At 36.6% G+C, this 72089-nt stretch overlaps 2 protein-coding genes and 1 non-coding gene across 4 annotated transcripts; all 3 read left to right on the top strand.

Moving 5' to 3' along the window:
* Positions 1-23632: 23632 nt before the first annotated feature.
* Positions 23633-36853, top strand: LOC129273326 (uncharacterized). 2 transcript variants are annotated; one of them, XM_064097739.1, is made up of 3 exons: positions 23633-23766; positions 27384-27573; positions 29674-36853. In XM_064097739.1, the coding sequence occupies exon 3, from the start codon at positions 35747-35749 to the stop codon at positions 36848-36850; it is 1104 nt and encodes a 367-aa protein (XP_063953809.1). In that variant the 5' UTR covers positions 23633-23766; positions 27384-27573; positions 29674-35746; the 3' UTR covers positions 36851-36853. The 2 variants fall into 2 exon arrangements, with proteins under 2 accessions (XP_063953809.1, XP_063953808.1); XM_064097738.1 differs by having other exon boundaries at positions 27384-27569.
* Positions 36854-47934: 11081 nt separating this feature from the next.
* LOC135153689 (uncharacterized) lies at positions 47935-60184 on the top strand. Its single transcript, XM_064097740.1, has 7 exons — positions 47935-48158; positions 50475-50647; positions 51110-51187; positions 54322-54490; positions 54941-55008; positions 55736-55864; positions 57150-60184. Exons 1-7 carry the CDS (start codon positions 48101-48103, stop codon positions 57294-57296), a joined length of 822 nt encoding a protein of 273 aa, XP_063953810.1. The 5' UTR covers positions 47935-48100; the 3' UTR covers positions 57297-60184.
* On the top strand, positions 59147-59217 carry TRNAA-AGC (transfer RNA alanine (anticodon AGC)). Its single transcript has one exon. It is a non-coding gene; the product is annotated as a tRNA-Ala (tRNA).
* Positions 60185-72089: the final 11905 nt, after the last annotated feature.

Consider the following 72089-nt stretch of genomic DNA (forward strand, 5'->3'; position numbering starts at 1 on the left):
ATAATTTGCAAGCGGGACCCGCTGACCCGTCGGGTTTTAACCCGCAAGTAAATTTATCTTTGAAAAATGAAAATTATTTCTGCAATCCTCACACTATACAGGCTCAAATCACGAAAATATATGCCAACTACTAACCTAGCCTAGAGTGAATTTACTTACAATTTGCAAATTCGCCTTTTATTCCGGAGAGAAAATGTTTTTGGGGTTACTTTGTACCCGAAATGGGTCGGCTCTGATCTCGTAATCGAAAGCATTGCCCAATTAACTCCTCGGATCGATCGGAGCCGCAGCTCAGCGCGCGCTAGCTACATGTAGCCCAGGCTGCCCAGCAAATTCGATGTTCAGTTTCCCGTCGCCTGCCCGCGTTATGAAATTTGGACCGCGTTTAAAAATCAAATTCTGAAAATAATTCATTATTTTACTATTTTGACATAGATCTAGATTCAGAACTGATATAAAACATTAATATAAGCTTTTCAGTCACAATTACTTGTATATCATGTAAATACCTGTAATTCTTTTCTTGTTTTTTTCTTGTGAATGGAATGACACTGCATGCTCAACCACACCTCGAGCGATGTTCGTGCAGGCTCCACTCAACTTCACTTCTGCTACACTACGCTCTACCTACCCGATGTAGCGGTAGTGAAGTGGAGTGGAGCCTGCACGAACATCGCTCGAGGTTTGGTCGAGCTACCTCAATAAATCCCATAAGGCGGTGCTGCACCATCCCGAGTTTGCTCAATCTCGAGATTTTAGCCCGATCAGCCCTCTTCGCGATTAATCTCGAGATTCAAGAAACCCCGTCTGCACCATCCCACGAAGAGCGATTCCTGCTCGAGCGAGGCAACAAGCCCGATATTACGAGCATGCGCACTTTCGGATCTTGGAGTTTCAACGGCCCGCGCTTTTGAATAACTTCCCGCGATATGCAAGCAATGTACTCCTTTCACTAGCACTTTCGCCGAATTCAACCGGTGTTATGCAACAATCCTCTCAGCTCAGCGAGTGAAGAAGTGATGTATTCTTCGTTAAATATGATGGCGGAGTAGGAGGCAACGACAGAGAGAGAGAGGGGGAGAGAAGGAGGAAAGAAATGCTATTTGCTCACATTTTGCGAAGGAAGACAACACTGCTGTCAGTGTTGTTATTGAATATGACCATCGTCGATGAGCGCCTCCCCCTTCGGTCTGGTCTCTCCCAAAATCCATTCACTGGTGGGACACCATCGTTGCTTATGAACGCTATTCGCATGTATAAAGTTGACTTCCGCACGTGTTTATGTTTTGACCAAGGCGGAAGTGGAACGCGAATTGCATTATGGACTGACGTCATGAATAAATTACCCCGAGTCCAATCTCGAGTGCGTCTGCACCGACGAATTAGCGGGATAATTCGTAAAATAGCGCGCTATTTTGCAAATAAACCCGAGTTGACTTGGGATTGCAATCTCGAGATTAATCCTACGAACTAGCACGATAATTGCGTCTGCACCGCCAACTATCTCGAGATTTTTCAGATCGGGATAATTTGCCGGATCAGAAATAGCGCGCTAATTTGAAAACTCGGGATGGTGCAGACGGCCCTATAGTCTAGTAACCTCGCATTGGTGAGTTGTCATACGGCATATCAGACAAAAAAATCATCAAACAAAACTCAATCTGTTTTACAAGGCCGACGGGAGGCTCACGCACGTACGCATTGGCGCTTGTACTAGCTAGCCAGTCTGAGCTCTGTCTCTCTGCCAGAGCTCTGGGGGACAATTCGCTCTGTAAAGGCCTCAATGATGGTGATTTTATGTTTCAGACAGAGTTTATATTTCGGGAATATTATTCAAAACTGCCAATAAAGTTAGATGATTTCTTCATTGTCATGTATATTTAAGTTATTAATGAGTTCATTCTCACCAAATTTAGACTCCCCCATAGAGAAATGCAATTTTCGTGGAGATCTGCGTTTTCAAAGAACATCAGGAAAAGTTAGGGTATGTGGGCCTTTATTACATGGCCAAGTACTGGAATTAGATGGAGTAGAAATTAGATATTGAATTCATTTATATCCAAGTTCAACTCATAGTCACACCCACACAAACACACCCACATCCAAGATTCTAAGCATGAAAAAAATAACTTTAAAATCATGCAATATTAAACAATAAGTAATAATTAATTTGATAAGTGAACAGGGATTCCTCAAAATACAAAAACGTAGCATTTGAAAAGAGCCCCCGAAATGAAAAAAGTAGCCTCCAAAACGGTAGAAATGGAGACCCTGAAATATTATAAAAAATGAAAATGGAACCCCCGAAAAAAAAATGATTGATTTGCTCCCTGGCTTCAAGACAGTTCCACAGAATAAACGTGCGTTCAAAGGTTACAAAAGGTCAAACTTTCATCTTCTGGAAAATAATGAATAATGAAATCCTCATTATGAGCTGGAAAAAATGGGACGGGAAACTCGACATCGAGTTTCATTGGCCTATGCGATTGCTTTTGACTAGATCGACTACTGTGCTGCGCTGCACTGGCGCGCGCTCCTTCTTCGAAAGAGCAACTGATGTATTTATGTCGAACTGTCTCAGTCCTGTTCACTGTTCACAAGACAAAAATACGCCAGCATTTTTTAAAAAGGAAATATCTACGTCTCTAAAAGAATCCGCCACGTAAGAAGCACATGATCCTAACTCAATTTTCATTGTTAATGTTTTTATTATGCGTCGTTACTTCTCCCTTTTTTTTCGCATGACGGTCTGCGGGTTTGAGAATGAACTCGGCCCGGCCCGCAACCCGCGATCGGGGGCATACCGGCAGGTTAACCCGTACCGCAACGGGTGCGGGTTACAACATTACTATAACTCGCACAAGATGTTCAGTGATACTTGGTTACTCTTATTTCCACGTTTTATGAACTAGACCAATACACTTATAGAGATATGATGGCAATTCAACAAATACCCCCAACGTGGCCAAAGTTCTTTGACCTAACATGACCTTTGACCTTGATCATGTGACATGAAACTCAGGCAGGATGTTCAGTAATACTTGATTAACCTTATGGCCAAGTTTCATGAACTAGGTCCATATACTTTCTAAGTTATGCTGTCATTTCAAAAACTTAACCTCAGGTTAAGATTTGGTGTTGACGCCGCCGCCGCCGCCGTCGGAAAAGCGGCGCCTATAGTCTCACTCTGCTATGCAGGTGAGACAACAAGTGGAATGCCTCTGGCCGTCTCACCTGCATCACGCGATTCAATATAGCAGCAGTGCTGATTTTGAAAACTACTATAACTCGCACAAGATGTTCAATAATACTTGGTTACTCTTATTTCCACGTTTTATGAACTAGACCAATACACTTATAGAGATATGATGGCAATTCAACAAATACCCCCAACGTGGCCAAAGTTCTTTGACCTTACATGACCTTTGACCTTGATCATGTGACCTGAAACTCGCACAGGATGTTCAGTGATACTTGATTACTATTATGTCCAAGTTTTATGAACTAGACCAACACACTTTCAAATTTATGGCTGTAATTCAACAAATACCCCAATTTGGCCAAAGTTCATTGACCCTAAATGACCTTTGACCTTGATCATGTGACCTGAAACTTGCACAGGATGTTCAGTAATACTTGATTACTATTATGTCCAAGTTTCATGAATCAGATCCATAAACTTTTTAAGTTATGATGGTAATTCAACAGATATAAGTGTATAAGTTTCATGAACTAGGTCCATATATTTTCTAAGTTATGATGACATTTCAAAAACTTAACCTTAGGTTAAGATTTTGATTCCCCCAACATGGTCTAAGTTCATTGACCCTAAATGACCTTTGACCTTGGTCATGTGACATGAAACTCAGGCAGGATGTTCAGTAATACTTGATTAACCTTATGGCCAAGTTTCATGAACTAGGTCCATATACTTTCTAAGTTATGCTGTCATTTCAAAAACTTAACCTCAGGTTAAGATTTGGTGTTGACGCCGCAGCCGCCGTCGTCGCCGCCGCCGCCGTCGGAAAAGCGGCGCCTATAGTCTCACTCTGCTATGCAGGTGAGACAATAAAACTACATGGCTGCATGAGATTCGGGGGAGGGGTACATGTAGCCTAGGGGAGGAAACCCTTATTCATTTTTGCCTTTTTTGAGGGGAGGGGGAGGTTGGAGAAGGAAAAGGTTTAAAAAGTCAATATAAAACTGATGAATATATTATGGGTGTATAGTCAGAAAAATCCATGCGTACAGTCAATGCAATATCAAATTACTATAGGAAAACATGTAGCTGCTATGACCCCCCCCCCCCCCCCCGAGTAAGTAAAACATACATTTCTTATCTTTTGATAATTAAAAATGTGAAGTATTATGAAACTTTTATGATTTTAAAAAGCCTTACATATAAGTACCAAGAAAATTATGCCTTTGAAAATCATATAGCACTGGTAAATGTTAATGTGTATTGTCAGTTACCGACAAGTAATGATAAAAATGTTCAAATCAAAGAAAGGAATTGAGAAAAATAAAAAGTTTTTCATTGAAATGTTCCTAAAAACTTGGGTATACTTCCACATCAAGCTCACTTTCATGTGAAGCCCTGCACAGAAGATACAATGCAATGATTCCACACATTTGACTTCCATGTGTTATCTCTATGGCAAATTAAGTGTAATGTCAGTTACCGTAATGTCAGTTACCAGCATGGTTGTGGAAAAATTATCATAGTCCCCAAAAGACAAAAACGAATTTCTTAATATTTTGACACATCTTAACCTAGTAACGGAGGTATATTTACATATTCAAATTATTACTCTATCTACTCAGGGACATGAGATATTTCAATTTTAATGAACACCCTGAAATTGCATGTCCTTTTGCGTAATGTCAGTTACCGACACATTTTTGCTTGCTGATGCGTAAAAAAATGTGGTTACAAGGAAAACTTAGTATCAGAGTATACAGCAAGGTTCACTTTATTAACTCTATCAAAAGCAAACTCCCATCATTTGTTGTTTTAGAGATACACACAATGAAAGGTGTGAATACATTGTGCCGTGTAATGTCAGTTACCGTGAAAATGCCCTTATGTCCAAGTTTCAAGAGTCAGATCCATCAACTTTCAAAGTTATGATGGTAATTCAACAGATACCCCCATTATGGCCAAAGTTTATTGACCTTTGACCTTGGTTATGTGACCTAAAATGTGCACAGGATGTTCAGCGATACTTGATTACTCTTATGTCCAAGTTTTATTAACTAGACCGACACACTTTCAAAGTTATGGCTGTAATTCAACAAATACCCCAATTTGGCCAAAGTTCATTGACCCTAAATGACCTTTGACCTTGGTCATGTGACGTGAAACTCATGCAGGATGTTCAGTGATACTTGATTAACCATATGTATAAGTTTCATGAACTAGGTCCATATATTTTCTAAGTTATGATGACATTTCAAAAACTTAACCTTAGGTTAAGATTTTGAATTTGATGTTGATTCCCCCAACATGGTCTAAGTTCATTGACCCTAAATGACCTTTGACCTTGGTCATGTGACATGAAACTCAGGCAGGATGTTCAGTAATACTTGATTAAACTTATAGCCAATTTCATGAACTAGGTCCATATACTTTCTAAGTTATGCTGTCATTTCAAAAACTTAACCTCAGCCTCAGGTTAAGATTTGGTGTTGACGCCGCCGCCGTCGGAAAAGCGGCGCCTATAGTCTCACTCTGCTATGCAGGTGAGACAAAAATAAGGTTTGGTCAATTTTCTATGGGGCCTTTGGCCTTTATATCCTGGACTAATACTATGAGTTATATCATAACCTTGTTCATAGAATGAGTGTACCGACTATATCTAACGTTAGGCCTAGATCCACCCAAGGGTTCATTACATGCCGCCACGCACAGAAAAATCAAGCCATAGAAGTCGTGTGTTGTGGACCCAAGAAGTGAGATCCCAGCACGCGCGACCCACTAGTTAGAAATCCACTGCCAAACGCGGTTCGTGGTGCGAGGTTAGTATATCAGTAATACTAACCTCGCAATACGTGTGAGTGGGCCTAGATCTTGCCCCGGGGACCTCGACACGACGTCTTTAGACAGTGTCGAGGTCCTGAATGCTACCACTCATTTTCACCGGAGTACAAAACTTCGCGATGTTTGGCATCAGAAAACCGATGATCATAATGAATTAAGAATCTAACGAGTAATATCAATCTTACCTAAACAAACTGTTCCTAAATCAGTTTACCTTTGAAATAAGAATAATGAATATAATTCCATGAAATCCTTCAAAAGAGCATCAATTTTCGGACTTTTGTTCCAATCGCGAGATCGCCATGTTTGAAGAACGTGAAAAAAAGTTTCTGCGCATGCGCATATGAATATTTATAAGATGACATCACTGTCTTTACAACACAGTTTAATGAATATGCATGTAAAGTCAAAACTTTCGGCAAGTCGCCTCGATTCAATTAAATCATGATTTATAGGCATATAATTCAATACCATATTTTCATTTTAATTTTTAAAAAAATCTGTATTTATGAAAAAATAATTTATTTCATAGATATTTTTATTTTGATGTGGAAGAGGTTCATCGTGGTGAAGGATTGAGTAGAAGAAGTAACCAGTTGTCTCACGATGTAGCAAACGTAGTTGTATTTTTATTAGTAGTAGTATTTTTTATTGGTAGTATTTTATTTTATTTTATTTTATTTTTTATTAGTAGTATTATTTTTGTAGTAGTATTTTTATTTTGTTGCATTCTGTGTTTTTATAATATTTTTTTTAATTTTGTAATTTGTTATATTTCTTTCTCATTTTCATCTTTTTTATGCTTTGTTTATGGGGAGGGGGGGGGGGGGGTAAAGCATGACTGTGTTCTCTTGGTGTGTGTGTTTTTTTTTTATAAATTCCTGTACAAAATAAAATTTATCAACAATATGATTGTGTTTCATAATTATATTAAGAGATTTCTAGATCATGTAGAAATTTTAAGTCTGTATTATGAGTATTCCCTTTGTGATTATGAAATATTAAATTTACAGATTCTAATTTTACATTTAGAAAAATCAATTTACGATTTTCTTAAATACGAATTCTGATTTTATTAATTTTATACATCTTTTTCACTTGTTATAACAACGAGGAAGGATTGAATATGATTTTAAAACGAAAGGAAATACTTTTAAAAAAAGTTGCCTCCTTTAAAAAGAAATATCAAGATATCGTAAAGAATAATTATAATTTAATAAAAAAGAATCTGCCGCTTTGATAATCTCTAATTACCATTTGTTGTATAATTCACCTCATGGCAGTAGCATATGTGTTTTTTAGTCACCCGCCCCCCCCCTCCCCCTCTAAAGAAAATTAATACAAAACGACCTCCAATTTTATGTTAAAGACCTTTTTTTTTGCTTGTCAAATTCAAATTAAAAACATGGAACTCACTGCCGGATCCAGGGGGAGGCAAAAGCCGGCTCGTGCTCCCCCCTCCCCTTGAGAAGAAAAATGAAAATTTGTGATTTAAAAAATGTTGTTAAAACCGAACTATGCCCCCTCCCCTTTGAAAGTGAAGATCTTTTTTTTTCTTGTCAATTTTTTTCGGGGCCGAATTATTCTTTTTTTTTATACAAAATTTTTTTTTTTTTTTTTGGCTTGTCAATTTTGGTCAGGGACGAAATTTTCTTAATTTTTGGTTGAAAAACTTTTTCTTTTTTTTTGCTCGTCAAAGTTTTCATTGGAAAAATGTGCCCCCCCCCCCCTTTGAAAATCATGGTTCCGCCACTAATTGAACTCATTTATACGAAGCGCTTACACTGTCAAAAATAATTTTAACAACGCTGTTTATTGTGTGAATTGCGCAGTATATAGTTCAAACATTTTAAACAAGTGTTTAAAGTCTTAAAAATCATGCTTTAATTATTGATTATTCAATATTTGAATTTAATTATTGATTATCAAATATTTGAATTTAAACTGCATTGTTTAAGAATTTAAACACTTGTTTAAACAATTGTGTGATTCATGTCGTAAACAGTGTTTTTTTTTTCAATCATTTTTAACAGTGTACTTGAATGATTAGAAACTTAAATGACATGCAAAATATCAAATTAATGGCGCAAAATAGGCGAAAGGAGATTGATGACATATGAACTTCCATCTAGTAATATTGTACTTTCTTTTTTTCACATATATATTGTACGGCACAATTTTTATAACTGCCCCTTTTAAATGCTCAGGATAAGGCCGTCCGCGGCCCTAAATAAATAAGTAAAGAGCTGAAAAGCGAAAGAAGTAGACTTTGTGGGTAATTGACAGCTAGAGTTTACCACCCTTACCTAAGGATCGGGAAAGTTAGTATTCAATTCGAAGAAAAATATTACTTTGACATGTAATCTTAATACTAGTTCCGTTCCCAAATATCATTCTTTAAAACTTGATGCCGCCACGAAACACACTAGCATTAAGCCGAGATGGGAAAACGGGGTAGTATAGAAAGGTAAATAAAGGAGAAAAACAATATCATGATTTCCTCGCAAACTTGCGCGGAAGCAAATATTTAGAGAGAAAGAAAATGAGAAAGAAAATCCCACAAAGCTATCTTTTTCGCCATTGCTTTCCCCTTCGCTCTCACCGTGTATACTGTCCTGGGGGGGGGCGTTAGGATGGGGAAGGCCACCCCACCACCTCCTTGCGACGCACTTGTTATAGAAAAAATTGAAAAGGTGCATGATAAAGGCCTAACTTTTATTGGGATGTTATGACAAAATCTATCACAAAATTTGATTTCTGCATCAATTCTTCAGTGGTACAGTTGTAGATGTATATATACACAACAAAAAAAGTAAGTCCCCCCTTGAACAAACATCAATAATTTCCGAACCAATGCGAGTTTTTGATATATTTTTCCATGAGCATGTAGGTAATTTTATAAGCTACCCTCTGAGTAAATGTTATGGACGTATTTTACGTCATGCTTCAGTGAGCACCGTCAGAAGGCAAAAATGTCACTTTTCAAAAGTCACAAGCCAAAAATCATGACTTTGATTCCATTTTATTGGAACTAATTCCACATTCTCATCATGAAAAATAGTCAGAAGGCTTGTAAAATGTACTTTCTAAAAGACGATGCAATTTTTTTGGCTAAATTTCACGGTTGAATAAACACAAGTCCAAATTTGCTATAATTGGATTTTTTACACATTTTCATCAATAAAAATGATAGAATATGATGACAGTTATTTTTGGGAAGAGTATCTTCAACAATATTCATCGTTTCACGGTTCAATGAACATTTATTGGAAACAAAAAATACGATTTTCAAATATCATAGGCAAGTATTGTTTCATTTTGGTAACTGAAACTGATCTTTTATCAACATTTTCGTTATGTTCATGACCAATTAACATGCTTCAATGATTCAAAGGCGTTTAATTAAACATTCACGCTTGAATGAACATGTGGAATGTGATTAGCTCTTTTTTACGTTATTGGAAAAAATGTAACTTGTAACTGTGGATATCTGTCACAAACCTCCTTGCATGGTTCATTTGATTTGATTTTTATGAAAATTCTGATGTTTAATGCATCAGTGAGCACACAATATTCGAAAATTATGCAAATGAGAAGAAAGTTCAAGGCCTTGGCCCCACTCTGTGCCGTATCGAATTGTTATTTTGGTGTGCGCGCCCTTTGGATAGTGTTACTCTGAAGCCATGTGCGAAGTTTCATGAAATAACTGTTGGCAGAAGTAACAAAAACCGTCCATGAAACAAACCCCTTATTTCATATTTGTTAAAATTTTGACTTCCTCTCTCATAGACTTGTGTACATTATGGGTGCACATGTTTAAGAATAAGTAACACCTTATTCAATATGGTGGAACTTTTTTTCAACGCTGTCTTTAGCAATGTCATTTGGCAGTAATGTTTATCAACCTATGGGCAGAATTCTGTGCAAAAATGAAATCGATTTGTTTATTTACGGTTGAGTGAGCACACATCAAAGTGAGAACATGGGCATTTTCAATGTCACAGACTCATTTTAAAGGGTAATAAGGTGAATATTGGGGGCAAATTTGGTTTGAAATGTGACTTTAATTGCTGTTGTTTTTATCATCCATCATTTCTTTCACCACACACTTACCGAACTTAACATTTTCATGGTTGAGCGAGCACATTCGAAAACTTAGGAATGAATACTCTTTATACTGCATAAATGTATTCTTTTCCTAACAATTTCTCATGATCAGTTTAATTTATGGACAAATCAGTGGTGGATCCAGAATTTAAGAATGGGGGAGGGGCCTATAATCGGGGGAGCCACCAACATTTTCAATTTTTTTTTAATATTTTCCAAATTTTATTGATTTTCAAGATTTTTTCGTAACATTACAAAAACAACAATCATACATGAATTACATAATTGTATAACATTAAAAGAACAATAATTAAATAGGAATCACTGTAACAATTACCAAAAAAAACCCAAAACAAAACAACAAACAAACAGACCTGATGCAAAAGCTAAAAAATGAGTCCCTGGTGGTTTGGATTGTTTCATCAAAATATAATTATGGATAATTAAAATAAATTCTCAATAGGGGACCATTTTCTATAGTGCATGTTTTCTTTGTGCTTTTGTTTAGCAATTACCAATTCTATATGTCTGATTTTGCAAATGAATGCTTCAAAACCTATAAAACTTACTACTAAATTCCTGCATTTCTGAATATAAATGTATCTCTTCAATAAGATAATTAAGTGATTCAGTAATATTTTATGTGGTCCCTTCCAATCCTTTATGAAGCCAAACATCATTCTTTTCCTAGATAGATCCTCATATCTGACAGATAGCTTCAGACCAATTTTATCAACAAAAGCATGTCTTAAATCTTCAGCAACCTTACATTCATAAAAAAGATGTAAAGGAGTTTCAACAGAGGTCTTGCACAATGTGCAAAGTTCTGTCTCAACTTGCTTCATTTTAAATAATCTCTCATTGGTGTAGAGAATATTATGCAAAATTTTAAACTGGAAGACTCTCATTTTAACTTCTATTGTGCATTTAAATGGGAGTAAATACATTTGTGGCCATTCCTCCTCCTCTATCCAATAAAAATCGTCCCATTATATCTTTAATGGAGTCTAACACTTTAAAATCAGGTGTCTTTCTTAATATAATGCATACTCCTCTGCTCTTAGAAGTTCCATGACTGAAAATAATATCAGCTCTAACTTGATTTCTCCATAATGATTCTTCCTTTTCTACAGAATGAGTTTCCTGTAAAAGGATAATATCTTTGTTCTGTTTAAGCATATAATTAAAATAACGTTTCCTTGCTTTAAAGTCCCCCAATCCGTTCACATTATGTGTCATCAGCTTCAAATCCATAATTGAGATATGAATTTCTTAAAAGTACCACCATCATATGATCAGGTTCAACATATATTAAACAATCAGGTTCAGCAAACAAAAAACACAAAAAACAAATCATACCAAAGGCTAGTTCTTCTGTATGCCTTAGGGAGATCAAGGTGGCGCTCTACATCGTGGTCTTTCCTTTTCTCCTTTGAGTGGTTTTCCACATATTCACCTACAAAAGTTCACTCTTGGAAACAGTTCATGAAAAATATTTTTTTTAAACACAAAAGTTTAAGCTCTTGTCATTATCTTAATTCTAAGTATTCCTTTTCACTTTTCTTATTGTTTTAAGAAGACAAGGTAAGTCCAACTCTATAACATTATTCAGGTTTTTGTGTGCTTTTTTTTTTTTTTTTTTTTATGTTTCCGGCATTTCGATGTGGAATGATAAAATTTTCTTTCCTTTGACGTTTTGAGTTATTTCATCTTGTATTCTCTCTCCTTCCCGTCTTTTCCTTCTTTGTAGAAGATGCGAGCAGGATACTTGAAGTACACCACTCTCCTTGTATTTTCCTCTTTCAGCTTCTTCTTGATGTGAATCAGCTTCTTCCGTTGTTCACGAATTTCCTTGGGCAACATTTCATCCACGTAAATAGGATGCTTTCCATTATGCTCAAAGGGTTTCTCCTTCAAGAAGCGACGTGCATTTACCAGGATCATGTTTTTGGTCGTGTACCGATTAAAAGCTGCAATAATCGGCCTTGGTCGAGGTGATGAGGTGCTTCCGCTGCGATGTGCCCTTTCGATGATTACTTCAGCTTCAATCTGCAAATGCGACTTGGCAAATGACTGGATCAAATTTTCACAATTCTTGTTCTCAGCACCCTCTGGAAAGCCTTGGAACACAAGTGTGTTTCTCATTCCCCTGGCGGATAGGTCAGTCAGACGTTCGCATAACTTCTCATTCTCCTTTTCTTGTGCGTGCAATTTCTCTTTGATTGAATCAATGTCAAACTCAATCCCTTCTTGCTTTTCCTTCACTTCTTCTATCTCTCTCTTATTATTATCAATCTGAGCAAGTGATAAGTCTAATCTGGCCACAATGTCATTGAACTTTGAGTTCATTTGATCCATTCTGTCAAGAAGCCTTGCTAGTAAATCTTCAGTGGTAGTACTTGCCTGCACCTTTTCATCTCCATTGATCTTCCGCTTCTTCTCCGCCCGCGGTTCGTCTTCATCTTTTTCCCTCTCCTTTCCCCCGGCAGCTTCCGGGTGCGACTCCTGCAAGTCCTGGCCTACTTCGCTGATTCCAGTATTAAGCTCTGACTGCTGAGTGAGATTTTCAAGTAGAATATCCGAGTTTTCATCGATGTCCATCTCTGTTCTGTCTGAAATTGAGCCAGAAGGGGTGAAGTATTGGGAAATCCTTGGTGAAACGTCCCTTTTGTCCATCTGTCTTTTCTTTCCACTCATTTTTAAATGATATTACAGAAATGTTCCACGATGAGAAATAATACAGTTTGATTTAGTAGGGCGCCATCTTTCTCTCCCCATTTTTATTTTAATATGACCTAACAAGTTGTCTAGGATACTACAAAAAAAAACCTATGATGATACGTCACAATACAGGGGCAGCAGAACGGTTTTCAAAGTGTGGGGGAGGGGCTGAGCCAAAAGTGTGGGGGGGGGCTGACCATGCAAAAAATCACAATCGTATGGTCATTTTTACATTTTTGTACATGATTTTGGAAAAAGGGGCCCCCCACCCCCGCTTCCGCGGCCCCTGCGAAATTGTGCTCACTCAACCATGAACATACGATATCAAAATTGTGTGTGGAGTGGCTAAATGATGGATAGCAAAACAGCATAACACCATAAAATTCACCTAAAAACAACTTTTGCCCAACTTTCTATTTGCACAATCTGAAAAACGACTCTTGTGACTTTCAAAAATGGTCATTTTTAATTCAATCTTTAATTACTCATGCATGACTCAACCGATCAATCTCATTTTTCCCCAGGAGTTGCTTAATGAGTGTAGAAAACCACCTACGAAATATCATATCTCAAAATAACTCCGTTCAAAAGTTACAGCAATTTGATTTAGGGGGGACTTACTTTTTTTGTTGTGTATAGATAAGCTGATTTAGTGTCACCATTATTATTAATTAACTCTTAAGCAAAAACAATTAAGATAAAGAACGAGACGTCTTTAGAAGAAAAAAAATAACGCCTCTTGGATGCCAAGAAAACAATCAGACAAGCAAGATTCGCGGCGACTTTATGCGTCCTATAATTCTTTGTGATTATAGGCCTATATCCCGCAGAGATTTATACTCGATGATTGAAGCTTACAGAATGGAAAAAAGATGAAAGATAACATAGTAATCTATAAACAAACATATGAATTTCAATCATATTTCATGATTCCATAATCTCTGTTCAAAAATATTACAAATTAATATTGATATAGGCATCAATAATGAAAATGGTTGTTGGATGATAATGAGATTTTTCATATATTTTCATTTCATTTATTTATTTTAAATTCTCATTAAAACGTACAACATACAATTCAAATTGAAAGCAGGATGCATGCACAGTATACATAATAAACAAGATGTAAAACATAACAAGAGAGAAAGAAAAAAATCAAAATATATGGGAGCCAGCATTGTATGATGTCTTTAAAAAAAATTCACATCACGGAGTCCTCTAGATTCTAGGCTAAGTCAGCACAGGCCTTTCAGAGGCAGGGTTCCAGAAAATAGGCATCAATATCTTAAAGAGGTGATTTGCTGATCACTCAATAATTTTGATCAACGAATATATTCACTAGCGTACCTAATGGGGCCCCCCCCCCCCCCCCCGACGAGTCACAACTGATCCCAACGAGCCACAGATGGCCCCCTCTTTTGAACTTGTAGACCTTTTTTTTTTTTGTTATTTGCTAGTCATTTTTTTCTGGTACGAAATCCTTTATTTGTGGTTGAAGATCATTTCTTTTTTTTTTTGCTTGTCAATTTTTTGGGCGGACGAATTTGCCCCGCCCCCCTCGAAAATCCTGGGTACACCACTGAAAATATTCCTTTAATATACGAGTATTCATTTATTTCTTCGCTTGTTTATTTACCTATATCTGTAGAGTTTCCAATAGTAATAATTAAAAAAAATTGTATGACACCATGAGTATAATCTATCGAAAACAAAGAAGAAACAAAGAAAAAAAGAGGATAAAGACAAGAAGAAAATTAGAGACAAAAAAAAAAAAAAAGAAGAAAAATGACGAAGAGTAAAAAAAAACGAGAAAAAAGCAAAAGGCGAAAGAATTTAAAAAAAGGAAGAAAGAAAAAGAAAACCGACCCCAAAAAATGAAAAGAAGGTAAGGGAAAAACATAAGAAGAATTAAAAAAAAGGAAAGAGAAAATAAACTAGAACAGAAGAAAAGAAAAAAAATGAGGGAGAAAGAAAGAAAAAAAATAATTCATACGAAAATATGTTATTTCTTTCAAGGAAAAAAAACAAACAAACCCGTATCTTGACTGGTTACCAGGCAAAAGGGAGCAAGAATTTACGGAACTAGACTCATGAATATTCATAACAATCTTTCTCTGACGCATCGAATGGTAGCCTTTTGTCAGAAACGTTTGTTGTATTTTCTATATGGACTTAAGTGGTATTGGCAGGATCTGATGAAAATACGAACATACTAAAATCGCATAGGCCTATTCAATTATTATTTAATTTTTCAAGTATTTTTTCTCTTTTATTGCCTCGTCAAAAGGCTATATCGTTCCTCCATTGCTTCCTGTACAAACGACTTTTAATGCACACCGGAAAAAATTCCCTCCGTTTTTGCCTAGTTTTGGGGCATTATTTCATAGTTTTGATAATCGTGTACCGTATATTGCGGCTTAAGTTGTATGTATAGATTTCCTTGATTACAAGTTTGTCCAATTTTATTCCTTTTCCTGTGATTCCCGATGCTCATCTGGTTTGATCTGGTGAGCCGGGGTGAATCACAACGCAGCCCGAACACAGTACGTGTTCGGGCTGCCGCAGTAAGCCTAGATCTAGACAGCTGGCAGCCGTCTGTTTCGAGGAGTTTTTTAACATTTTTTTTTTTTTTTAATTTCTCCTCATACACAGACGGCTCGCTAGCGTGCACCCACCATTAGGGGACTTGCAATGCAAAATCCCCCCGTCTGGGCTCTTCAATTTTTGTCTTTAATGAGTCAAAATTTTGAAAATTCACGCGACCAAAATGCAAATTAATATTCCCTCTTGGCATCAATTGCCAAAAAACTGAGAAAAATCAAGTTAAAAGGAACAAAAACAGTGACTTACCTCGGCTGTCGCGCAAATTCACTTCCCCGTTTTATCCGATCTTAAGTACATAAACATATGGCCATTGAGTCCCCTGTACAGATCGCGCTAGAACTTCGGTCTCTGTATTTGGTGAGTGAAGCCAACGGAGTTCAGCTGAACAACCAACATAACAGAGACCGAAGCTTTTGGTCTAGCCTAGATCTAACTTACTTAGTCTGACTTAGTTAGAATAAAATCACAAACCGACAACGTCATTTACATGATTTCTATCTTCAAACTTTTTCCTAGGGAAATCCACCTTTGTTTACATGTGTCTCTTATATGTATATGGGAGGTGGTTCAAGGCTTCGTGATCAAATGGCAATATCAAAATCATTAAAAAAAATATGATCACGGAGTCCTCAACTTCAAGCCAGGCTACATCACCACATCACACGCCCATCCCATTCCATTCCAGACTGTGGTACAATACAAGCTCCAGCTCCAATGCACAATATTAATGCACAAATGAGATGTCAGATGATGCATCAAAATCTGCATTACGTTACCTTCAGACCTGTGCCAAGCACAATAACATCGTAGGTCTCATCCATATCTACTCCGGTATCTTTGGATATCCAGGGAAAGGAACAAATTTGAATTAAAAAGCAGGATCGTGGCAAGGAAAAGTGAATTGTCCGTCTGTTTCTATTTCGTGATGATGAGGTCTCAAGAAATAACGCGCACGGATTCGATTCCCACATGTACTTACGTATACGTATATATTTATAGATGCACACGTTTCCTGGCCGCGCAAGGGCCGATGACAACGATTCGCATGTGTAACATATACAACCCTGCCCAACAGAGGGCAGCAATCCACAATGGCGCTGCTCACAATGAGGCAAAACATGCCCATTTATTTTCAAAGTAATATCTTTCTTTTGTTTATTGGTAAAAACTAAAACTACATACTTTGTGTGAGAAATATTTAATTTCCATCTCCAGCACCAGATTTCGATTTCATGGAGGGCTTCTTGCAGCTTTTGGCGAACCAGATCTAAGTTTGAGCTAGTAAACCAAATCGCGATATCATCTGCATAACATGATAGTTTTACTCCACTTTCTTTAATCTTTAAGTCATTTAACATTAATGTAAAAATGACAGGACTTAAAGAGCCCCCTTGCGGGATTCCGTGCTCCATACTTTTCTGACATACTATTGTTAACTTTAACGTTACAATATCTATTTCTTAAGAAAGCTCTAATAAAGAAAAATAATTTTCCACTAATATCTAACATTGACAATTTTTCAAGAGACCTCCTTTCCATAACGAATCATACGCCTTTTCCAGGTCTAGAAAAACTGCCACGGTATATTTTTTCTCCTTCAATGCTAAATGAACATCTGTTTCAAGCCTGACTAAATGATCTATGACACTACGATATTTGCGGAATCCTGATTGAAGTTGGTTTAACGTTTTCTTATTATCTAAAAACCAACTTATTATCTAAAAACCAAACCCACCTCCCTAGGGGGTGGGTGCAGGGAGAGGGAGTTTCCACCTCCCGCGCGAAGCGCGAAGCTTTTGGTGTTTCATAAATTAAAATGAAAAGGGGCCGTCTCTCTTGTCTCTAGTACTTATGTCAGCTCCAATTCAGTTGACTATATTGTGATTTTGAACCTTGTTTTCATGAACCTTGTTTTCAAAAGTGACTGTGAACGCCAAAAAAAAGGAATACAATTAATGGAGAAAATTAGAATAATAATAACCCCGCGCGACGCGCGGAAGCTAAAGCGTTTGATCATTTTTTTTTTTTTTTTTTGGCCATGAAAAGGGTCCCGAGAAAAGGGTATTCTCAAAGATATATTGAATACTTCCCTTGGAAAGATCAGATTTGATTACAATTTAGCAGTGCATATCTTTAACACGCAAAACAGAGGAGAAGAAGTGTATATGCCGGGAAGGAAGATGTTCCTCCCCGCGCAATGCAATGATACTTAGAAATTTCAAAGGGCGGACGTTTCATCAAAATAATGCAGATATCTCTAATACCCCATCGGCTCTAATTCAATTGATTTTCTAAGATTATTGAACTTCATTACAAGTGCGCAAAAGATTTATAAACTTCTGTGATTTATTGAGATTATATAAAAAAAGGATGCCTAATTTCTTTGACTTATATCCTGAAGCGCTTCATTTTTGAATTATAAAGAATTAAACTTAAGTGTCATTCAAATTTCAAACTGAGGGTGCAAAACAGGATAGGAGATGAATGTGCAGGGAAATGACATGAAGTTTAATTTGATAAAAGATATTGTACTTTTTTATTCAATACGACACGAATTTTATACCTTCCTCTTTTTAAATCATGAACCTGTTTGCCCCCAAATTATGATTGTTTAGTAATGAGCTGAAAAGCGGGAGAAGTTGTCTTTATGGAGGTGACGACAGAACTTGATTTAAATAGTTTACCTGCCCGGAGCCGACCGGACCAGAAGTTGCGCGATCAATAAAAAAAAAGACAACTTCACATACTTCGGCCTAACCTTACTCTAATTCCATGCCCTAATGCATACCTTTTAACTTTAACTGACAAGAAACACATATAGCTGAGGTGGAAAAACAGGGTTAGAGAGTGACGACATGCTTAACAAATTGGTAAGTGCTCTTAAAAAGACTCTTGTTGACGAAATCACACCCGCCCGGGGGGGGGGGGCCACTTCCATTCACGAGTGGATACCATGCGCGACCATGGGGTCTCGAAAAGCACCCCACGTAATTTCCATATTCTGAAAATGCACCCCTTAACAAGTATTGGCGTGTAAAACCCTACCCTTAACAAGTATTGGAAACAAAACGATACTCTTGGCAAATATTCCCTGAAATGAACCCCTAAACAAGTACAGGAATGTTTTATTGTTACGGGTCCTTATTCGGTCGTCGGCTTTACCTTATTTGGTTTAGTACGACCCCACCTTCTATACCTCGCGCAAATCGGACTCTAAACACGAAGTGTTGGGGCAAAATGGACATCCTTTATAAAACATTTTAATTTTGTTTTATCATTCCCGCAAATTCGACCCTAAACACGTAATTTTCCTAGCGAAATAGAGACCCTTTTTTCATTATTTTTGTGTTTTTGACACCCTTATCAGTATATACGTAACGTGCCTTATCGTGAAAAGGACATCCTTTTTACGTGCTTTTTTGGTCGCGCATGGTATCCACTCATCAATGTAAGTGGCCCCCCCGGCACACCCGTCATTACCAAGAACGTGACAGAAAATGTACGTGAATTTATGGAGTTTGAACTAAAATCGAGAGACGATGAAATTGCTTCCCTTAAGACTCACATCCAAACTTTGCTCGAGAAACACGATGATTCAGAACAGTATACACGAAGAAACCGGTCTAATATTTCATGGTATTAACGAATCTGAGAGTGAAAACACCAATGAAACTATTATCGCTTTATGTGATCAAAGGATGAATGTAAAACTAGATGAAAAGGACATTGACAGAAGTCATAGATTAGGGCCCAGAAAGGAAAGTAAAAGTAGAGGAATAATTGTGAAATTCACCAGTTATGACACATGGGACAAAATCTACAGAAATCGAAAGAGATTGAGGGGTTCAAAAGACAACGCTATATTTGTTCATGAGAGCCTCACCAAAACAAGATCTGAACTTTTTTGGAAAGTCAAAACTACAGTTTCAGAAATGAACTTGATGCCCTATTGACCCAAGATGGCCGAATTCTGTGCGTTATAAAACGCACGAAAAAACGAGTCTCAATCACAAAGGAATGTGATCTGTGCAAACTGAATACATCTCCGAAAAAGGGATTACAGAGTCTATTTACCCCTCTCGTCTTCGAACTCGTCATCCCCTGAATTGCAATTCAATTTTCTTTTAGCTATCATCCTAGCTCACAACAGTAAGCAGTTCACTGATTCGACACTAAACAAATCCTGGTTAACCTCTGCGTTTCTGAGTGTGAACATCAACCATTTTGAACTCTACATGACCCGGTCTAGCTGCTACCTTAGAACTTAGATAACTCACTATTATCATTATTATTGTTAGTGTTATTATTATTATTATTTGTTGCTGCTGTTGCTAATTTTTACGTTTGTCTCTTTTTCCCCTAAATATTTTTTTTCTCGTCTCATTTTTTTTTCTCATGTTCTTTTTTATAGACTATTTGTATTTGATATACACAAATACATATAATATTGAAATTCTTTCTTCACTTATCGAATTGTTTAAATATATTGTATTTTTGTTTATTATGGCTAACATGACATATACTTGTAAATACCCATGTGCTTCTTGCAAAAAACCTGTTAAGAAAAATCAGAAAGGACTAAAATGTACCATGTGTAACCATGTGGACTGTGTGAAATCATGTCAGGTTCAATTGTACGCCGATGACGCGGTTCTTTACTTTTCTCACCCATCTATCCAAAACGTAGAGTCAGCTCTTAACTCCGACCTGGAGAATGTTCATAAGTGGATGAATAATAATAAACTGAGTGTCAATTGTAATAAAACAGAATGCATCCTAATCGGAAGTAAACATATGCTTGCTAAATGCAATGTCTTGAATGTAACATTAAACAATTCCCGTATAAACCAAGTGCGTGAATTTAAGTACTTAGGACTGATCTGTGATGAAACTTTGACCTGGAATAAACATATCGAAAAACTAGTCCAGAAAGTAAGTAAGATGGTTGGTTTTCTAGGACGATTAAGACGCTCGTTGAATGAATCAGTTGTAAACTCGATTTATAAGTCTCTTATACTCCCATATTTTGATTATGGCGATGTAATATACAGCTCAGCATGTAATAAATATATCGAACAACTCCAGAAGGTACAGAACAGAGCAGCTCGCATCATATTAAGAGTAAAACCCCCGGGGGGGGGGGGCACTCGACCAAAAAGGAGTGGGTATGTGCCGCGGGCGCGAAAAACAAGGGGGCCTTGGAGCGGGCTTATTGTAAAAAGGAGGGACCTCGGAACGGGCGTCGGAGCGACAAATGTTTGTGAAAACGGGGGTCCTTGGAACGGGTCGCCTGCGTACGTGATTGCGTATTTATCCCTATGGAACGGGCATACGTGCATGCAGCTAGCCCGGCGGCACGGGCGCCGGGTGCGCTAGCGCAGATGCGATGGTCGGACAGCGCTCTGCGGCCGCTTTTCACCAAATTGCGGCTCATTGTAGCAGATGAATACGGCTGGAACGTCGTAACGGAAAATATGCGAAGCTTTGGCGCGGATTTCTTTCTTCTTTTTTCTCGATAAGAAGAAAATGCTATGCTTTGGAGCGGCTTTCTTTGTTCTTTTTCTCAAAAAGACAAAAATGCTATGCCTTGGAACGGAAATTTGAGTGTAAAAATGGGGGTCCCCTCCGCGGCACATACCCACTATGCATTATATACTGAGTGCCCCCCCCCCCCCCCGGGGTAAAACCAGAGTCACACATATCTGTCGCTGAGTTGCATAATTCTCTGGGCTGGCAATTTCTTAACAAAAGGAGAAATCAGCATTGTATTGTTTTTATGTACAAGGTAATGCATGAACTAACTCCACAGTATTTACGAAATGACCCTGATAGCAGACACGGTCGTGATGACGTCATTTTCTCGTCGGAAACTAGTAAATCTCGTCATAAGTTATTTGTACAACGTCGTTACGACGTCATTTTGACGACTTTGGACGACAACTTTATTTTGCATTTTTGTATGACCAGCCCAGGACCAAAATCCAGTTAAAACCAATTAGGGCAAAACCAATTGAAACCAGTTGGCCAACTGGTTTCAATAGGGAAATTGGAACAACTGGTTCCAATTGAAAACCAGTTGCCAATTGGTTCCAGTTAAAAACCAATTGGTTCCAATTGAAAACCAGTTGCCAATTGCTTCCAGTTAAAACCAATTGGGCAACTGGAACCAGTTGGCAATTGTTGTCAATATTGGTTCCAGTTGTTCCAATTTCCCTATTAAAACCAATTGAATCCAATTGGAGGCAACTGGTTTCAATTGGTTCCAGTTGAAACCAATTGGAGGCAACTGGTTTCAACTGGAACCAGTTGAAACCAATTGGTTTCCAACTGGATCCAATTGGAACTTCCAGTTGGAAGGAACTTAATTAGTTACAAATTAATTAGCATTTGCACTAACTATTTCTCATGCCAACACAGAAGCAGTGTTATATGTCTATTAATACCAATGTAAAGGGCATTGATAAAATACAGACTTTCATGTGTATATATTTATATGGAAGATCTTCAAATATATGTACTTTTATTTGATGTAATTTGGTAACAGTTAGTGGTGTACTAATTATCCTTTAATCTGTTTTAATTATAATCTTTAACATTTATTAACATGGTTTTCACTGCTAAGTATTCTAAATACTTATCTTTAAAAAGTGTAGTACTTGAAATTGTAAAGAATTAAATAGATACATTGTTAATGATGATTAATCTCATAAAACATTAATCTGTGCACACTGGCAAATAATATGCAAATTAACTGGTTTCAATTGGATCCAGTTGGGTAACTGGAAAATTTCCAATTGGAAACCAATTGGAAATAATTTCCAGTTACCCAACTGGTTCCAATTAGAATTCATTTCCAGTTACCCATCTTTCCAGTTAGAAGTCATCTCCAGTTACCCAATTGGTACCAGTTAGGATTTCCAGTTACACAACTGAATGGTTCAAGTTAGGATTTCCAGTTAGAAATCATTTCCAGTTGGAAGTCATTTCCAGTTACCCACCTGGTTCCAGTTAGGATTTCCAGTTGCCCAACTGGTTCCAGTTGGGATTTCCAGTTACTCAACTGGTTCCAGTTAGAAATCATTTCCAATTGGAAGTCATTTCCAGTTACCCAACTGGTTCCAGTTAGGATTTCCAGTTGCCCAACTGGTTCCAGTTGGGATTTCCAGTTACTCAACTGGTTCCAGTTAGAAATCATTTCCAATTGGAAGTCATTTCCAGTTACCCAACTGGTTCCAGTTAGGATTTCCAGTTGCCCAACTGGTTCCAGTTGGGATTTCCAGTTACTCAACTGGTTCCAGTAAGAAATCATTTCCAATTGGAAGTCATTTCCAGTTACCCAACTGGTTCCAGTTAGGATTTCCAGTTGCCCAACTGGTTCCAGTTGGGATTTCCAGTTACTCAACTGGTTCCAGTTAGAAATCATTTCCAATTGGAAGTCATTTCCAGTTACCCAACTGGTTCCAGTTAGGATTTCCAGTTGCCCAATTGGTTTCAATTGGTTTCAACTGGAAATTGTTAAATTCCATGCAGTTAAAACCAATTGAAACCAGTTAAAACCAATTGAAACCAATTGAAACCAGTTGGAAATCCAACTGGTTTCAATTGCATTTTTATATGACCACATAATGACGTGATTATGACATCATTTATTTACCAATCAACGACGAGGAAATTTGCGTTTTCATTTGACCAAATTATGACGTGATTATGACATCAATTACCATTTGCCAATCAACAAACAAGAAATTTACAATTTTATTTTCAAAGCGCATATTATTTGCTATTTGCTATTTTTTCAACCTTGCCATGTTAGCAAGGCTCTTTTCTATTTAGAAAAGGAAAAAGAAAAAGAAAATAAAGTAAAATAGTACATGCAAAAAAAAAGGAAATTATATATAATCTTTAAAAAAAGCTCCAAAAGCAGTGGCAAAAATATATCATTATGACTGGTTGCCAACCATGATAACCAAACAAGAAGAAGAAGCTTTTTATGCCAAAGAAGATTGTATTTATTTTTAAACCTTTTTCTTACTCGGTGTTAGACCCCCCTCAGCTCAGCTCACCCCCTATAAAAATTCGCCGGGGGGGGGGGGGGGCGGCGCGGCGACAGGCTTGTGCAGCGCATGCGCACTTACCGCCAACATTTGAAAAGAATTCCGTTGCGTTGCAGTTTATTGAGCTCGAACGAGAAGTGCGACGAAGCTGGCCGTTATTCGTTAATATTAATAATTCTTTTAAAGAATACGGGTCAGATATGGACAACGACCTCGAAGACATTTGCAGTAGGCTAAACAGTAAGTTAGATAACCATTTTCTATTATTTTCTTTTCGTATTTTGTTAAATGCCGCGGCTTGCGCTTGCAGCTAGCTTCGTCACTGAAAATGACATGACACTGCCGGCTGCCACTGGCAATCCCATCACAGTACCGTATGGGTATGGTTGGAACTACCCCTTATCGACCACCTAATCTTCTCATCATCGCATCTGCGAAAATATTCATCAATTTTACCCAGTTTTAGTCTCATTTGTGCAGAAAATTGAGCAGATCAGATTCCCATGTTTCGCTCGACGACTCCGATTCAATTTGCGTATATATCGACGATCAACGAATGCGACGATTTTCCATTTGCTCATTTGCACCCGTCTTTTGAAACCGACCACCCGCGGTACACTAAGTTTACGGCCGATTCTTGTCGCGGTGGCGAAATATTTTTACTCTTTCAAATCAGTTCTATGACGTCAACATGCTAAATGATCGCCTCACTACTTCCACTGCGAGCTCCGACGCATGATTCGATGATTGACGACGGATATTTGTTCTAAAGCCGTTTCCTATCGGATTTCTTGGTTTTTCAGCGGGTTTTGGGTTTGGTCAATACAATTTTGATTAATTCTACTAAATCTTTACTGTTTGTTGCTTCTTTTTTTCTCGTAAAATCGATTCTTACCGTTTCTATGGACACTGCGCCTACTCTCCCGCGCGTATCGTTTGTAATACGCAATAATTTTAACGCGCGCAAGGTGGTCGGTTTCAAAAGAGGTGGTCGATATGTGGTGGTCTTACCATACCATTCAGTGCAAAAGGCCATCGCCGCATAATTCGATCCTCCGCGCATACAGTCGACAGATTGACAAAGAAAATATCGACAACAGATTACCCTGGAAATAACAAAGGTGTGAAATTAAGATAAATTCCCTATTTCTAAATATTTTGGGGAATATGTCAAAATCTTTGAATTATGCCGGGTTGAATACTAGTACCCATACGGTACCGGGCGCTCGCCCCGGCCCGAGCGCCCGCTTGCTGCTGTGGACCACTGCACTGGCGGCCGGCTGGTGATCGCCAACTCCAAGTCTGCACACCTAACGATTTGAGTTAAGATTGAACGTGAATTTCCTTTTATTTTACAAAATCTTTCAATTGATGATGTTCCTTGTATTCTTATGAGTAAGTGTGCAAAAAGTCTCATAAAAATGAGAGAAATAATTGATTTTCTTGGAAAAAATCTCAGCCAGTCATGGTCATTTTCAGATTGAATTGAACAAAATGAATAGTGCCGTGGTACTATTAGTGCCCGATGTGCGATGTCTGCGCATTCATTCACTTTACACAGGCCTATTACACACGCGATGTGAATATTTCGATAAGAAAGCAAGCTCTGACTCTGAGGTACCTCGAGCGAAGTTCGTGCAGGCTCCACTCCACTTCACTACCGCTACTACACTCCACCTAGCTAGGACAGGTGGAGTGTACTACTAGTAGTAGTAGCGGTAGTGAAGTAGAGTGGAGCCTGCACGAACTTAGCTCGAGGTAGCACCGAGGCTGCATTTTGAGGCCGTCACATGAAATGCCCTGGGGCGGTATTCTGAGGTCATTTTATCTTTAAAATATTTTATTTTATCTCTTAAAATGAAATTGGTATTCTGAGATGACATTTTATCTCTCAGATAAAATTTTGAATTTTATCTTGCATGTAAATTTTATCTTGCGTATCTACAGATGATACGCAACAGAGGAGTGCCTGCGTAGACATACCCATCGCGTATCTGGCCATGCAACGCGGATGATGTGCTTGCGCCCATGTTACTTTGAAGAAAAAATAAAATAAACTTAAAAGAGGGTAGGGGCTATTTTATCTCTGCGACGTTGCTTTCATCATTATTTCTTGGTGAATTAACTACAAATGTTGACATAAAAATTAAGAAAAATTATATATTTATTGAGAATAATACCTTAACGTTATTCCTGTACAACCAGGAAGTATTTCATAAGACTTTTCTTGACTAATATTGTCTTTGAAATGATGCTTGAAAAGATGTGATATAGACTTCGAAAAAAAAAAGAGAGTATTGTCATTTTTTTAAAAGAAATCTCTGTAAAGACGCGCAAGCGTATTTTGCAAGCGTATTTGAAGTCAATAAATTGACGCAATCTCACTCCTTTGCCACACCTCCTGGCGGAATGGATTTTCATTGGTTGAGTGGTATGAGAGAGCTATAAAAGCGCATTTCTAATTGGATATTGATTAAAAAAATAGGAGTGTCTTACAGAGATAAAATGAAGATAAAATTGCACTCAGAATACCAATTCGGAGAGATTTTAAGGGTATTTTATCTCACTGATTTTAACGGAGATAAAATATTTTATTTTATCTGAGATAAAATGGATCTCAGAATACCACCCCTGGAAAGAGTTCCATATCCAATGCACCCCCCCCCCCACCAACAACACCAAAAATAACAAAAGGTTGTTGAAAATTCCGGTTCGTTCAGATTTTTCTACGACTACGTGTATAATTTTTTTTGTATTGTTGTGTTGGCACCTTAGTTGGGACTTGAACTCACCTCGTTTTATCTGTAGTCAAGTCACCTGTTCCTGCTATGCTAGCGAGAAGCGCTGCCGCTGATACTGGAAGGGGTATCAGCCAATATTTCGACTAGACTTGACTCACACCCTTTACTGACTAAATAAACCGATGTCTATGGACAATTACACACACTATATACATGCTCGAAATTTGACGGAATAAAGCCATATTTTAGTATGTATTTCCACTCCCCCATCATATATGTTCTTTATAAAATAGGTGTATTATTTCAAGCATCGCGATTGGCCAATACGCGTCACATGACATCCAACTTTTTTTGTGCACTGCACGGCAGTGCAAAAGGTGCGCAAAGAAAATTGACATTGCACGCTCAAGCAAACCAGTGCGGTAGAAGTCCAACAAAACTGTACTGTAACTTTTTAAAAATTTGTTTCTGTGTTGCTATTTTATAAAACAAATAATGCACTTGCTCTGTCGTGCGTAAAAGTAAATGCAGAGAAAGCTCGGTTTCTTCAGATGGAGCACACTGGGCACTCGCCGCAAGCGGCTCGTGCACAGTGCGGCACCTATCTAAAGAAACCTCGCGTGCTCTGCATTTCCACTAACGCACTCGGCTGCATGCATTATTTGTATAATATTGGGCTAGATATGTGATTCTGATCCTTCTTCGTGTTTTTATACGCCCGTTTTGACGGGACGTATTATGGTACATGTATCACGCTCTGTGTTCGTCCGTCTGTCCGTCCGTTAACTTTTCCTTGTAAACGTGATAACTTCAGTTTAACTTAACCTAGGCTCATATAATTTGGTATGTATAATACAAGCATGGATCCAAGGTAGCCTATTGATTCAAGGTCAGAAGGTCAAAGGTGAAGTCGCCATCTTCCACTTTTCTTGCTTGACCAATAGCTCCATTAACCGCGTTACAGACGGGCGTACTATGTGCTCGCCTTTGCGACACTCTTGTTATTTTCAGTTTCAGTGGGGGTGCATATGGAACTCTTGCCAATGCCCTAAATTCCTATTTTCCCACCATTTTGAGTCAGATTTTTGATGAATAGATCTGTTTATGACATTTTAGGAGAAAGAGAGGGAGAACCAAAACTACCTGTCCTGGCATCACACTTGAGGAGGAGATGAAGTCGGTTATTGACGGTGAATATGACCTAGCCCGGGGGAGTTTCCAGAAGAAGGCCCAGAACCGCCGACCGCCAGGAGTGGAGGTCCTTCGTTGTTGCCCTACGTGCCAGGCGGCATCAGGCAGTAGGTAAGTAAGTACAGTAGGCTATTTCAGGTGTAAAGTTTATTTTTTGTTTTGAGTCGTTGCGCATCTTCTACATGTATTATCAGAATCGCGCAGATTCGGATGTGCGCAATCTTGGGACACCTTATATGTGTATCTGTCAATGGTCCTAACTGTACTAAGAGGACTCCGTGATGATATATTTATCATTTTTACATTGTATTTTCATTCATGGAGCCTAGACAAGTCTCTGTTGACTGTAGAACTTTGTACACAAAGATGGATTTCCCTAGAAAATCCACTTTTCCCACAATAATTTATGGGCAAACATTTAATTTTTCCAATTTGTAAGCCTTTGTATTTCAAATATAAAAAAGGCTTAACCCTAAATAGACTGGGCTATTTCGATGCCTATGAAGACTGGGGGGGGGGCTGATTCAGCCCCCCTTATGATCTCGGCTGTCGATCGTGTGATCGCGACGAAAATTGGCATGCGCGTTACCCATGGCATTATCTACAAAACTATAATATCAAATTCTGCGAAAAATCTCACTGCTCATTAATTATGCTAATTTATGCGTAAAATCAAAAGTTGGCTCTAATTAATGAAATAATGCCCCTAAAATGCTAATATTTGTTTCACATACTCTAGATAGGCATCTGATAAAATTTATTTTTCAAAAATTAAAAAAAAAACATTTATTTTCTTATGTATTCTTTTCTTTGTTTTTCGACTTTTTGTTTTTTAGTGTTTTTTCAATGGAAATTGTCGAGGACTTTATTTTGACCATAAACAAGATAAAATTTATTGATTTTAACTTTTAAGCAGTGAAATGAAAAATGATGATACATTTATGAATTTTGGCTTAAAACACTATTTGCATTGAATTTGTACACAAATTCACGTTTTTGAGTAATTTTGGGTCTGCATGCACTTACAAAATATTGTGTAATTTCGGAAACACGTACCCGGGGGTCACAATTTTGGTCTCAAAAGTTGCACGAGAGTTTAAAGTAAAAAGTCAGCAAGCCATGCGGTCAAAAAAATTTGAGCGGCGGATTTATCGTGAAATATGTCGAGGGGGGCTGAATCAGCCCCCCCCCCCAAGTCTTTAACATGTGCATTTGTGATTACATCAGGGGGGTGTTTCACAAAGATTCAAGTATGACTTAGAGTCGCACTTAAATACCGGGTTGCATACTGTATGAAAGTCTTGACCACATTGGTCAGATCGTCTCATGCGGACGCACACTAATGCGTATCTATCAATAAGATCGCGCGTTGCATACATTTATCATGTACACGTCGGCATTTAAGTGAGACTTAAAGTGATTGGCTAACATTGGTTTGACTTTTAAAAAATCTGAGCTAGAAGGTCACACTTGTCACCTGTGTCTGTGATATGTTACAAAAATGAAGCCCAGAAAAAAATTGCATTCGAATATAATTATTTAGTGCTTCAAAAATTGAAATATAAAGTGACCGAAACACCATCTTAATTTCATCCCATACACTTATGTGTACTATTTAGGCGTCTATAAGACGCCTATTTACAAAATCGGGGTTTGCCTTGTAGTTTTAGCTTTTCATTCTCAATAATGGTTGTTTTCAGGGTTTATAAGTTCTAATACATGCACTGGTACACATGTTTATTCTTGGTTTGAGAATTTTTTAAATCGGCTGCTCACAAAGTTAAACAATACCTTTAAGTCATACTTAAATCTTTGTGAAACACCCCCCAGAATTGATCTTGGTTATGTGAAATTGGCACCTTGTAATTTCTTATTCAAACTGATGGAATTATCCCATTACCATTTAAAACAAATAAAAAAGCATGAATTAAAATCATGATTAATTAAAAAAAAGAAATATGTTTTTTTCAAACAAATTTACTCTAAAATGTCCTTCCCTATACAGAGATGGTTTGGAGGTGCAGATCTTGAGGGCATCAAGCCCCCCACCCCCGACTTGACTTTACATGTTAATATTTGAAGTACTGTATAAAATATGTAACACACCCCACATTGTTGATTATTGATATTGATATTGAAACCATTTAGTTTCTAATGAATATTAAGTAGTTAATGTAGGAAAGGTTTTTATGTTTCTCATCTGTTATTTTTGCAGATGATGTAAGTTGAAATGGAAGGTGTCCTGAATCTGCACCCAGTCATCTGGTTTCGTAACACCTTTCATAGCGCCATTGGAACCTGCTCCCTACCAGTATAACATCAAACAGATTGGAAGAATAACGGCCAATGGGAAGTGCCTTTTATACCCCTACTTGCCACACAGCAGTCTGTGGTTTAGCGCAATCTAAACTTGATTATTGTAGCTCTTCGTGCTTGAATTAGGGCGATCTGGACCGACTGCAGATAGTACAGAATGCTGCACCTATTGTGCCATTTGCCATACACCCACTTCGCTGGCTGCAAGTCAAGGAAAGGATGTACATGAACATCAGTGTCCGTCTACTGATTTTCAAAGTCAATGACAGGGATCCAGATTACATGTATTAAAAGGAATGCCTTGTGCGTCATTTTCGTTCTAGGCGCACTTGCCTTTTTATTTTTGTGATCCTTAGTCTACCATGCACCTACAAATTAGCTACTGGTGATGAAACTTTCTCCACTACTGCTCCAAGGCCATGGAATTAGCTCCATCCTCTCCTCCAATTTTTAACAACCTTGGATCAATATCATTTGAGAAGACCTACCACATTCCTTATCATCTTTGCTCTGGACTTGGAACAACACTGTCACTGCCTGGTAATTTGAATTTTTTAAAATCTCATGTGCTGACTAGGATGGCATCTCAAAGTGCTTTGTATCTCACAAAATAGTGTGTTGTGTAAAAGAGAACAAGCATTGAGGTCAAGCATAAGGGTAACCATGGATATGGCCTTTGATTACTTTTTAACAAAACTGAAAAAATTCATCAAAATAGGACAAGGATAATAAAGTAATGTATGACATTCTAAGCTCTGCATTATTTTGGTGAAAGACCTCTAAGCATATGCAAGTAGCCTGCTGATGATGTCATACAGACGTACACGTACATGTATCCCCAACTTATTATTTTGTATATAAAATTGTGTATTTAAATTGGATTGTAAACTGCATTGATGTGACTTACCTGTATTGATTATTGCTGGAAGTTCTTTTGCTACATGGGACCGGAAGACATACTTATTATTTATTACACATGAAATAATTGCTATTTCATCTGGTAACAGAACAATAAAAATGTGGGCATGATATCATAAACTTATCTACTTGCATGTGTTAATTTTTTTATCTGATTTTGATAAAATTTTCACTATTTTGCATGGTAAATATTACTTTATTTATCATAGATATAATTATGTTGAGCCTGGATATACAAGTACCCCTTTAGAGATAAATTACCCCTTTAAAGATAAATTACCAGTTGTAGTAACAATCTTAAAATGAGTTCGAACAGAATCCAAATATAGCTCGAGAAGAAAATGCGTAATTGCTGAGAAATGAGCAAAATAAGCATGTAAATCTATCAAATGTCAGGTATTTTTCGAATCAGTTATATTAAACTGTCCTGTCTCACATATGTTTTTCTGTGTTAGTGATCATCAGAATTATTGATTTTAAAGATAAATTCCAGTTCTGGTAACGATCTCAAAATGACTTTTTACAGAATCTAATATAATGACCACCCAAGTGTCTGTATGAATAAAAAATATGTGCCAAAGGATTCTGGAAGAAATTGTGTAATTGCTGAGAAATAAGCAAAATAAGCGCGGATTCGGTCACTTCCGTCGGGTCTTTATTCCAGAAATAATAATACACTGTCCCACGTGTGCCTATCTGTGTTGGTGATCTTCAGTTTGAACCTTCTTAGCGTAGATTTCAAGATTTCACAAAGTTCAGTTTATGTAACTGTACCAGATCTAGATCCTCAATGATATACTGACAATTAAGCCTGGTTTTACAGACTTTCTCATGAAATCAGTGTTTACTGCAACTACTGGCATTTCTCTTTAAGTTCAAAATTCATGATTTTACAAAGATACAAGTTTACATTAATGTACCAGATCTAGATCATGTACAATATTTTGACAATTAACCTTAATTTAAAAGACTTTTTCAAGAAATAATTGTTTGCTGCAACTACTGTCATTTACCCCTAAGTGATAATGTAATACAATCACAAACTTTTCATAAGAATTAATATACATGTATGATTCTTAAACCCAAATGCAAGCTTCCATAAATCCTGAAATCAATGCAACTCTGGTATTTTTTTTTACATATAGTATATTTTTACCTACATTACATAGATCTCTAAAGTTGAAGGTATATTTAATTACAATTTCAACAAAAAAGCTATATTCTTGGAGATCATTATTATTCATAATGCCTCTGTTATGTATTAATGTATTAATGTGTATTTATGTATTGGTATAACAAACATTGTAATTATTTCATTCCTTTGACCCTAATACTGCATTTTCATAGAAAAGTGTTTTTTTTTTAAAATCTATTTCTTTTCCTTTTTTTGCTGGTAATATCATGTTATGCAACTTTTATTTATTAATAGAATATTTGTCATGATTTCCTAATTGAAATGCGTACACGTATTTGATTTTGTTTTCCATTTTTGTATATATTCTTTTTCTGGGGGGGGGGGGGTCATGTTCTTGAGACTGAGTCAAGTTATGCAAGGCCCTGGCATGGAAGATCATTATATTGTTACTGGGAATGCTGGACATTGTCAGACCACCTCAGTATTCACCAACAATAGATAATCCTCAATGACAAGGTCTTTGAAGTGGTGTGTGTACATTACATGTAGAATTTAATTTAAACGTTTATGTCATCACGTCAGAATACGTTAAAATATATCATAGTCGACTCCAAAAGACGTCATATTCATTTCAATATGCGACGTCAATATGACGTCTATTACTAGTCAGCAATATGTTTCAAAGTCGTCATTCAGACGTCGTAGTTGACTTATAAAGACGTCATAATTACAGCAATATGACGTCTGAAACTGGTCAGGAATAGGTTACAAAGTTGTCATTAAGACGTCGTAGTTGACTTTTAAAGACGTCATAATTACATCAATATGACGTCTAAAACCGGTCAGGAATAGGTTGCATGGACGTCATTACGACGTCGTCGTCGACTCTCGAAGACGTCATAATCACGTCAATACACGACGTCAAGCTGACCCTTGATACTGGTCAGGAAAACGTTGTAAAAACGTTGCAAAGACGTCATTAAGACGTCGTAGTCAATCTTGGAGACGTCATAATGACGTCAATATACGACGTCATAATGACGTTATTCGCGGGTGCAAGATCCCGTCAATAAGACGTCATGTTACGACGTCAAAATGACGTGACACTCGTCGTTAAACTGACGTAATTATGACGTCATTTTTACCAGTTTCTGCTATCAGGGCGAATTCACGGTCGCACCTCAATATTACTCTTCTCGTTATGGCGAAAAACTACTTTTACCTAAACCACGGACAGAATTCCTTAAGAAATCCTTTAAATATAGAGGTGCCAAGGTATACAATGCCCTACCTTTGGACTTAAAATTGTCTCCTACCATAAACAATTTCAAAACCAAATTATCATCTCACTTCGGTGACCTGCTTATGTAGCACCCCTTTGGTGTACTACATAATATTTCCAGCTTATGTATTATTTCTTTATTTCATGTGAATTCTTAAATATCTTTATCATGTATTACTTTTATATGTTTCATTTCTTGAGAATATAAAATATATATTCTTCCTCCCAACTTATATCACATTCACATACCTACAGTGCATGTGTTATACATCATAAGGCTTGCCGCTTGCAGACCCTATGATAACACACCTTTGTCTTTATATTAACCTGTCTGAGCTAAACAATGAATGCTCAGATTACTTCAAGTTTAATGGGCCTTTGTGCTCTAGACTCTAGACACCTTCTTTGTCTGAAGAAGAATTTCCCTCCAAATTCTGTTTTGCACTCACCCCTATAGTGGACTGAACTAGTCCATTATTTGTATAGGTTAGTTTCAGATTTGAATATTATATGTTTATTTTATAAATTTTGACATATAATGAGATGTCTTATTTTAAGTATTATGTTTTATATTATATTGTTGTATTTACAAATACATAAGTATTTGTGGAGTTTAGTCAAGTAGAAATGACCATGGATCAACTCCTGGACTATTACATAATATCAAACACCCCCACAAGTTACAATATTGGAAGAGTCCGCTTTCTACTTCCAAGGGCGATGTTCCTGTCTCATCACATTTTGCTTTTGGAGATGGAGACAGAACAGACCTCCAAGAATTACCTCTCATAATTCTTGTATTTTTAATTCCTGCTGTACAGGTAAGATCCAACAGTCATTTTCTACATATTATTATATAATTGTAATATTTATTGTGTTTTAATATTATTCATGAAATTTATGAATAATTGATTCCAGTTCCTTGTTGTAATTTAATATTTGAAATACAGTGTGTCTGAACTTGTTTGAAAGTTCAACACTTATTGAATATTTATACTTTGGCATTTTCAATATGGCACAAGCCTTCAACCAATGAAACTATATTGATATATTCTTACTTTATTATATTCCATTATCTCAACTATTTCATAACTATTACATTTGCTATTTTATTGATAGTCGAATATTCAAATATCGAAATGTATTGACAATATTGTAAAGAATGATTTAATTTTGATCGATAGTCAATTTGACACATTTTGCTTTTGGAGATGGAGACAGAACAGACCTCCAAGAATTACCTCTCATAATTCTTGTATTTTTAATTCCTGCTGTACAGATTTCCATTGACATGAATTGGCTCATAAGCCATCTCTCCATCTCATTGAGACCCTTATATATATAATTTCATTTTGTTTAGTTTACTATATAGTTATTACTATATTTCATTATGGTTAGTTTATTTAACTAGAAACAAAGTCATTATTCTAGTTGATATGAAGTTAACAACTCCATTTATATGGAGCTCATGATAACGGTATTAATCATTATGTGACAAGTCGTCTCATATATATATATTGTATATAATGTAAATACGTTGTATTAATAATAAAGGAATAATCATCTTTTTCCTTTAATCAAGTTAGTAAAGAAACTTTATTTGAATGTCTTTTTATGTAGTTATTAAGTAAGTAACATATTAACTGTTGAATGCTTATGACTGTGTGTATGCTATAATATGATTGTGTATGCATGTGCTAAGGTTTAACTATTTTTAGTAGTTTATCGATATAATATTAAGTTCCACACCTAGTAGACCGACAGGTAGGGAATAAATACTGATATAGATATACATTCCCTCTATATCATTTGTATTTAATATATAATTTAAAGTCTTCCGCTGCATGTTAGTTGTATTTAAAGATCCTCCCCCTACCCGAAAAATGTCGGTGCTACAATTGGTAGCAGAGCGAGGTTTATATTTTTTTTTTAGTAGACTATAATATTGCTATGTCTTTGCAATTGTTAGGTTTATAATTTGTATGACCAAAGTGACAGTATAATCCTTTTGATTATCTTTTAAATAAATGGTATTAAGGGAGAGAAGGTGTAAGTATAGGTATTGAGTGAAGATACCTTTAGGAACTAGTATTTGAATTTTTACCACAGTTCATTTTGTTCCATTTGTGTGTGTTATTGAAAATCCTATCTCTACACCATTTAGCTCTATTGTTTGAGTAAGAAGATACTTCGTAGGAGTGCATAACAGGTTACTTAGAAAATCTATTTTTGCATTATACTTTTGCTACATTTGCGCGCTCACTTTTGGTTCATTCAATTTAGTGGATAATTAGGGTCTAGGTACAAGACTATTCCTGATCAGATTTTGCTCCATCAATCTGTCATCTACCCAGTTTGATAAGGACATTTGTTTTGAATCCAACTCTTTGGTAGTTGATTCTCTGTTGTTAGTTTTCTTTTTCTTCCTTTCTCTCTTTGTTTTCTATTTTGATGCTGTTTGCTTTTCAGGAGCACAGTATTTTGGTTTTGTATATTTTGTCATTTTTAACTTGACATTGTTTGAATTTTGTATTTGATAGATAATTTCAGGCAATTATCTTAGGACCCTGTTCATTTTCATAATTTTCATATTTTGTTAGTTACATTTCCAATATTGTTTGATTTGATTAGTTAATCATGGCTGAAGCTAATGATCTTGTTGGTACCCCCACCCCTTATGAGGTCAAGGAGGATTCGCCTCCTCCCTCTCCCTCAGATACCCTGAGTGATTTCCTCGCAGGGGCAGGGATAAGTCTTGATGAGTTGAAGCATTTAGTTAGAGGGAGTTCTAATAACTCTCAAGGAGGTATCTCTTCCTCAGAGTCATCCCAGATCCGCTTGCCAAGGCTTGGCCTCTTCTCTGGAAGAGAACCAGTCAAGCAAGGCGAAGTGGACTGGGAGACATTTCACGATGTTGCAAGGGAAATAGCCACTATGGCTGGCCTGAGCGAACAATCAAAACGTCGTGAAATAGTGACTCGCCTCCTTTTACCTGCTAAAGACTTTGCTAAGCAAGTCGCGGCAGGTACCACCTCAATCGATCTACTGGCTTATTTGGACAGCATCTATGGTGCTGTTCAAAACAACAACCTGCTGCTTCAGGAATTCATGGGATTGGTCCAAGGTAAGGATGAAAAACCATCGGATTTCCTAAAGCGACTACAATTGAAGGTTAGTAGATTAGTTGAGGTGGGGGAGTTCTCCCATCAAGCAGCAACCCAAAAGTTGCTGGACAAATTCAAGCTCGGATGTCATGACGAATATATATTGACAGTAACGAATCTGCATAACCAAATCGTTGCTCCCCCTTTTCCTAAATTAATTAGTATTATAAGAGAGGCAGAAGCAACCAGGACTGCCAAGAGGGCCCAATACAAACCCAACCCCAAAACAGCCCATAGCTATGTACAATTTGAAAACATGAGCTTGTATCACACTGAGCAACAAAAAGAGACCCAGCCAAAACACAATAAACCCCAGAAAAGCTCAAATAAAGGAGCATCTCCTTCCAATAAATCCAAATATCATCCCTCCACATCTCGTCCCAAATCTTCCCCTCGATGCCCAGTTAGGGTAATCGTGTGCTTTAAGTGTGGTGAGTTTGACCACTATCAAGGTGATTGCGAAAACCCACCAAACGAAGATCTCAAGAATAGGAACATGGCCAAAAGAGAGGAAATTATTAAGGCCTGGGAGGCAATTAACAAGCCACAAACTGTTAGGAGTCCCCCAAACGAGTAAAGACCCCTGTCAGTGGGCGGACGGGTGGTCAAAAGAAAGAGAAGAAAAAGCGCCCTCATTGTTTGACACAAAGTTCAGGTAACAATAGTAATTGTAATATCGATATCCCTGAAGGTTTAGTAGGTGAGCCCTGTGAGACGGCATGTGTAGTTGACAACATTCCCACCACCTGTCTCATAGATAGTGGGAGCGTAGTCACTACCATGCAGAAACACTTCTATGACAAACACTTAAGAGATAAGTATCCCCTTGAGAAAATAGTAGACAGAGTATTTAGGATAGAAGGTGCTAATGGAAGCCCGGTAATGTATGAAGGATACATTTCCATTCCCATTACCCTCCCAAAAGAAATTGTAGGAATTGATAGCCCTGTTAATGTGTTAGTGGTTATTGTTACTTGTCCTGTATCTTGCCCTTCCCCAATCATTGTTGGCACCAATGTGTTTCGAGGCCTTGCCAAAACCTGCAGAGCACAGTTGGGTTCTGGGTTTCTGTCTAGATTAGACGTTCCAATGACCGTTCTGGCATGTTACCAGAAGGCAATCAAAGAGGGAAAGATGGGTGACCCCATCACTGGTAAAGTTGGACATGTGAATAGCAACTTACGTAAGCCTATCACAATCCAACCCTCTGAGGTGGTAGAGGTAGCTGGAGTCCTCTGCCATACTCTGCCATCTGGTAAGCATGAAGTGCTAGTTCAGGAGGTGGAAGGAACTAATAGAACACCAGGAATTCAAGTGCTGAATTCCATCCATACGGTGCGAGGAAAGAAGGCCAAGATTAAGGTCACAATAGCCAATAACACAAAGGCCCCTGTAACACTCCGCAATAGCCAGGTAATTGCGTCTGCATATACCTACATGTGGAGTAGGCCTTTGTCCCAGGTTACTCAAAACCTGAGGCAGATGATGACTGATGATGATTTTGATGTAGATATTTCTAGCAAGTCTGTCCCTTGCTATTTCACCTCTTCACCTAGCAAAGTGAATGAGGATGACAACGAAGATGATAATGATGATTATGACATTGCCCCTGGTGTTCCTCAAGATATAGCGGACACCTTGCGGCATCAGCTAGATCAACTGGATGGATTGTTCTCCAAACATGATCTAGATTATGGTTGTGCTAAGGGCGTGGAACATAGCATTAACATTTCTGATAAGACTCCGTGGAATGCAAGAGCACGCCCAATTCCACAAAGCATGTATGAAGAAGCAAGACAGCTTTTTCAAGGTCTTTTGGATGCAGGATTGATTAGGCCTTCAGAGAGCGCTTACAGCTCACCTGTATGTCTGGTACGAAAGAAGTCAGGAAAACTAAGGATGACAGTCGACTATCGGCAACCGAATAGGCGTGTCATTCCAGATGCGTACAGCATACCCAAGGTAGAAGACTTATTCAATTCTCTCCATGGATCAAAATTCTTCACCGTAGTTGATCTCAAGGGAGCATTCTTTCAGATCCCACTCCGTGAAGAAGATCGAAAGTACAGTGCTTTCAACACTCCATTTGGGTTGTTCGAATTCAGACGAATGCCTCAAGGTCTCAAGTCGAGCCCTGCCCAAATGCAAAGAGTGGTTGAACGTTGTCTTGGTGATTGCTCCCTCAGGGAAGCAATCGCATATATCGATGACATTGTCATACATGCCCCATCCATTGAAGAGTGTATTGAGCGTACATCTCGAGTCCTTCGTAGGGTTAGAGACTTTGGGCTTACCTTGGAGAAATCCAAGTGTCACTTCCTTTACCAGACTATCTCTCATCTCGGTCATGAGGTTAGTGGTGAAGGAATCCGTCCATGTCCTTCCAAGATTCAAGATGTGATAAACTGGAAGAGACCTGATAATGTTCAACAACTCCGACAGTGGTTAGGTTTTTGTGGGTACTATCGTAGATTCTGTAATAACTTCAGTAAGATTTGTAGACCTCTTAATGACCTACTAACTGGCTTGTCTATGCCTCGGAAAGATAGCAGTACCCCTGCTGAGCGCTCTAAGGTCAGAAAAGCACAACTCGAACCGTTTCGTGAGAAATGGACCGATAAGTGTGAGAAGGCCTTTATTGAGCTCAAAGAGTTGCTTACGTCAGCTCCTGTTCTTGGCTTTGCAGACCTTTCCAAACCATTTGAACTCCACTGTGATGCTTCAGGTTTTGGGCTAGGTGCTGTATTATATCAGGAACAAGACTGTGTGAAGCGGGTTATATCCTATGCATCTCGTGGGTTGAGTCACTCAGAAAGGAATTATTGCGCTTGGAAGCGTGAATTTCTTTGTCTGAAGTGGGCTGTCACTGAGAAATTTTCTGACTATTTATATGGTACCAAGTTTTTGGTTATTACTGATAACAATCCACTCACCTACGTCATGACATCAGCAAAGCTTGATGCCACGGGACAAAGGTGGGTTGCCAATCTGTCTGTCTATGATTTTGAGATTAGATATTGTCCCGGCAAGAATTTGAATGATGCCGACTCGCTCAGCAGAAGACCCAACCTCCTCCCTGACGATGAACAGGTCATCGACAATGTGAGTAGCCAAGTTGAGTTCCTTAGGTCGCGAGTGAAATCTGTTGATAATGCTGAGATAAATGCAGTTTTCCAAGGCTATATTCACATTCGTCAGGACAAGTCACATGAGAGTTTGACATCGACCTTTGCTTCGAACTTGGCTATGCAGCCTGCCGCCATACCTGATTCATATGTTGAAGGTATAGAGGGAGACCCTGCATTGCCAGGAATCAGTGATAGTGAATGGCAACAATACCAAAGTTTGGATTCAGATATTGAAGCGGTAAAGGAGTTTGTGGGATTGAGGTCACGCCCTTCCTTGAAAGATAGGAAGCAAGCGAGCCCAAGACTTAAACTGCTTTACCGTGATTTGAATAGGCTGGTTCTAAATAATGGTGTCCTATATAGGGAAACTAAAGATCCAATATCTGGTGAGACGAGACGCCAACTTGTGCTCCCAGACAGCCATGTACATCAAGCCATTCATGGTATTCATGATGAATGTGGCCATCTCGGATTTGACAAATGTGTTTCCCTTGCTAGAGCTCGATTTTATTTCCCTTTTATGGCTTCTTCCATCAAAGCATGGATCGACAAATGTGATCGATGCATTAAGAGGAAAAAGAAACAAGAGAAGGCGGAAATGGACTCAATTGTAACAACTCAACCGCTAGAGCTCTTATGTATTGACTTTTTGAGTATTGAGCCTGATAATGGAGGTGTAGAAAACATACTGGTAATGACTGATCACTTTAGTAAGTATGCAGTAGCAGTACCTACTAAAGACCAGCGTAGCAGTACAGTAGCTAAAGCGCTTTGGGACAACTTTATTGTCCATTATGGATGGCCTGCCAAAATCCTGTCTGATCAAGCGCAGGACTTCAATTCTCGTTTGATACAGGAGCTCTGTACTATGGCTGGTGTGGAAAAGGTAAGGACCACGCCTTACCACCCTCAATCCAATCCAGTGGAGAGGTTCAACCGTGTCCTACTAGACATGCTTGGATGCCTCTCCGATAAGCACAAATCGGAATGGCGTCGTCATGTGAGCACCCTTGTACACGCTTATAATGTATGCGAACATGACACCACGCACTTCTCTCCTTACTATTTGATGTTTGGGAGAAATGCGCGTTTGCCGATTGACCTTGCCCTAGGGATTGATCCACAGTGGTCTGTCCATTCTGACAAGACATCATATGTCAAGGCACTGAGAGAGCAGCTTGCCGAGGCATATGAATTGGCCGGGAAGCACATGGCAGCCCGCAGTAGTGCTAACAAACGGCGCTATGATCAAAAGGCCACGGCACCTGTACTTCAAAAAGGTGACCATGTTCTTGTTAGAAATGTACATCTTAGAGGTAAGCATAAGTTGGCTAACAAGTGGGGAGATGATGTATATGTGGTTCTATCCAAAATGGATGACTCGCCTGTCTATCGTGTTCAACGGGTGGGTACTGATCTTGCTCCAAAGGTCCTCCATAGGAATCTTCTATTGCCATATAATGGGCAACAAGAATCAGAACCACAGGTAGAAGATGCACCTACCACTAACAAACTCATCACCCCAAAGAAAGCCAACTGCAAGTCCAGAGAGGCTAGTAACAGGAAAGAATGTTCATCAGCGCCTATTGAGAGTGATGATGATGGAGATTCTAATAATGATTTGTTTGTCCCTGTTCCAGTCATTCCTATTCATGAAGAAGATAATAATATCAGTAGTACAAATACCACTGTAGATCCTATCTTTTCTGACCCCAATACTGAATCAGTAGCACCCCCAGAGATTGAAAATCCCTCTATCAATCCCTCGGTAGTTGATATCCATCCAAGTGATAGTGAAAGTAGTACTGAAGAAGTGGGTACATTGAACAGTGATAGGTGTGATATGGATAATGTTCAGAATGTTAATTCAGATAATTCAAACAATTCAGATAATGTCAATAATGAAACTCCAGAAGCACCTAAAATCAATTGTGATACTGAAGGAAGTACTGATCAATGTTTACCTCCACCGAATGAACCAGAAGTGAGACGGTCTGTTAGGCAAAATAAAGGTGTAGCTCCTAAAAAGCTTAGCTATGAACGTCCAGGTGAACAGATAAATTTAGATTTTAAGTTAGCCCTTGTACAACAGATGAGAGCTTTCATGAATGATATATTATGAATGTGTGATTGATTACTGTTGCGTATATATGGAATATTTATGTATTCCTTAATTGCAGTTTTAATTATACATTTTTTTTTTTTTAGTTTTGTTAAAATGCTGATTAGATAGGTTTCATGCCTACTATATAATGTCAGTAGATTTTTCTATTTTTATTGTAAGATAGATTATGATATATATGTTAATATATAGTCATTAACTGATAGGGTATTGATAGGAGAGTTGTAACTTAATTAGATTATTAAGTTAGGATGAGGGTTCTCAATTGAGTTTGGAGTTGATGCTTCATCCGCCACATCCGTAGATGAGGACTGGATCTATTGAAGTTCCACCATCATAGGAGCTGTTTTCAACTCTCAATATGCCCTATCGCCAACGTGAGGATAGACAAGATGACAACAGCAGAGAGAGCACTCATCGCTTCGCCACTGATTAATGATGCCTGAAATTATCTTGTATGTCATTGGTGACATGGGTGAACTTACATATAGCATGTTTAGAAATTATAAACTGCAACAGTGCTTTTCATCAAGCCTGATAAAACTGTGAGCTGGGGACATTTGTCCATATCCCATGTTATTTCTATGACTTCATCAAGTTGGTCCTGTTTCTCTTAATTAGAACTCGATGGGCATCTATATACTACTTGGCTGCGTCATGTGAACCACAATCGCATGACTTCGACTCTCGAGCAATATGGATGGAGACCTGAGTTGGGATCTCAACATCTTCAGATTGCAGCTGTTCGTCATATTCCTCAGAACGTCCGAGAAGGAAAAGCATTGAACTTTTTGATGGTGTTATTGGAACTTTGGAACGAAATATATATGTATATATTATATATACTATTTTTTTTCTCGCACAATATCTATTTGTGTTCTTTTCATGGGACACTATATTTTTTTTTTTTTTTTTTTTTTTTTAAGTGGGGAAGAGTTGTAGCACCCCTTTGGTGTACTACATAATATTTCCAGCTTATGTATTATTTCTTTATTTCATGTGAATTCTTAAATATCTTTATCATGTATTACTTTTATATGTTTCATTTCTTGAGAATATAAAATATATATTCTTCCTCCCAACTTATATCACATTCACATACCTACAGTGCATGTGTTATACATCATAAGGCTTGCCGCTTGCAGACCCTATGATAACACACCTTTGTCTTTATATTAACCTGTCTGAGCTAAACAATGAATGCTCAGATTACTTCAAGTTTAATGGGCCTTTGTGCTCTAGACTCTAGACACCTTCTTTGTCTGAAGAAGAATTTCCCTCCAAATTCTGTTTTGCACTCACCCCTATAGTGGACTGAACTAGTCCATTATTTGTATAGGTTAGTTTCAGATTTGAATATTATATGTTTATTTTATAAATTTTGACATATAATGAGATGTCTTATTTTAAGTATTATGTTTTATATTATATTGTTGTATTTACAAATACATAAGTATTTGTGGAGTTTAGTCAAGTAGAAATGACCATGGATCAACTCCTGGACTATTACATAATATCAAACACCCCCACAAGTTACAATATTGGAAGAGTCCGCTTTCTACTTCCAAGGGCGATGTTCCTGTCTCATCACATTTTGCTTTTGGAGATGGAGACAGAACAGACCTCCAAGAATTACCTCTCATAATTCTTGTATTTTTAATTCCTGCTGTACAGGTAAGATCCAACAGTCATTTTCTACATATTATTATATAATTGTAATATTTATTGTGTTTTAATATTATTCATGAAATTTATGAATAATTGATTCCAGTTCCTTGTTGTAATTTAATATTTGAAATACAGTGTGTCTGAACTTGTTTGAAAGTTCAACACTTATTGAATATTTATACTTTGGCATTTTCAATATGGCACAAGCCTTCAACCAATGAAACTATATTGATATATTCTTACTTTATTATATTCCATTATCTCAACTATTTCATAACTATTACATTTGCTATTTTATTGATAGTCGAATATTCAAATATCGAAATGTATTGACAATATTGTAAAGAATGATTTAATTTTGATCGATAGTCAATTTGACACATTTTGCTTTTGGAGATGGAGACAGAACAGACCTCCAAGAATTACCTCTCATAATTCTTGTATTTTTAATTCCTGCTGTACAGATTTCCATTGACATGAATTGGCTCATAAGCCATCTCTCCATCTCATTGAGACCCTTATATATATAATTTCATTTTGTTTAGTTTACTATATAGTTATTACTATATTTCATTATGGTTAGTTTATTTAACTAGAAACAAAGTCATTATTCTAGTTGATATGAAGTTAACAACTCCATTTATATGGAGCTCATGATAACGGTATTAATCATTATGTGACAAGTCGTCTCATATATATATATTGTATATAATGTAAATACGTTGTATTAATAATAAAGGAATAATCATATTTTTCCTTTAATCAAGTTAGTAAAGAAACTTTATTTGAATGTCTTTTTATGTAGTTATTAAGTAAGTAACATATTAACTGTTGAATGCTTATGACTGTGTGTATGCTATAATATGATTGTGTATGCATGTGCTAAGGTTTAACTATTTTTAGTAGTTTATCGATATAATATTAAGTTCCACACCTAGTAGACCGACAGGTAGGGAATAAATACTGATATAGATATACATTCCCTCTATATCATTTGTATTTAATATATAATTTAAAGTCTTCCGCTGCATGTTAGTTGTATTTAAAGATCCTCCCCCTACCCGAAAAATGTCGGTGCTACACTTACCTTGTCATAAAGTCAATACTGTATTTTTTTTTTCCCATTTCCCCATTGTTCTTTGAACAAACTTTAAATTACTAACTGACTTTAAGCTTATTCCACTAAATAGTTCCACAAAGCGCATTCTCCTTTTCGGTCTTTTATTTCTTACTGGTCATATGAATCAAATTAGTGCATATACATGTTTTTATATATTTATTCCGATGTTGTCTCAATGCAATCTGTACTTTTATCCTGAATTCCATTCAATATTTTTACGCTCTTACTGTTGCCCTCTTAAAATTGTATGCGTGAACCAGAATCAGTTCACAACTAATGATTACATATTCATTTTTATGAATGTATATTCATATTATTCATTTTATTATTCCTTGCTCCATGCATGTGAAAACCTTTTTCAATAACGTGATAGCTATCAGCCTAATTCATTCAATTCTTTCATTTTAAAAATATTTAGTGTAAATTCTTGCCAAACTATTTAATTTTATGATCTTTTCTTATTAGTAACAACATATATCATGTCATTTTTGTTATTTTGTTTGATTTACCGTATATGTTATGCTTCTTTCATATGTGTTTACCTTTACTTTGTATTGTATATGGACCCCATGGAAGAACAGTATAGTCATGTCGACTAAACTGAAAATGGGCTATCCATCCGTTTTGCTTTTTTGTGTTTTTATACGGAAAATAAATACTATACTATACTAGATCAGGGTGGGGGAAACAATGGAGAACTTCAATATTGTCATTTAACCGCGCGCAGCGGGGAAGCAAAATTTATATATAAAATTAGAGCAAGAGTGAAGGAGTTTCTCTTTTGAGAAAAAAAAAAGAATAAAAAGAAAAAAAAAAACTTTCTTCCCTTTCCTCCCTTCCCTTTTCCTTTTCTCCTCTCTTTTTTCCCCCTTTTTTTTCTCTCTTTTTTGGGGACGTTTTTTGGGGGGCGACCGTCCCCACCGCCCCCCCCCCCTGGCTACGCGCATGCCATCTGTAAGCCGGCCACTGCATGGCAGGCATGCAGTAAGCAATTGCCTGAGCTTTCTTGTAATTTTATAAGTAATTTTAAAAGCCTGTGCAGTACCGCCGGAAGCGCGTTTCCGCGTTTTACACCCTGGCGAAGGCATTTCCCGCAAAAATAGCCACAAAGCGACTAGTGAAGAGTCTACACACGTCGCTGGTTGCAGAGTGCGACACAGGCGAGTCCCACACCACCGCAAGGTCCGTGAAGTTAGTTACTTATTCCTTATTCCTTATTCAAAATGTGAAGTTAGTTACTTATTCCTTATTCCTTATTCCTTATTCAAAATGTGAAGTTAGTTACTTATTCCTTATTCCTTATTCCTTATTCAAAATGTGAAGTTAGTTACTTATTCCTCATTCCTTATTCCTTATTCAAAATGTGAAGTTAGTTACTTATTCCTTATATTCAAAATGTGAAGTTAGTTTCTTATTCCTTATTCGAAATACGCAGTTACTTATTCAAATACGCAGTTACTTATTCAAAAAACGTAGTTACTTATTCGAAATACGTAGTTACTTATTCGAAAAACGTAGTTACTTATTCGAAATACGTAGTTACTTATTCGAAATACGTAGTTACTTATTCGAAATACGTAGTTACTTTTTCGAAATACGTAGTTACTTATTCGAAATACGTAGTTACTTATTCGAAATACGCAGCTACTTATTCGAAAAACGCAGTTACTTATTCGAAATACGTAGTTACTTATTCAAATACGTAGTTACTTATTTGAAATACGTAGTTACTTATTCGAAATACGTAGTTACTTATTCGAAATACGTAGTTACTTATTCGAAATATGCAGTTACTTATTCCAAATACGTAGTTACTTATTCCAAATACGTAGTTACTTATTCAAAATACGTAGTTACTTATTCGAAAAACGTATAGTTACTTATTCGAAATACGTAGTTACTTTTTCGAAAAAGGTAGTTACTTATTCGAAAAACGTAGTTACTTGTTCAAAATACGTAGTTACTTATTCGAAAAAACGTAGCTACTTATTCGAAATACGTAGTTACTTATTTCGAAAAACGTAGTTACTTATTCAAAATACGTAGTTACTTATTCAAAATACGTAGTTACTTATTCGAAAAACGTATAGTTACTTATTCGAAATACGTAGTTACTTTTTCGAAAAAGGTAGTTACTTATTCGAAAAACGTAGTTACTTGTTCAAAATACGTAGTTACTTATTTCGAAAAACGTAGTTACTTATTCAAAATACGTAGTTACTTATTCGAAAAACGTAGTTACTTATTCGAAATACGTAGTTACTTATTCGAAATACGTAGTTACTTATTCAAAATACGTAGTTACTTATTCGAAATACGTAGTTACTTATTCGAAATACGTAGTTACTTATTCGAACATCGTAGTTACTTATTCGAAATACGTAGTTACTTATTCGAAATACGTAGTTACTTATTCGAAAAAAGTAGTTACTTAATTATTCGAAATACGTAGTTACTTATTCGAAACCACTAAGTTCACAGACATTAAAGGAGAATGAAACCCTTGAAACCAGCTGGATCCATATCAAAGAGAAAATCAAAGAAACATATTGTTGAAAGTTTGAGGAAGATTGAATGAATAATAAGAAAGTTATGAGCATTTGAATATTGAGATCACTAATGCCATGTAGATCCTCCCATTGGCAATGCGACCAAGATCTGTGATGTCACACACGTACAACTCCCCCCTTGTAAAAAAGTACTGCGATTACCGCGGTACTACTGCGGTACTACCACAGTACTACTGCGGTACAATTGAAGTACTTGTAGTACCGCGGTACTACCGCGGTACTACCGTGGTACTTATGCAGTAGTACCGCAGTACAATTGAAGTACTTGTAGAACCGTGGTACTATCGTGGTACTACCGTGGTATTTATGCAGTAGTACCGCAGTACAATTGAAGTACTTGTAGAACCGTGGTACTATCGTGGTACTACCGTGGTACTTCCGTGGTACTTATGCAGTAGTACCGCAGTACAATTGAAGTACTTGTAGAACCGTGGTACTATCGTGGTACTACCGTGGTACTCTTGCAATAGTACCGCGGTACAATTGAAGTACTTGTAGAACCGTGGTACTATCGTGGTACTACCGTGGTACTACCGTGGTACTCCTAATCACTAAATATGGCTCAGAATATGCTTATTATCTGTATCAACATCCATTTTTACTAAATAAACTGGTTTTTAACATTACAAATTGTGATAGCCAACAAATTCCTCATGTATTTCTTGGTTTTTAATTTCTTATGTATTTGTTTGATATTATATTTTTTTTGTTTTTCTTTTTATGGAAAAAATATTGAACATTATTCAACAACTTTTAGCCCCAAATCAAATGATTGCAGTGATGAAAAAGAAAAATAATGAGGGTTTTGACTATTCTTTGAAAAAAAAAACAATTCCCACAGGATTTGTACACAAATTTATATAGGCTAATTAATCTTTACATGCAATATGGACATTGAACAGTAAAATCATGCGATGTAATATGTACGCGATTGTTTGACAATCGTGATCACCTGAAGGACGCATGCGCGTATCTCGAAAAATCACGTGACGCGCGTGCACCTTTTTTATTGGATCGTAGAAAGGCGCGCGCGATCGTCTATTTTTCATTCAAGATCTCAGCTTCACTATGCCGCCACCAGCTTCAGACGAGTTCTTCTGAGTTCTGTCTTTTTGAATTTGAAAGCGATGACAGCGTCGAAATTGGACCATTTTCTTGGATATTAGACACGGACAAGGATGTGGATCCTGAAAGCTATGTCGATCAAGCTGTTGAAGTTATGTGGGTCAGTGGCAGCAAAACGGAGAAGTATCGAGCAACAGTGTTGGCTGTAAATAGTAAGTCCGTACCGTACGGTGTACCCATGCAACTCAGTCCCATGCATCATGCATGCATTACTATACGATAATTGTGGTCATACATATTTACAATGACGTACATGTCAACGAATAATGTCAAAAATACATATTCTCTGCATAAAATCAAATTGAAAATTATATGATCGGCTGCACAATCTCATAATGAACACATCTGATGTCATACAATATTTAACTTTTAAGTCTAAAGAATTTAACGTAGGCCTAGCTAGGCCTACATATTTTTCTTCAAGTTCAAATCGACTTTCAAATAGATCTAAATAAACCTTCCAAAAAGAAACTGCGTCTGCGAAGCCGAAGACAAACGTGTGCATGGCCATGGGAATGTAACATTATTGTTGACATGCTCACTCACTGCCACCATTCCTAATCCTATATATTCTTGTCATATGTGTAAAACACCTTGTGTATGTAAATAGTAGATCTACTTGTGACTCATTAACCCATCAAGGACGAGAGCTATTTAAAGCCTAAAGGCTAAACTTAAAGGCCAAATTGATCATTGTTTTCCTCTACAAATTGGCAACTCGTATTTGTCGTAAATTTTGTTGGCCATTATTCGTTAAAATATCACTACCATCCCACAAATATGCGGGGCTTAGCCTTAGGCACTGATGGGTTAACAGTCAATTGACATGGTCCATTGACTTGTACCACTACCAGTATTACAGTCAATGTACTATTAATTAGATCTATATTGATTCAAATTGTTATTTTGGTAAAAAAAGGTCTACAATTGCACACCCCCCTGGCATTTCAACAAATATTTGGCCGATTGAAATTTGCACAAATTGATGCTCTAACTAATAATGATTGATATGTGACAAAAATTTCAAAGAAATTCGAAAGCGGGAACTCACGATATCGCCTTATCGGTGTCAACATGGCAATGGCTGCGATTGCGATGCCGATGGAGAGTAGTTGTTGCCTCCGATCGTACAACCAATTGTGATGGATCACAAACAATTATAACGCTGTGAGTGTGATAACATTAACAAGACTTTTTACATTTTTTTCTGTTATTTTTTCCCTTATAATTTATATTCATAATGGAAAAAAGTTTATCACATGTTATGATCAGCGTTATTATTGTTTGGGATTGATCACAATTGGTTGTACGATCGGAGGCAACAACTACTCTCCATTGCGATCGCATTGGATGTCGATGCCGATATCGTAATGTATTAATCATTATTAGAGCATCAATTTGTGCAAATTTCATCTCAATCGGCCATACACTTTTGAAATGCCAGGGGGGTGTGCAATTGTAGACCTTTAGGCTTTACCGTTATTTTTGTTAACTGAATTTGACTTTGTATTTGAATGTTCTACTAGCTACTCTTCTATATTATAAACATTGTCTGTGATTTATGTTCTGATGTTCGTACATTGCCATGATGTTGGTATATTGCAGTGAGTGCGATGTAAACAGTGGCACTGACCACATGATCACGTAGTACTAGTAAATTTCCAAGACCAAGCCTCACATGCATTATCAACATGTCTGTTATTTAACTCCGGGCATCGCTAGCAGATTTTTTTTTTTTTTTTTTTTTTAATTATTTTAAAGCAGTTTTACGCTGCGCATTACTCCCATTAGACATTTTTGGCTCCGGATCACTAGCGCTGTCGCGCTAGCGATCCCCGGAGTTACATGTCTGTTAACTCCGAGGATTGCCACGCTGCGCGTGGCGATCCGAATCCACTCAAAAGTGAACAAAAAAAGTTCACATTTGTGCAGCTGAATTCAGCTTTAAAATAATAAAATCATGCAATACTTGATTACCACCAAAATATGACGCAATATGCTAGCTTTGCTGTGCCTCCATAAAAGAATCGGATTTCCCCCTCCATTCGGCACAAATTCAGTCATTTAATGGCTTCCGAGACTTCCCTCCCGTGGCCAACTGCACAAATGTGAACTTTTTTAGTTTTTTGTTCACTTTTGAGTGGATTCGGATCGCCCCAGAGTTATGTCTGTATGTGTGGCGCTGACGAGCTGCATGAATGATGAGGTAGGTACTAGAAATTGACAATCTGACATAAACATGATTATGTGCATGATTATTTTTTAGAAGTGCCCTAGCCTGTTAAAAAAAATTTTCGGGGTCTCCCTGATATGTTAAAGCAATTATCATGATTATGGAGACATTTGAAAAGTGATTTTTGTATTAATTATTTCCATAAACCAAACCAAATGAGGAGTGGGAAAGCTCCAAGTGAGTTTGTTTGAAATTGTATAGTTAATTTTTTAATTTGTTTCAAAATTGTTTAAAGGATCCAAGGATAATCTCATCAGAAAAAGGAACAAGATGTGTGACGGGCAATCAATGGAGACTGATAAGGAAACTGGGAGAGGGAAGAGAAAGAAGAAACCAACACGCACATACATGTATTCATCTTCGGAGTTGGAGACGGATGATGAGGAGCCTCAACCAAAAGAAACAAAGGTGTGTGTACATGTGTCATATGATATCCCAACACTGGAAGTAATTTTTGATGACTGACAGATTAACAAAATCTTTCTATCCAGTTATCATTTACAAACTCATCAACAAACATAGTCAATAAATCCTTTACAGTTTACAGAAATAACATTGTTGGCTTTGTTTCAATATTATGCAGCTCAATCATATTTATAAACAAATGTTCTGGTTAAAATGTATAAGGAGGGATATTTGTTTTCAATTTGTAGAAACAGAATAACATGTTTTTGCTCTTTCTTTAAATTTCTTGGGTGCTTAATACAGATGGTTCTAAGCGTCTACATATTGCTAAATTTTTCTTCATGAAGTAACTGCAATCGCCAATGGTTGTGTAACTTGTGTGCCTAGACAATTCCCAAGATGCTAAACAGTACTATTTAAAAAAAATCATAAAATTGTTTTTACTTCTATCTTTTCCTTTTTCAGAAATCAAAATCAAAAATTTCACAGTGCAATGAGATGGCCAGGGATCTCAGGAAGCAAATGTTTGGTGCCAATGAAACGGTATGTGCAGCTATTTAAACACCTTGGAATTGCAACTTGCAAGCGTGATTAATCTAAGGTACCTGTTGATGCATAGTAAGCTATAAGTTTGTTCACATATGCAAAGTGTCCTAAAATCACTGTTATATGACAATTAACTAAATGCTCAGTCCTGGGCAAGTCCAAGATAACGCGCGTGTTACGTATGGGACATTTCAGAGGCTTTTATTTCCAGAAAAATGGTGTAAAGGAACTTTGATTGCATTGAATTTAACCATGGTGATTGATATCCAGGAGAAGTGTATTCATGTAAAAAATTGTGAGAAATGACCTTGACAATGAGATTTTAGAAGAGAAAATGTGTGCTGTTACGTATGGGACCAGAAGAAAGATTTTTTTAATTTCTTTTTCAAGTTGAAATTGCTCAGAAAGTATTTCATTTAAAACCTTGAAACTCACTGTGATAAAAGTCACAGCACTCAAGTTTACCAAGGATAAATTTCATGTAAAAAGGCAGAAAGCTCTAAGTACAGGCTCTGATTAAAGACAGATATGACGTGTTACGTATGGGACATTTTTTCCCCTATTCGTTTAGTGTGTGGAAAGCGTATATTGGATTTTTGGTCTGGTTACCAAAGTGAAATAAGCTGTAATTAATCAGATTTGTTTGCAAATTGTCAGGAAAATGAAATTCCAATAAAATTTACAACCATAATCATATTTGATTATATTTTTCATTTTTATCTATTTTGTTTCATACGGGCATGCTGCTAATCAACCACTAACTGATTTGAACATGTATTTACTAGTGCTAATTATTATAGAAGTTTTGATGATATTTTTTTGTTTTTTTTATTTGGGGGTGGGGGCAATTTTTATACATTCACTGGGCTTTTAAGTTGTATAATTAAACTGTGTGAAAATGCCTTTTCTATTGTTCAAGAAGAACCACTTGAGTAATACCAGCTATAGATCTACAAACAAGTATGATCATTCTGTGCGAATATAATGAACCACCGTGCACCGTTCTTGGTCTATATTAGTGTATTTTCCCTAAATATGAAATGCCATGAAACAGTTGCATGATTTCTAAAATGAAAGCATACACACCCTTGCTTTTATCAAATACATCTTTACTACCTGTAGATTTAATCTTGAACAGGGGGGCCACAATATGAAATAATACACAGTTAAAATTCTTGATGTTGTCACAGTTTCTAACAAAACTTTTCTGAAAGGCTATTTTTTATGGGCATCTTCTGCATCATCACATAATTTTTGTAAAATTTGTTCTTTTTTTTTTTTTTGTTATCCCTCTTCACTGTATTTATCTTACTCAGTAGCTACACTTTCCTCTGTAAAGATGTGAATTTCTTGATTGGTAGTAACTGGTGGAGGTAAAAAAAAAAAATCTGTCTCTGGTTCATTAGCAAAGCTGAACTTTGTTTTGCAAGACTTGTTTTCTTCCTCATGATTCCGAGGCTGACAGTAATGGCAACTGTCTGATTGTCATATATTTTCACCTTTCTTACAAATTAATAAATAAGAGGGTATTTTTTAATCAAATTATAGCATTCTTTCAATCTGAATCAGGTTCTTCTGGATGGCTTAATGTTGTTGCATTTCTTGAAGAACAAATGTGCTCCTTCATATTCAGATTGTTCTCAAATGAAGTGATGACTTCTGTATGGATTATGCTCTACCTAAATTAATATATTTTACACATTTCATGCTGATTTATTTTACCTACCTCTCCCCATTTAGAATGCAGCAGTCTAGTATTGTCTCAAGACAGTGGCTGCAAGATTGGGATGCATGCTGCAGGCTCATTGACCATTCATGTACTGAGAAACTATTGATGCCTGCTGCATGTACATTCGCATGCAATATATATGGGGATGTCCCATACGTAACACATTGTCACATACGTAACATTATTTCATTTGCTAATTAAAAATGGGTCTAATTGTTATTTCTTTTCTTTCTAACCAGTATCTAACTTCTTAACACAATAAATTAGAACTTCCCAGAATAGCACTGCAATAACTTTTACAAATTCAGAAATAAACTAAAAAAATGTCCTCAATTTGTTACGTATGGGACAATCGCTGATAGGACGCGACCTAATTTGCATAATTAATTGCGTCGTGCATAAATTTTCATACCAAATTAAAATAGATGATGAACCTCTTAGGTCCACATATTAATAAAATTTCAATTGTGTTCCTTTAAAGGTGTAGATCAGTAGTGGTTTAGGAACTCGAAATGTATTTGAAATCAGGTTAATGGGTATTTATATAAAGAAAACATCATTAAAGAACTATCATGGAATTTTGGACACCTAATTTTACTTCTGTGTGATTTTATGAATGAAAAAAGGTTGATCTTGTATCCATCGAAGAGCGAAAATTCGTTCGTAAAATTCAAATATCAATACACACGGCCGTTATCGACTTTTGTACGTGGGCCACGTACAAAAGTAAATATCTGTTTTCTTTGATATTTCAGCCATTTCTGAACCGATTTTGATCAAATAAACGTGACATTTGTTTAAAATTAATGATCTTACTTCAGTATTTTTAGTTATTTTCATTCCAGCTCCCAAAATAGTTAAATGGTTCCAACGCCCTCTCGCCCACTACTGATCTTCCTCTTTAAATAATAATGATTTTTTATATTTGTCCCATACGTAACACAGCATTTCTAATTTATGCAAATTAAGTCACTGAAATTTGCATAAATTTGCATGATACAATTTATTCCTTCACAGAATTTTAAATTTCAACTATCATGCTTCAAAATGACACCAAACATTTCAATGTTGAGCAAAGATGAAATTTTGTCTTCTCAGGGGACCTTATCTTGGACTTGCCCTCCTATTGATTGCTACAATTTTAACACATTTGAATGAATCCTTTAAAATTTTCATTGAACATATTTAGCTAAGTAATTAAACATTATAAATGTACAAAGTCAATATATTTAGTTAGATAAGTATGCTAATTGCCATGTAAAATCTTACAAATCCTAATTCACAGTGAAACCTTGTTATTGGTCAAAATTAACTAAATCCTGTTATGACGAGGTAATTGCGCTGGTTCACATTCATAAACCATACTTTTTAACTAGTGTCCGATTTGTTATCATTCTGACAGAAAAAATCAAATGGACGTACGGCAACGGGAAGTGGAACAAGTGGTGAGATAATTGACCTGAAAAAGCAGTTGGAGAAATCAAGGAGAGAGACTGAGGATCTGCAGGTGAAGCTGACTAAGGAGAAGGCAGTTAGGGAAAAGATACAGCAACAGCTGTTGTTTTTGCAAGGTACAGTATTTCCTCCCATTATTTAGTATTCAAATGCTTGGACAATACCTCATAGTCATATACCTCACATATTCGTTAAACAAACCTTTAGTTTATGGTGCCCTTTTGAGCCCATTTAAATAATTCATGTTGAATAGTTGGTAAAAAAAAAAGTTGGAATGAGGGGACTTGTTCCATATGTTAACAACTCTGTATAAGCCTTCTGAACTTTGTGAAATTCATGGAGTGGCTTCTTTTTCTGAGGTATCCCAATCTCTCAAAGAAGTTTTCTACTTTTTTTTATCTGTGTCATGATCTTATGTTTGTATTAAATCTCCAGCTCTCTTCTCCATTCTAGAGTATTCAGCTTCGGTTTGGCAAATTTTTCTTCATATAATACCTTCATAGTTTTAAATAGTTCAATTTTTAGTGGTATGAATAAATATCTATGTTATTTTGTTTTTGTTCAAGGAGTGCCTAAATTCATCGAAACCTTTAAAGGGTTCATAGTGGATATGGAGGAGATGTCGAGACTCAAGGTATGTTGTGAATCTTAAGGGGTGGTCACACTGGACATGACTATACCCACGAATTTGCTGTATGCATGTGGTACGAACTAGTGCTCTATGTCTACTGTTCACATATTTGCCAATGCCATGAGAAAGCAGTAAGAATCCGATAACACTTCCATCAAGAATGGAGAAGAACCAGTACGATTGCAGTAAGAATGGTGGACAATACCTATGACATTCTTACTGCAATTGTACCAAGTGTGTAACCCTCGTACTGGTTCTTCTTTCTTGATGGAAGAGTATCGCATATTTACTGCTGTCTCACTGCATTCTTGTGGCATTCGCAAATATGCATTCAGTATGCATTGAGCATATGTAGGTATGGTCGATACATGGCGAACTACGATCGTACAGGTTAATACCGCAGGCAAATGTGTACAGCATTTGTGGGTATAGTCATGACTGTGTGATCACTCCTTTAGGCAAAGCGATTCCAGGCCAGCGTGCATTTGTGTTTATGATGAATTACTCTGGATGGATCGTTATATTGTATAGGTCTATGAAAACTGAATCAGTGGGAATTAGTAACTATTTAGAAGTCATTTTTTAGAGGAGGAAACATGCATGCAAATCTCTTATGCTATTTGCTATTTTCTGTTTGCTTTTGTTTCCTTTGATTGCTTGACCTACTTTGCAGTAAAATCTTGGTAAATATTTGATGGTATGAAATATGGATTTTCGTTTTCATTGGCAGGCTGATCATGAAGAGATGCACTGTCCATCAGGAGGGTCATCTACATCATCCTCGCCCGCTCGTTCCTCGCCCGCTCGTTCCTCCACCCAGTCCTCCACCCAATCCTCGCCATCATCAGCACGACCACAGGTAATTACTTCATGTATAAATATTTTAGTTCGACTAAGTGGCCCAGATTCAAAAAGAAAATTTGTACATAACCATGATTAACATTGATTACTGCTCGTATACAAGATAACAATTTCTAATTATATGATGGTTCGAGCTTGCAAATCGGCAAAATATTTCAGAAACATTTATTTGTTGCATTAAGTGTGTACTGTCAATATTGTTAACAGTATTTAGTCCTCACCAGGCCAGGTTAGTCTATAGCCCGCACCCCCCCCCCCCACAAGAAATCTCGGCCCCTTATAACGAGGTGTTTGGGACCATCGATTTTACCTTGTCATAAGCGGTATCTCGTTATAAACGGCAGATTCAATAACACATATAGAAACACATTTACAATTGGGACCAAAGGATTCTCCTCGTTATAAGCGGTACAGGGAAACCCCGTTATAACGAACTCGCTTATAACGAGGGGAATCCTTTGGTCCCGATCGTAAATCTGTGTTTTATATGTATTATTAAATCTGCCGTTTATAACGAAGTACCACTTAATATAACGAGGTAAATTTGATGGTCCCGACCACCTTGTTAAAACAGGGTTACCTGTACTTCATTATAAGCGAGCTCGTTATAACAGGGTTTCCCAATATCATGATCACTTCTGACAGATGTACCCGTCCATTATGTAATTTTTACTCAGATTACAAAGCTACCAGCAATTTTGATTTGATAATATTTTCTTCATTCATTGTTCGTTTATAGTGGAAAATGTGTGCCATCATGGACATTACATATTTGGGCAAATTATGTAATGGATCCTGATGGTACACATTTTATGAAATAGCTGAACATTTGATGAGCCAAATGTTTGTAAACTTGTAGTGTATAAACTTGTTCATAGCTTTGTATTCAAAGTACAAGTTACATCCTTTAAATTGTGCGATAGCGGAAGCAGGATTTTTTATAGTTCGCAATCGAAGATCCATCTAGTTCATATTTGTAATGTCTTTGACTCTGGAATAGCCCGTATCAGCCTACTTATAAAAAGATATCACTGCCCAATCTATGCAGGGCTAGTGCTTAGCTTTTTATTTACAGGTGAACATAACACATTAAATATATTTGATCATAGACTTGTGTGTTGTAGAACCTAACAAGTTTGTGGCTAATACAGAGCTTCTTTCTTATTTCTAGTGGCCAAATAAAATTTCAAGTGGCCATTGGCACCCAAGTCGTGCTATGATTCTCATTTACCTACCTTGACTATAATCTTTTTTTTTTTTTTTTTTTACGTGTTCCTTTGCAGGTCATGTCAAGTCAAAGTTCCCAGGAGTGTCATCATCGGAAATCCGCATCGTTATGCGGAACAAAGTTGGCAACGAAATTAAGTTGGCCAAACGTAGATCTCAACCGAAAGAGAACCAAGCCAAAGAAAACCAAGCCAAAGAATTAAACCAAGAACCACAAGATGAGACCGAATGAAGCACTTTGTCAAGATGACTAATTAATTAATAATGAGCTAAGTCTTGTTACTTACTAATTATCCCCTGTTCACTGTCCAGAGGAGGCAAATTTGCGCGACCTGCCACATTCTTCGCACCATTCAGTGACGAGGTCAGTAACATGGGCCTGCCGAACACTGCCAGCATCAGAGGACTTAACAAGCACATGCATATTCTGTTCCAAATATAATTTAGTATGATCATCATGATGCGACCTATCCGAGTATGCCATGTTTGGTACGTTTCTGGCACTTCTGAATCGCCCGTCGCTCCTGTGTATTTTTTTGGTTGATTGGAATATGTTTTAGACCACAGGCATTGCTATAATGCTTGCTACAGACCAACATTAAAAAAAATAATAATAATGTTTTAATAGGGGCCAGAATTATCCTTATCTGATATATTAAAGGTGCTCCTGCATCGTTTATCATACACACAGTGCCATCTTGCGCACAAACTAGCCTAGTTCAAAATGGCGATCTGTAGCGTAGCATCCCAACGCTTGATGATCTTTAACATTTCACCTGTTTCTAAAGCTATTTTGATAAAAAGCTCTTCATGGGCCATCACATCAATTCTAGGCATGTATTGTGTTTTCCGTCCAGCTGGTACTAATATATTAAATTTTATGTTTTGGCATGTGGATATCAAATGACAGTGCGCACGCATCAATCAGTGTTCTTTGTTGGCACCCTTCTAAACAAATAAGTGTCAAGAACTTTCTTGTTGAGTAAATTTTGATCTGATAAGGAAACAATTTGAGATTTTTTTGTGCAAAAAATGGCATTTATATATGATCTACGGATAAAAGCCCAAATTCACCTTGAAGAATGGAATCAAATCAGACTAACAAGAAACTACGTCTCTTGGAAGACATCAAAATTTATATGGGGAACCTAAATTGCCTCAAACATGCATTAAAATTTGAGACATTTGGTATTGTTAATCTGGTCTTTAAACAAAAGCGAATGGAATTAAAATTGCTTTTGTTATGATTTTGAATGACGGGAATATACCAAATTATTTCATGTTCCTGATTGTTCCGTACTCTATTTGCCAAAGATATTGCTGAAATGTATTCATTGTGTGCTGAAAAATAACTTTGATAATGTGTATGCGTTTGACGCCATTTATTTAAGTGGCAAATTTCCTCTCGTCCTTTAAAAACTTTGCCTTGTGCCAAATAACAAAGTATGCTCATGTAACATTTTAAAGGCATTGTCTTCTATATGTGTACACAATATATTTACCCTACTTATTTGTTGTGTAAGGTCACATTGATAAAGTGCTGTAACAAATATTGTTATATTATTGATAGATTATCTGTAGTAGTTATAAAAAAGTACTAAAGTAGAGATGTTAGATATCTTCATGTTTTTGTTGCAACTCAGTACAGATGTTTTTAACTACAGTTTTGAGATATTATTGATAGATTATCTGCTACAATTTCTACATATATGATTCATTTATTTATTTATGATTCATTATTTTAAATAATCATATTTTACTTCTATTTACTTACCTTGTCAAAGATTTTCTTTGCTCTTCATTACCTATAATATATATTTATGTTCAGTTTAATTCTCCACTCAATTCAATCTTTATTTGGAAATAAAGATTGAATTGACTGTATTATTCGTGTTAATTATATATTCAAAAAGCTGCATCACTTCGCCGTGATCCCTCGCATAGGCCTATAAAGTTGATTCTATCCTTTGGGTTTATGTCAGGTTTCTATAGCTTCTGACCATACGAGCATTGAAAGTTAAGGGGTTTATGGGACGAATTATCGACTAGGGCCGTCCATAGCTCAGTCGGTAGAGCACCGGGCTAGCAATCCGGAGGTCTCGGGTTCGAATCCCGATGGAACCCCATTTTCTTTGCTCTTTATTACCTATAATATATATTTATGGTCAGTTTAATTCTCCGCTCAATTCAATCTTTATTTGGAAATAAAGATTGAATTGACTGTATTATTCGTGTTACTTGTCAAAGATTGGAAGGAACTTGATTGATGTATGTTTTTGTTCCAACTTGGATACAAGTACGTGTTTTACAACTCAACAGTTCTTGAAAATTTTATAGACTTTATATGAAGCGTAATCTCAACTTGCCTTTACCATAAACATTGTGCTCGAACCTAAAACTCGTTAGTCATAGTAGTTATAAAAAAGTACTAAAGTAGAGATGTTAGATATCTACATGTTTTTGTTGCAACTCAGTAGAGATGTTTTTAACTACAGTTTTGAGATATTATTGATAGATTATCTGCTGCAATTTCTACATATATGATGCATGTGTTTAGTTTTAATGGTTTTAAATAATCATGTTTTACTTCTATTTACTTACCTTGTCAAAGATTGGAAGATTTATGTTTTTGTTGCAACTTTGATACAAGTACGTGGACAGTGTTTTACAACTCAACAGTTCTTGGAAATTGTATAGACTTTTTATATGAAGCGTAATCTCAACTTGCCTTCACCACAAACATTGTGCGTGAACCTAAAACTCGTTAGTCATAGTTGTTATAAAAGTACTAAAGTAGAGATGTTAGATATCTTTGTTTTTGTTGCAACTCGAGTACAGATGATTTTCACTACAGTTTTTATCATGTAAAATATTAAGCATATAACTTTAACTTGCCTTTACTTCAACCAACCATTCAGCCATTGTGTGTGCTAAAACTTCAGGAATCCCGTTACCTCAACCAACCATTTAGCCATTGTGTGTGCCAAAACTTAGTCATGTTAGTAAGAAAGTACATGATTACAGATGTTAAAACATATATATATATATATATATATATACATATCTCAAAATAAACTTTTTATAATATTAATACTTTTGTAATTTTCTTATTACTGTGATTAAGCTAAATGAAATTGTGATCGTTTTCATAAAGGTGTGCAAGTACCGCAGTAGCACCAGGGTAGTACCATGGTACAGGTACGACGGTACTATCGCAGTACAGGTTTACAGGTACAGCGGTACTACTGCGGTAGTACCGCAGTATAGGTACCGTGGTACTACCGCAGTACAGGTACCGCGGTACTACCGCCAGGTACTGCGGTACTACCGCAGTATAGGTACCGCGGTACTACCGCAGTACAGGTACTGCGGTACTACGGCAGTACTACTGCGGTACTACCGCAGTATAGGTACCGCGGTACTACCGCAGTACAGGTACTGCGGTACTACCGCAGTACAGGTACTGCGGTACTACCGCAGTACAGGTACTGCGGTACTACCGCAGTACAGGTACTGCGGTACTACCGCAGTATAGGTACCGCGGTACTACCGCAGTACAGGTACCGCGGTACTACCGCAGTATAGGTACCGCGGTACTACTGCAGTACTACTGCGGTACTACCGCAGTATAGGTACCGCGTTACTACCGCAGTACAGGTACTGCGGTACTACCGCAGTACCTGTACTGCGGTACTACTGCAGTACTACCGCAGTATAGGTACCGCGGTACTACCGCAGTACAGGTACTGCGGTACTACCGCGGTACTACCGCAGTAGTACCGACCAATTTACCACGAGTACTACCGCAGTACTTGTACTGCGGTAGTACTGCGGTACTTGTACCGCAGTACTACCGCAGTACTTTTTTACAAGGGCCTCATTACTTTAGTACTTATTTCACTTATATTCTCACTTTTATAGAGTCTATCACAAGGTGAGGTGTTCTCTTTATGAGAGGACAAGTACAAAGGTTTCATAACATTATATCATTGATGAATCGTTTGTCATATGATTAGAATGAGCAAAAAGAGATGTTTTGGGGTATATTTTCAGCGTCCAAAAGGGGAGAGTTGTTCATCGGTGACATCATAGTTCTTGGTCGCATTGCCAATGGGCGGATCTCCATAGCATTTGTGATCTCGACATTCAAATGCTCATAACTCTGCTAGTCCTATTTTACTCAAACTTTTGTTGATCTTATTCTTAGATTTTTCACAAAAGCTAACTTGCTCCAAGAGTTTCATTCTCCTTTAAAGTAAATCCAGAAATAATCCTATGTAACTTTAATTTTTGTAAAGAAAAAAATTAAATGTCAACATCATTTTACTACCTAAAGCTATATATATTGTAACACGAGACCATATAAAAAAAAAAACTTTTAAAATAGTATTATATGCTGCCACCACAATAGTTTAGAGAGTTATTGAGCTCTTGGCCAAACATAATCTAACATTTGACCCAACGAACGTAGAGGGCAGCAACACACATCGTTCCGTGCAAGCCTCGCGGGTGAGTTGCGGGCAGATATTTTCCAGCACGCAACAAAATTTCTGCGGGCAAACAAGAATTTTCACAAGTTCTGCGTGCGGGAGGCGTGCAATCTATTGTCGACCTGCGTGCATTGCGTGTGACCTGCGGGCGAGGCACGTGCAAGCTTCCGTGTAAGTTGCGGGCGACATACGTGCCCTAGCTGCGTGTTATCTACTGCCAACCTGCGTGTTATCTACCGCCAACCTGCGTGTAAGATGCGTGCAAGGTGCAAGCATTGGGCAATCGTCATTTCTCAAGTAATTCCTATGAGTAAACATGCCTCGATCGTGCTGAGACCATTGCCGATCGAATCGATACCGACCACGAGGTCGACGACTCGGAGGCCACATGACAGGGGAGTCGCGAGGCCTTTTCCAGTGGTGGTGGGGGAGGGGGCGGGAGGGGGTGGAGGCTCTGATTACCGACAAATATCAGTACCGATTCCCGACGTTCGACAATCATGTGGCATGGTAGGGTTCCTCATTGTCATCAGTCACATTTTCTTTCGTCATACCAAGGGACAGATCCAGCTCAAGTTATCAATAGAAGGGAAGGGGGCGGGGAAAAAATGTTTCATTCACATTTTCCTCGTTACTGCCGCCAAAATCTGATTTATTTTAGGAGTTAGTCCTAACTAAACTTTCATTCTTATTTTTAGAAACAAGTCAACGTATTTCATGTGGCCTAAATATAAATAACCATTCGCGCTCACTGAAAATGTTTGTATTTCGACCTGAACTCTCGATCGTAATCATGAAGAGGATGGATATACGATCTGAAACTTGGACATTATAAACACTAATTATGAATAATATCCGTAAATAACTAAACAATAAATGACTGTTTGCATTGACTCATGAATAGAATACATTTCTCACTAAATAGAGCAAGTCCGAAGCGCGAGCTGACGGGAAAAAATAAATTCAGATATCCGAGCTGAAAACTGAACTGGTTATCACAGTCTAATAAAAGCGAGATGAGTGTAACCATGAAAAAGGTGGGCATAGTACTAAATAACATTTGCAAGCGCGAAGTGCGACCTAAAATTTCGTTTATTTCAAATCCTGAAAATTTGACATTCTAAATACTTTTTGCAATCATGAATTAAATAATGCGAGCGCGAGTTGGTATTTTTTTCTAGATTTAGACTTGAAATCTGACATTTCATGCAGTTTTTGTTATCATTAAAAAAAGATATCAATGAATAATACGAGCGCGAAGTGTGAGCTGAAAATTTCTGATATTTTTAGTTGAAAACTTAAACTTTTTTTTACACATGCACGGATTCCGCATCTGTAGGCCTAATTGGACGCGAGCAGAAAGTATTTATTTACTGACCTGAACGGGAACCTTTAAACTACTGTCCAACATGAAGGAAAATGTAAAAATATAACGCTCCGAGCACGAAGTGCGAGCTCATTTTTTTTTACCTTAAACCCGGAACATACTAATCACTTTTGGATTAGTTGCGCGGGCTGATAACTTTGACTTTACAACCTGGTAATTGAACATTCTAAACATTTTTTTGCAATCTTGAACACGATGGGTATGAAATCAAACGAGTTATGCGAGCGCGATGCGCGAGCTAGTTTTTTTATTTTTTTATTTAGGCTTAAAATCGGACATTCCATGCAGTTTTTGTAATCATGAAAAAGAAGACTATCAATGAATAATACGAGCGCGAGCTGAATTTTTTTATATTTTGACTTGAAATCTAAATCATTTACACGATTTTAAATAAATAACAAACTCAGATATTCTGTAATTGGACATGCTGTGTATCTCAATAAACATAATGCGAGCTGAAATATCTTATATATGAAGAGCTCACTTGCAAAAGGGGTTAGGTCCATTTTTCATAAATTTTATTGTTTTCTGTCTCAAAACCTCTAAATTTTTTGTCGTTCTGATGAAAACGAAGAAAATTTGAAATTCACATGAAAACGTGAATACAAGTGGCAAAGAAAAATCACTTTTTTAATCAAAATAAATTTGATTCATTTCAGTTTACTTGCAAAAGGGGCTAGGTCCACAATGATAGTTTTTAAAAGAATATATAGAAAAAAATTGAAGACAGGTAGATTTCTTTTATACTCAATTTAATGTTCACATGATAGGGTAGTACATCATGACAATTTAGTTTCTCATAAGAATACTGCAGTAAGTGAGAATAAAAAACATGGTTTTTCTCGGAATGGTAAAAAGTGGACTTAACCTCTTTTGCAACTAAACTCTTCATATACTGACGCGATGGGGAACTTCTGAAGCACTTTGCAAAGACATGAGGAAAAATTGTGACGAGGATATGGATCTTATTAAATATACATAGGCGGATCCAGGGGTCGAGGGCACCCCCCCCCCCCCTATTGGCGGAGCAAAAAAGGGATACAAAGGAAAGAAAGGAAAAGAAAAAAAGAGAGAAAAAAAAGAGAGAAAAAAAGAGAGGAGAAAAAAGAAGAGGAGGAAGACGAGTGAATAAAATAAGATGAGGGGAAGATTTAGAAAATAAAAAGATTCTTTCATGTCACTATATAAGATTTTCGCTCGCGCTTCGCGCTCGCATTGCCTGGTAGGTGATTTTCATGTTTTGTTCAATATGGAGTTTAGATATCAAGTTTGGAAGTCAATATCCAAAACATATTTCACCTCGGAAAGTGCTCTGTATAAATGTCAGTTTTATGGTTTGAATATTAACATTTCCTGCTGCGCGCTTTCAAATCAGATACCTATTATTTTCGTGTATTCCATAAAGTTTTCAAAATATCCCTTTTCAGATCTGATTGTCAAAACGTATCAGCTAGCGCTGCACGATCGCATTTTGATTGGCGAGTTATGTCTCAATGTTGATTATACAACAAACTACTTAAAATCCCCTTTTCATGAGTGTATAAAAAAATTTAGGCTTGCAATTTGCACTTGCACTAATGGTTAAAATATATTAACTGATGCATCCTATTTATAATGACAAAAGTGCTTGAAATGTCCAGTTTTCAGGCCATAATATCATCAGATTTCGCGCCTTCATTAGGCATTCATGAATAAGATATTAATTCAATAATAAAATGGTCCCTTTGTATTATCTCGCGCTTAGCAAGAGAAATAGGAAGACAGTCATCATTTTCATATGATGACATGTCCTATGGATGTCCCGGTAATATGTCAAAACTCAAAGTAATCATAATGAAAAATATAAGCTCTTTATTAAGTGCGATCCATATCCACCTCACAATTTTCCTACAAAGTGCTTGAAATATAGATCTAAAATTGACTCTTTTTTTCAGATCGGAATATCAAATCGTTTAAGCTCGCGCTTTGCGCTCGCTTTGATTTTCATGATAACAAATGTATTTAGAATGCCTAGATTCTAGGTCTAAATATGGAACACACGCGCACATGTTTATTCAGATAGTCTACTTGTTCTCTTAATTTAAATCATTATCCAGTTTCAGATCACAATATCAAAAATTTTCTGCTCGCGCTTTGTGCTTGCATTATTAATGTACGAAAGTCCCCTATTACTCATTCTTTTCATGATTTACAAAACATAAATAGAGTGTTCCGTGTTTAGGTCTAAATCTCGATTACCTATTCTGTTTAAGTTACAAAAAGTGCTTAGAATCTCCATTCTTTTGGTAGAATTGTCAAAAATAAATCAGCTCGCGCTTCACGCTCGCATTATTATTTTTTTTTTTAAATATGAAACGTCTTCATGGCTAACTGTATGCAGTCTTTAACAGGTACCTTTTCCATCTGTTCATTTCTGCTTGCGTTTCGCGTTCGCAGTAATTATTTAGTTGCATTACCCATACGCATCTTTTTCAGGATAACAAACATTGCCCAGAATGTTCAAATTTTAGGAAAAAATACATAAGATTTCCAAAAAAATTTAGCTCGCGCTTCGCATTATATAAATAAGGATTATGATATTATATACTGTATTATATGTTGATTTCTAAGAATAAAGCTAAGAAGTGACTATTAGGACTACCCCTACAAAGAAACAAACAAAAATCATCTTCGAGCGTCCGATCAGGGAAAAAATGGGTGAAACAAAACTCCGCCCCCCCCCCTATTGGCGAAGGCTGGATCCGCCCCTGAAAATATGATGCAAGCGCCAAGCACGAGATGATTTTTTTTAGATTTAGACCCTTCACCTGGACATACTAATTATTGTCAGTACAGATCTAGACGTGCGATGTGAAAACCTTTACTTGTAAACTTAACATCCTCCTTGTGTTAAAAACCCAAATAAACTCAGATTCCTAATGTAATTGAACAAGCTGTGGATTTCATATGCGAGCGTGAAGTGCGAGCTGAAATTTTTGTTACCGTTATACATGTAGGCCCATATACTGACCCGAAAGTAATTAGCTTTTGAAGCACTGTCCAAAGTGAAGGACTTGTGGAGAGGATTTGGATCTCTATGAATCGGCGAGCGCAAAGCGCGAGCTTGAAAAGTTTTGAAATTAAGACTTCAAATCAGTACATTCTAATCAATGTCGAAAAAGAGGGCTCATGTTCACATTGCAAAAAAATTACAATTTACGATAATTCAATTTGATATTTTATCGACAAAATACAAAGTAAAATACCGAGCAAGGACAAGGTATAGTTTTAACAGCTTTGCTTTACCCGACAGTTAGTCAATTAGCCAAGTAACTACGTAGTTCGAATAAGTAACTACGTATTTCGAATAAGTAACTACGTATTTGAATAAGTAACTACGTATTTGAATAAGTAACTACGTATTTCGAATAAGTAACTACGTATTTCGAATAAGTAACTACGTATTTCGAATAAGTAACTACGTATTTTGAATAAGTAGCTACCTATTTCGAATAAGTAACTACGTATTTCGGATAAGTCGAATAAGTAACTACCTATTCGAATAAGTAACTGCGTATTTTGAATAAGTAACTACGTATTTTGAATAAGTATCAACGTATTTCGAATAAGTAACTACGTATTTGAATAGTAACTACGCTTTTCAAATAAGTAATTGCGTATTTTGAATAAGTAACTGCGTATTTCGAATAAGTAACTGGGTATTTCAAATAAGTAACTGGGTATTTGAATTAGTAATTGCGTATTTCGAATAAGTAACTGCGTATTTCGAATAAGTAACTGGGCATTTCGAATAAGTAACTGTGTATTTGAATAGGTAACTGGGTATTTGAATAAGTAACTGCATATTTCGAATAAGTAACTGCGTATTTCGAATAAGTAACTGCGTATTTTGAATAAGTAACTGCGTATTTTGAATAAGTAACTGCGTATTTTGAATAAGTAACTGCGTATTTCGAATAAGTAACTGTGTATTTCGAATAAGTAACTAGGTATTTCGAATAAGTAACTGGGTATTTGAATAAGTAACTGCGTATTTTGAATAAGTAACTGGGTATTTCGAATAAGTAACTGGGTATTTGAATAAGTAATTGCGTATTTCGAATAAGTAACTGCGTATTTCGAATAAGTAACTGGGCATTTCGAATAAGTAACTGCGTATTTTGAATAAGTAACTGCGTATTTCGAATAAGTAACTGGGTATTTGAATAAGTAATTGCATATTTCGAATAAGTAACTGCATATTTCGAATAAGTAACTGGGTATTTCGAATAAGTAACTGCGTATTTTGAATAAGTAACTGCGTATTTTGAATAAGTAACTGGGTATTTGAATAAGTAACTGCGTATTTCAAATAAGTAACTGGGTATTTCGAATAAGTAACTGGGCATTTCGAATAAGTAACTGCGTATTTTGAATAAGTAACTGGGTATTTGAATAAGTAACTGCGTATTTTGAATAAGTAACTGCGTATTTCGAATAAGTAACTGCATATTTTGAATAAGTAGCTGCTTATTTTGAATAAGTAACTGCGTATTTCGAATAAGTAACTGAGTATTTTGAATAAGTAGTTCTTATTTTGAATAAGTAACTGCGTATTTTGAATAAGTAACTGGGTATTTCGAAAAAGTAACTGCATATTTCGAATAAGTAACTGGGTATTTGAATAAGTAACTGGGTATTTCGAATAAGTAACTACGTATTTGAATAAGTAATTACGTATTTGAATAAGTAACTACGTATTTCGAATAAGTTACTACGTATTTCGAATAAGTAACTACGTATTTTGAATAAGTAACTACGTATTTTGAATGAGTAGCTACCTATTTCGAATAAGTAACTACGTATTTTGGATAAGTCGAATAAGTAACTACCTATTCGAATAAGTAACTGCGTATTTTGAATAAGTAACTACGTATTTTGAATAAGTATCAACGTATTTCGAATAAGTAACTATGTATTTGAATAAGTAACTACGCTTTTCGAATAAGTAACTGCGTATTTTGAATAAGTAACTGCGTATTTCGAATAAGTAACTGGGTATTTCAAATAAGTAACTGGGTATTTGAATAAGTAATTGCGTATTTCGAATAAGTAACTGCATATTTCGAATAAGTAACTGGGTATTTCGAATAAGTAACTGCGTATTTTGAATAAGTAACTGGGTATTTGAATAAGTAACTGCGTATTTCAAATAAGTAACTGGGTATTTCGAATAAGTAACTGGGCATTTCGAATAAGTAACTGCGTATTTTGAATAGGTAACTGGGTATTTCGAATAAGTAACTGCGTATTTTGAATAAGTAACTGCGTATTTTGAATAAGTAGCTGCTTATTTTTAATAAGTAACTGCGTATTTTGAATAAGTAACTGGGTATTTCGAATAAGTAACTGGGTATTTGAATAAGTAATTGCGTATTTCGAATAAGTAACTGCGTATTTCGAATAAGTAACTGGGCATTTCGAATAAGTAACTGCGTATTTCGAATAAGTAACTGCGTATTTCGAATAAGTAACTGGGTATTTGAATAAGTAATTGCATATTTCGAATAAGTAACTGCATATTTCGAATAAGTAACTGGGTATTTCGAATAAGTAACTGCGTATTTTGAATAAGTAACTGCGTATTTTGAATAAGTAACTGGGTATTTGAATAAGTAACTGCGTATTTCAAATAAGTAGGGTATTTCGAATAAGTAACTGGGCATTTCGAATAAGTAACTGCGTATTTTGAATAGGTAACTGGGTATTTCGAATAAGTAACTGCGTATTTCGAATAAGTAACTGCGTATTTTGAATAAGTAGCTGCTTATTTTGAATAAGTAACTGCGTATTTTGAATAGGTAACTGGATATTTCGAATAAGTAACTGCATATTTCGAATAAGTAACTGGGTATTTGAATAAGTAACTGGGTATTTCGAATAAGTAACTGCGTATTTTGAATAAGTAACTGGGTATTTGAATAAGTAACTGCGTATTTGAATAAGTAACTGCGTATTTCGAATAAGTAACTAACTTCACATTTTGAATAAGGAATAAGGAATAAGGAATAAGTAACTAACTTCACGGACCTACCACCGCATGCAATCTGCACAGTTACTGATCAGAGCATAGAGTTCCTTGGCACTTCATGTACAGAGAGCAGTCATATGAGTGAAATCCGAAAATGCTTTTGCGGTTACTTTTTTTTATGAAAAGTTATGAAAAAGTTTTTTTTCTAAATATAAATTATTAACTAAATGAATAGAATGACAGACAAAATAAAAATAAACAGATACATATAATAGAAAGAAAATTGAAGTTTGATGGATTGATACACTTAGATGCCGAAAGATAGATATAGAAGACTGATAAATAGATAGAGACATAGATAGATAGATAGATAGATAGATAGATAGATAGATAGATAGATAGATAGAAGTAGAGAGAGAGAGAGAGAGAGTAAGACAGAGAGATGGATAGATAGATAGATAGAAGTAGAGAGAGAGAGAGTAAGACAGAGAGATGGATAGATAGATATATAGATGGGGGGAGAGAACTTGAGAGATGGAGAGATGTTATAGATAGATAGATAGATAGATAGATAGATATATGGACGGATAAAGAGAAATAGAGAGAGAGAAAAAAAAGACAGACAGATGGATAGATAGATAGAGAGAGAGAGAGAGAGAGATAGAGAATCTGAGAGATAGATAGATGTTAGATAGATAGATAAATAATGAGAGAGACAGAGAAGATAGACAAATTAACAGATAGATAGATACTGTAGTTACATAGATAGATAGATGGGGGGAGAGAACTTGAGAGAGGGAGAGATGTTATAGATAGATAGATATATATATGGACGGAAAAAGAGAAAGAGAGAAAGAGAGAAAACAAGACAGATGGATAGATAGATAGATAGATAGAGGGAGAGAGAGATAGATGTTAGATAGATAAATAATGAGAGAGACAGAGAAAATTAACAGATAGATAGATACTGTTGTTACATAGATAGATAGAGATAGAATTTGAGAGATAGATAAATAAATAGATAGATAGAAGATAGATAGAGAGAGAGAGAGAGAGAGAGAGAGAGAGAGAAAGACAGAAAGATGGATAGATAGATAGAGAGAGGGGGAGGGGGAGATAGAGAATTTGAGAGATAGATAGATGTTAGATAGATAAAGAATGAGAGAGACAGAGAAGAGCGACAAATTAACAGGTAGATAGATACTGCAGTTACATATAGATAGATAGAAGATAGATAAATAGATTGATAGAGAGAGAGAGAGAACTAGAGAAAGACAGATGGATAGATAGAGAGAGAGATAGAGAGATAGATAGATGTTAGATAGATAAAGAATGAGAGAGACAGAGAAGATTAACAGATAGATAGATACTGTAGTTACATAGATAGATAGATAGATAGATATAGATATAATTTGAAAGATAGATATATAGACGGATAGAGAGAAAAGACAGACAGATGGATAGATAGATAGATAGAGAGAGAGAGAATTTGAGAGACAGACAGACAGATGGATAGAGAGAATTCGAGAGATAGATAGACGGATAGAGAGAAACAGATAGAGAAAAAGACAGACAGATGGATAGATAGAGAGAATTTGAGAGAGATATATATATATTGGATTTTATTGCAATAAAAACTATCAAAATACAATCACAAGCAGTCAAAGACTGAAATAAGTGAATGTTTACATACAAATAGAATCATAACAAAATATAAAGTAAACATTATAAATAAATATCAAATACAATACAAATTCATACAGATGAAAAAGAAATGTATCATAAATAAATACAAAAGGCCAAAAGTACTACAAAGTGTCACCAAAGAAGAAAAAAGCGGAATTAAAGATTAAGAAGAAAGAGGAGAGAGAAGAAGAAAGAGGTGAGAGAAGGGAAAGAAATTGGGATAAGACAAAAAGAGAAGGGAAAGCAAGAGGTGGAATTTGAAAGAGAAAAGGAGGCAACCTTCAGAAGAAAAAAAACTCATTATGCAATACAAGACATTTAACAATGGTAACAAAAAAAAGTAGTAATTGAATCGAATCGAGCACAAAAAGGGAAAAGTAGAGCTGAGGAAATAGACTCCCGAAGGAAGTCGAAGCAGTGTTGATATTGCACGAGTAGATTAATAGATGGATAGAGAGAAATAAAGAGAGACAGATGGATAGATAGAGAATTTGAGAGATAGATGTTAGATGGATAGATAGATAGACAGATAGATAGGTAGATAGAGAATGAGAGAGACAGAGTAGATAGACAAATTAACAGATAGATATATCATGTAGTTCCATAGATTGATTTATAACATAGTGGATAGACAGATATGATAGATATAAGGATAGATATAATATGAAAACAAGTAATTATGTGTTTTATTTTTCAATATTTTAGCTATTATTCGTTTTCATTCATATAAACGATCATGTGCGATAAAGTAAAAAAAAAAAATCATGAAGCCAACGTATATAGTTCAGCGGAACAACCAAAATACAGAGACTGAAGCTTTTGGTCTGTAAGCTCAGCTGCATTTGCACGTATGTTCTACGGATATCTTCGGTGCGGACTTTTGGATCGCGCGCCCAGCTGATTATGTAAACAAACGTAGACGTAGACTCTTCACTAGTCGCTTTGTGGCTATTTTCCCGGAAAATGCCTTCGCCAGGGTGTAAAACGGAAACGCGCATCCGGCCAGCTCTGTGTAGAGGTACATTGTCATTAAAAATGTAGACCATAAGATTATTGTGATTGACGTCTAATCATTTAATGGTGTGGTGACAGCTGGGATCTACCCTGCCATTGCCTTTTGCCAAAACTAGTCGTGATAGGTAATCTTTCCTCATTTGTCGGTCTTGGCTCGTACCTCTCACAGTAGCTGTAGTCCCATGTATAGCCTCAGCTATGGCTTTACCCACACAGAGGTTGCACCCTCAACCTCGCCCCCAGTGCCAGGCCCCAACCCGCGGCCGCCCTCACGTAGATTTCTTTAATCACTATAACTTACACATTAATACAAATCAAAAGAATGAAAGAGTGACTGAGAATGCGAATGAATGTAACAGTCTTGATTATGATCATGATGATTTTGATGATTATGCTGAGAAGTTAAATG

This window comes from Lytechinus pictus, chromosome 3 (assembly GCF_037042905.1).
Source record: "Lytechinus pictus isolate F3 Inbred chromosome 3, Lp3.0, whole genome shotgun sequence".
Taxonomy (NCBI): domain Eukaryota; kingdom Metazoa; phylum Echinodermata; class Echinoidea; order Temnopleuroida; family Toxopneustidae; genus Lytechinus; species Lytechinus pictus.

Excerpts from the sequence above, each read along its gene's own strand:
- LOC129273326 (XM_064097739.1), top strand. The coding sequence starts at position 35,747 with ATGGCTGAAGCTAATGATCTTGTTGGTACCCCCACCCCTTATGAGGTC.
- LOC135153689 (XM_064097740.1), top strand. The coding sequence starts at position 48,101 with ATGTGGGTCAGTGGCAGCAAAACGGAGAAGTATCGAGCAACAGTGTTG. Across the intron at positions 51,188-54,321 it reads TGTTTGGTGCCAATGAAACG|AAAAAATCAAATGGACGTAC; the intron begins GTATGTGCAGCT and ends TCATTCTGACAG. Across the intron at positions 54,491-54,940 it reads ACAGCTGTTGTTTTTGCAAG|GAGTGCCTAAATTCATCGAA; the intron begins GTACAGTATTTC and ends TTTTTGTTCAAG.